A 72,089-nucleotide genomic window follows, 5' to 3' on the forward strand; every position below is an offset into this window, starting at 1 on the left:
AGCCCCGCCTTAGCAATGGACGCTGTCACTCAGCCGGCGGCCATTACTAAGGCGGTAGTAATAAAGTTTTAAAAAAACACAAAGACATAGAAAAAATATTTTATTGAAATAAAAATAAACCACACAACCCTCATTAACCATTTTATTGATAATAAAAAAAGCCGTCATCGAAGTAGTCCTGGAATCTAAAATCTTGTGTAAGAAAACACACAAAAAACTATTAGTAACAGGGCCCATGTGTGATACTGTCTGTGGGACCCTGTATCTAAGCCTACCACAAGGTAGGCTTAGATACAGGGTCAGGCAGACCGTAATCTTATACAGTAATACAGGGCCCATCAGACAGGATCACACATGGGCCATGTATCTAAGCCTACCATGTGATTGGCTTAGATACAGGGCCCTGCAGACAGCATCACACAATCTGTAATCCTGTCTCATGGACCCTCTAAACCTGCTACATCGTAGGCTTAAAGGACTTGTCCAGTCCCTAAACATTGATGGCCTATCCTCAGGATAGGCCATCAATAGCTGATGTGTCGGGGTCCGTCTCCCGGGACCCGCCAATCAGCTGTTTTGAAGGGGCCGCAGCACTCGTACGAGAACTGCTTCCCCTTCATTTCCCTTACTTGCTCACACTGTGAATCGCCGACACCGATTCACAGTGTGACCGGAATGAAGTGACCGGAATGAAGGGGAAGCAGCTCTCGTACGAACCCTGCGGCCCCTTCAAAACAGCTGATTGGCCGGCTCCCGGGAGTCGGACCCTGCCAATCAGCTTCAGCAGATGGATATTAATCTTACCCTCCTCTTCAGCCGCGGCGGAAGCTCTGTCCTAGCTCTATCCAGGATCACGATGTTGTGCGCGGCGCATAGCGTTGTGACGTCATGCGCTGCGCACAGCGCTGTGACGTCAGGACCTCCACTGCGCTCCGGAACCAGGAGGGTAAGTACCGTCAGTTACTATAGTAACAGGGGCCTGTGGCCCGAGTTACTATAGTAACTTTTTATTGATGTGGTGCGGGGGGCTGCGGGCCCCCCTGGCTTCGGGGCCCGGTCACAATTGCGACCGCTGCGACCCCTATAGCTACGCCACTGCCTATAATATTGCAACATACACTACGCACAATACTGCTACACAGTCTACACACACAATACCAGTATATACACTATATACTCTACACATCAGTTTCCCACTATTTACACAAAAGCACAGCAAAAACAGTCCAAAATTATTGCTGCAAAACTACAATGTGTGAATGTCCTTACATGTCATATGTACACGAGAATCATATTTCCACATACACACAGATTATATATATATATATATATATATATATATATATATATATATATATATAATCACACATTTACACACTCATACACACACATACCTTATATGTAGGATCTCTAATGCACAGTCTCATATATAGACGAGAATCATATATACACACACACACACACACACACACACACACATTTACACACTCATACACACACTTACCTTCTATGTAGGATCTCTCATGCAGTCTCTTGAAGCAGCAGAGGCATCCCAGGTCAGCAGATATAACCAGCTGCAGAAGTAGCTGGTCTGTTAGACAAATAGGGGGACACAGCACACGAGAGGAGGGGGCAGAGTAGAGGGAAGCAAGGGGACACAGAAGAGGAGGGGGCAGAGGAGAGAGGGGGACACAGGAGAGGAGGAGTGCACAGGAGAGGAGGAGGGCACATGAGAAGGACACAGGGGAGGACTAGACACAGAGCTTTCTCTCTGCAGACGCTGAGGCTGTGAACTCTCCGCTCCCCCTCTTCTCTGCACCGACTGCTTCAGAGGAAAGGGACAGAGAGGGAGAGGACGTAGCTTGTATGCACAGCAGTCCACCGCTCACCTCATTCGTCTGGTCACTTGCTTGAGGAGAGGACCGCTCCTCCTGCAGACCTGCTCCTCTCTGGTGGCTCGTGCTTCATACAGCGTCAGAGAGGAGCAGGAGTGTTCTCACAGACGGGCACGTCTGCTAAGTAAAATAATCCCCCTCCCCCGGTCCAGTCCGTCTCTGGCTCAAAATGCCGCCCCCCACTTTCAGCTGGGCTGCACCGCCTGAGGCTGTCGGCTCACATCGCCTAATGGTAGATGCGGCACTGGATTAAAATTATATTATACAAATATCCTGAATAGACTGACACTTCCTGTTCGGTAGAGATCACTTCTCAGCAGTCACTTCATTATCATCATGCAGGATTACAATGACAGGTAACACCTCTATATAGATAACACAGAATCCACCAATGACAATAGGTATTCGACAAAACTTACCTCCTATCCCATCCTGCAGTGACCTCTGCACAGGTCACAGAGCATGCCTAGAAAACTCTCTCATAGAAGTAAATGTCGTCCCCCCCTACAGTTCACAAGCTCCTATAGTCCATATGGCTGCTGTAAAGCATATCTCTAAATGCTGTTAACAGCAGCTCAGGCAAGATGGCTTCCCCCATGATCATGTACAGAAAATAGAATTTAAAAAAATCAACAATCAAAACATAAAAACAGATCAGAATAAAAGATTTTGTTTCACTAGCTTGTTTTAATTATAAACAAAAAATATTGGTGACACTTTCCCTTTAAGTGTATTTTATTGTACAGTAATGTAAATAATATTTTAATGTTCCCTAATAATGTAATCTTCCTGTCCAGCCATACTGTTTCTGGGAATCCTATTTGACATAAATTAATTTCACACTCTAGCAGATAAATGGTGCGATTCCAATAATAGCATTATATAAGGGAATTGCTATTCCTATGGTTGAGTTTAGAAATATTTTAATGTGGGTTTGATAGGGAAAACTTAATCACAACATGTTTACCAAAGTGGAAGCTAGACTCTTCTTTCACATACATGACATACCTAAAATCTCCTTTCTAAATCTAGAGACGTTAACCATTGGGGCAGCCAACTTTTTTGCCAGTAGCACGGAAAATCCCTACATGTAAAAAGTGTTTTCAAGTAAATTTGTGACAAATTATATACAACGTACTGTATACATATTTATCATATAATTACAGAGTGTACTTTTTTTTTTACTAGAGCTGTATATATATCTATATTTTCCACCCTCTTCATTTTTAGGAAATCCTTGTTTATTAAAACCATGGTGACTCCGGCCTTTTTCTTCTATAAATATGTTATATAGCACAGCCCATAGCGACTTGTGAATGATGTGGGCCTAATGTGCTCCCACCCCCACCACAAAAGGGACAGAGAAGGAGCAATGCCAACATTCATCCCCAGTTATACCCCCATGGCAGGATGCAAGGACCGAAAGTAAAGCCAATATATTTAATACAAGCTGACACGGAGCATGAGCTGTCAAGGGAGGGAGTTACACTCAGCCCGGAGCCTGCAAATGACAAGAAAAGTAAAGAAACTGTCAACAACAACAACAACAACGAGGAAAAAAAATATTTTAAATATGCACAAATAATGAAATATGTTAAAAGCAAATACTGAGACAGATCTGAGCTATAGACATGCACTGCTTCTCTGCCCCCTTCTATTCCCGGCCCCCTTAATATACCAATCCTAGTGGTAAAGTAATGAAATTATTTGGCCCTTTCTACTAGAATTACTGGTGTGTTGTTGCTTGACTAATTGGCTGAATTATACATTTAAAAAAGTGTGAAAACAATAAAAACTGTCTGGCTTTGGAATTTTGGAGGTTCCAAGCCTGAATGTCAGAAGAAGAAATCCCAATATCTCAGTGCAGCAGTCTGAGTCAGTATCTAGGGTAAGTGCATGACTAATACTATTAGTGGGGCATCTGTGGCAGAGGTACTAAAGGGACGGCAGGGACAGATTATGTATAGGAGACACAAAAACATCCATACAAGTCCTTGTTATCGCGGATGTGCTGGTTAGGTGAAACAAGGGACTGAAGTCACATTGTACTAGTGATTGGTGGTGGTCCCATGGAAAGGTGAAAAATGTTGTGGGACCTTGGACAGCCATTATTATGGGGATGTATGTCTGACAACATTAAATTGACATGTAACAGGCAATTTTAGGGGGCATGTGGTTAGTACCAGAGGCATGTATTAAAGTTTCAAGGTCCTTATGAAAAATCTGTAACAGGGTCCTCAACTTTTCATACATTATATAGTACTGTTTATCCCCCTTTATGGCCTAGCAACCAGTTCCCAGGTACAACATACACCTCAGCACTTCATATACTTATAGCCTTGAACATGCACACAGTGATGTTATTGCACAAGTATAATGCTTTCATTTATGTCAAAGAACATGTATAATGCACACAATGCACAGTGATGTCACAATACAGAGATAATAAACTTTATATATCTTCATAAAGATAAAAAAAGAAAGGGATGTCGCATCACAGGAATATTAGTCACAGTGTTGTCACAGTGTATGATGCAAACAATTGTCAGTATCACTAATGCATAAAGTGATGTTACAAAATATTGTAATATAGAATGTATAATAAAATCTGTGAAGTCATAGGGTAGGGTTATTGCACACAGTGCTGTCACAGTATGCACATCACTATATGCACAGTGATGTCACATAACAGAGATAATAAATATAGTGATGTCATAGCTAATAGCTAAATACAAAAATGATGTCACAGCACAAGGGCATTAAACAAGGCATCATAATAATACACACAGTGATATCACAGTACCGGGGTTAATAATGCTATGATATCACAGCACAGGGATTATAAACACGATGATAAATCTAAGATCAGATCTAGTCTTAGGGCTGTGCGGTTAGACAGGGCACATCAGCTGCCCCTGAAATATGTCCATAGGACCACCTGTACCGTATGTTTTTGCACTTTATAATATTTATGAATCATTAATTGTCAAAAAATAGACTTTCATGCAATTCCATTTCCATAGAGACCAGTTGACAAGGCAGTTTAGCCAAGGGTTGCCCAAATAAATCATAGGACTCCTCATCGCACCCCCCCCCCCACCCCAATGAGAGGGTTTGTTTTTTGTGGATGTGGTGTAACATCATTATTTGACACAATGCAATCCTTTATATTTACCACATGTTATTTCTCTGTAATCCATTAATAAAACCCAAGTGCATAAGACAAGGGGTCTAAATTCACGCACATTATCCAGCAAGATGACGGCACCATGTATTATAATAATACAATCCTATGGTGTTACTGTTTGCAAGCACTGTGGCTTATATACATAATACGATTATCCTGGAAAGCAGTTGTAGCAGTGTAAACATGATCACAGGACCAGTCAATTTCACAGAGAAACATCCTATATTAGCGTAGGCTAAGAAGCTTCAGCTGAGTTTAAAGTTCACTCAAGAGGTTTCGAGTTAAGAGCTTTTTGTCAAATAGACGTCTGTAATTGTACCGGTCTTCGGCATAAAAAAGATGACACCATGTCACAATACTGACTTTGCATTTCACCTTTTTATACGCAGCAACACAGGCTTTACGGCGCCTCCATGTGACATCATCTCCACTAAGCAATTGACCTGTGGCTCCAAGTTATATACGGACATAAAGTTGAGCGAGAAACTTGTCATATATTTCTTCCTTATTTTGCTTTCCCTTGGTGTCTTTGGGTCCATCAGTCTGAATGTAAGTAATTTAACTCTTACACAGCCTCTCATTACTTGGTGTCAGTCTGTCTATCTCTTGCTGTGCATTGACCATAGACCTATTTAAGTCTAATTACATCTCTCTTCAAATGCCTCAATTTTCTCCTCCACTGAATAATGCAATGGTCCTCAATCCTACATTTTGCCGTCTCTTTCCCCTCCTGCACTCAATCTTCTACACTTCGTTCCATCTCTCAAAAACAAAGATAGTTTTCTGCATGGAAATGGGTTTTGGTAATGAGATATTATGTCTTTAGGGTTCACCAGTTCTTGGGCTTGTGAATCTGATTTGAATAGTCTTATATATTACACTTATTATCTTAAAATTCTAATTTTGAAGCCGGAAAAGAAAATGAACATTTCCTCTGCACACTGCTTTATCATCATTTATTTCATAAATACATTTTAGAAATGTGCTTTTCTCCCATCGCACAATTTTTTTCTGATGGATGCAGTAGTGTAGGTATAGCGGTTAAAGAGTTTCTCACCTAGACTCAGGCCCTCGAGGGTTCAAAGGAGAATGTGTCATACTGTACCTTGGGACCAAGTGAGGAAAGTGATTTTGAGCGTCAAAATCAATAAATGTAGGCAATGTGCACATACATTTCTATAGGCATCCTAAGCTATGTTGTTATCATTGCAACTGCAAGTTATAACATTAACCAATCAGTCTGACCTGGGGATGGCATAACATTGCACATCAATGTTGTAATGCTATACAGATCTATACTACTATATACATAAATACCTCATGGATACCATCTAGAGGTTTACCTTCAAGTTAAACCTCTAATGCCTCATGCACATGACAGTCCCGACATGTCCTATATTTTCATGGATCGGAGAATCGGGTAAGTCTTCAAGGACCCGATTCACCCTCTAAAGTGAATGGGTCTGTGAAAACAGTCAAATCAGGTGCCACTCGAATGCCGAGAAAAACGGCCCGAGTGGCACTCGGTCGTGTGCATCTGCACTAAATGGATCCAGAGTTTAAATTGAATGTAAAATAGTAGGATTGGGGAGGATATCCTTATATCTGGAATATTTTGGTCTACATTTATAGCTGTCAAAGAGAGATCCTCGAGAAACAAGAGAACACTGATCACCTGTTTAATTTAAGCTATAGAAATTACAGATAAATACCTTATGAATACCATCCAGAGGTTTACTTTTAAGTTAAACCTCAGAATGGATCCAGGGTTCAAATTGAATGTAAAATAGTAGGATTGAGGAGGATAGCCTTGTACTTTGAATATTTGGTCTACATTTATGGCTGCCAAAGGGAGATCTTCGAGAAACAAGAGTATACTAATCACCTGGTAAGGTAAGCTACAGAAATTGTAAAAAGAACTCTGCCCACAGACATTTTAGGGGACATTTTAATTTAAGGGGTTATCTGGAGAGCAAATAAAAAAAAACAAAACAAAAAGAAATATGTTTAAACATATTTATATAACAATCCAAGAACTTTCCCTGCAGTAAATCACATTTTAGCCCTACATACCTATCCCTGATGTAATGCTGTAGACACGGACTGACTTCCGTATAATAGGGTGGAACTTTCATTTCAGCACGGCCAGTAAACTACAGATACCATAATGCACTTCGTTCCTCCATCTGATATGTATCCCTGCCGCCCTACCCCAATGACAGTTCACTAGATAACGTGTACACTTTGCATTCCTGGTGCTCTGTGACACACAGCGCTCCCTCCACACTGGCCATAGGTGCCCCCAATAATAAAACCTTATTTCATTGGTGGATCTGTGGGCAGCGTGCCCTATTGAATATAGCTAGCGACATCTATAATTCTGTAAAATGCAGTACAGGACACTGCTGTTAAAGAAGTAAGTGGCCTCCCCTTCAGATGTGTCACCACATCATCATCACACGTGACCCCTAGGGGGCTGGCACTGTGATGTCCCTGTAGAAGTAAGGCAGCCCCCTAGCAGTCACGTGGGATGATGATGCGCCGACACATCTGAAAGGGAGACGGCTCACGTTCATGTGAACATGTGACGAAGCATCATCGCTGCAAAAAGGACTACAGGACTTCCGGTGACCCAGCAGCGTATTGCCAAACGTCACAGTAAAGCAAAGACATGTACATTAGCAAGTGTGTCCATATTCAACATTTATTTTATTTTGAGAACATTTTTGCTCCCTGGATAACACCTTTTAATATGAACCATCTATTATTGTGCTTAGTGGTTAAATATGGACCCTTATAATGTTTAGCTAATTATTTCCTGTCATGTATTAGACAATTACTAGAACAGAGTGCTGAAACACATAGCATTTGTGACAATTGGTTATTTCATGACTGGTGTAGAGCATTTATTTCTTATATCACAATTACATCAAAGGGCAGTGAGGTCCACAAGCTGGCACCTCCACTGATGCCAATAACATAGGGGCTGCAGGGCTTGGTAAATAGACGGATCATGTTGACGCTAGATGGGGATGTCTATAACTTGGAATCTCTGACATTGCTCTAAGTTTGCAAAGCCAACCCAACCAGCTACTATTCTGGAGACGTCTAGCAAGCAGAAAAGGGGTTAAAATCAGGATCGGCCCGGCCCACCAGGTTACCAGAGAATCCTCGATTCGGCCTAGGTTTGGGACACAATAACGAGACTCTAATACAACAAAGGTCCAACAGAAGACAACCCTATTTGGATTTGACTTTTAAACCAATAATTTGCCAATAGGGGTTTATTTCTTATGGGTTGACTCACAAATAACCTATTAGACTTTAGTGATTATCTATCCTGTTTAATAACAACAAAGGTTATGATTACATTAGTGTAGACATTCACATGTTCTGTATAAGTGGAGGGTTGTCCTCAGAATACATTTCCTCTGGGGGCTCAAGGAACGTTAGTCTGACATTGGTTCAAATGCATAACCAAGCCCCACGAATATCTGTTTCATTCATTTGTGGGGCCTGACATGCCGCCATGACTTTGGAATGATTTGGTAGGATTCCCCTTTAAATATACATATGTGTTTTGGTCTTTTAGTGTAGGGTGGTAGTTTGAAGTTAAAAGCTAAAAAGTTTTTTCTCCTTGCCCTTTTGTGTTCTGTATGAATGTATTTATGTATGTATTAAAACAATAACAGAAATGTGTTACCTTGAAACTATTCAATTCAAATGTATTGAGAGCTTAAACTCTCGGAAAATAATCATTGCAAATGAATCAGGCCCCACAGCCGCATGTTTCATTTTTCAATAAGAACATTCTTTTGTTTAGAAAAATAATTTTGTACAGTATGTGGGTGGCAAATAATCCACATACAATCAAATGTATTGTAAATACAATCTGAAATATGAAATAAAATCCAAATTAATTAGTCAATTATGAATCTCAATGCTGGAAAATAAGACTATAAAAGAATGGCTTGAAAACTGAGCAGTTTTGTATTTCAATTTCAATGCATCGAATACACATTGAACTAGAAAATGACCGCACAGTATTTACATCTCAGCTGCATATTTTCTTCTGCAGGATTACTTTACTTCTTCCAGAGTTTCTGGCCTCCTGTCTAGTTTTCTCTTATATTTTCAAACTTTTCAACGGTAGTAAATATATATATATAAAAGCAGAGGATTGGAGCAGCACTGTGAACAAATGCCTGACTAGGCTGGTGCAAAGCTCCAAAAATAAAGGAGTGACCTCTCCTTATGTGTTAGATATCCAAAAAAGAGAACGTGAAGCAGCACTCAAATAAAGTGAATTTATTCATCCAACATGGAACCACAAAGTTTCACCTCCTCTATGAAAATGCCTTCATAGAGGAGGTGAAACGTTGTGGTTCCATGTTGGATGAATAAATTCACTTTATTTGAGTGCTGCTTCACGTTCTCTTTTTTGGATATATACATACATACATATATATATATATATATATATATATAGATAGATAGATAGATAGATAGATAGATAGATAGATAGATAGATAGATAGATAGATAGATAGATAGATAGATAGATATAAATTCTGTAACCCCCCCCCCACCAAAAAAATAAATAAAAAAAATATACATATATATATATATATATATATATATATATATATATATATATATATATATATATATCCCAAAGAAATAAATCTTGCAGCACTCCGATAGAATAGATGAAAAACTGTGTTTTTTATATTCAAGCCAACATAGAAAAAGTGCGATGTTTCAGTCCAACATTAGGACTTTTTTCAAGCTTGAAAAAAGTCCTAATGTTGGACTGAAACGTCGCACTTTTTCTATGTTGGCTTGAATAAAAAAAACACAGTTTTTCATCTATTCTATCGGAGTGCTGCAAGATTTATTTCTTTGGGATATCGATATAGTATCTGGATCTGGACTACTTGCTGGCACCCGTTCACATATCAATTTGACTGTGTTGGAGTACTGCTGTCTTTTCTGCTGGTATATATATATATATATATATATATATATATATATACTGAGCAGCTCATGACTGTAAATATTTATTTAAAAAGACAAACGATAGGTACACTCAAAATGTTTAAAGTTCTGATAACTATACGTTTACATAAAATCTCATTTTCCTAACCATTGGTTACTGTATCATATATCTATCCCTAGGGTTAGTAGTTATCATTTAATGTATATGCCTCCTAAAATAGCAACAGTATTCAGATGATATGTATCGTTCCCTCAGATAAGCTCTTCTTGTATCACTACTTCCTGTGGTGTTAATTTATTTACTAAGTTTCCACTTTTCTTGATTTTGCTCGCGAATAATTTTACTGTGCATTATTTTCTCTCATAGGGAACAGACATTTTCTTTTTGATATGGAATATAGAACATCTGTAAAATATCCTGGAATCTTCATTCATGTTCATGACAGCAGTTCTGTAATGAAATGACTATGTGATCACAACATGCCTCTGTATATCATTTGGATGTGTGTTCACTTATATCACTCTTGTTCTTCTCAATTCAAGATAGTTATTGCTTTATGAACGCTGGAAGAACAAAAAGGCATGACAAATAATCAAGATAGCCCTTTTAATGTTTAATAAATACTCAAAATATGGGATTTAATTCCCTATTGGCTGTAATGAGCAACTATGCGTAAATATGGCATTGGGGATACATTTTAAATAAAAATTAAATCTTTTCATTTGGTCTAAAAATGAGCTCAAGAGAAAACAGGAATACAAAACTGTATTTTCTCCCATTAAAGATAATGGAGGATTACAGATTAGTCCCTATTTTAGCCTCCATAGTCCTAAATACCAGTATGGTGTGACAGTCACGTTGAATATAATGTCATACTTTCCTCTCTAGGATCGGGCTAGTAGTGGATGGAGACATGACTTTCAGACTACTGCTTTCTCACATATTGCCACTGGAGGTAAGCAGTAGTCTAAGGCCCCATGCACAAGAACGTGCTTTTGCGGCCGCAATTCCTCAGAAATGCCACGAGAGAATTGTGGCCCCTTTCATTCCTATAGGGCCATGCACACGACCGTTGTTTCCACAGTCCCTGCATGGCCCAGGAGCCCGGACCGCAGAAAGAACGGGCATGTCTTATTACGGCCGTGTTATGCGGTCCAGGCTCATAGGAAATAATGTGCATGGCCCGCGATTCGCGGGCGGCTCGCTGGTGACACTCCACCCCCGGCCGACCCAAAAATCACGGCCGTGCACATGGCTACAGTCGTGTACATGAGGCCTAAGACTCCATTGATACCTGTAACAGATGTCAGCACAGACTACCTGAATGGAATGGGCAGACACAGTTGTAGACATCACTCACTAGAGTCTGCCCTCCTGCTCCATTCCCAATCCTCTCCGATTTAATTCAATGGGGAAATCTGTAACAAATCTGTGCTCATTCCGCTTCATAAATTAACATGCTGCTTTATTGAATGGTAGAACCGTTTTAACGTTACTGCTGGGTAGTCTAAATACGAGGTTGGAAATCTCAGCGACTCGGGAGATCCCCTGACTGAGTGCACCCAAACACGTGACTACTAAGACTGTACCCTTTTGTGCCTATGTGGGTTACCGCACAGCTGACTGCCAGACATGCTCCTCCGCCACACCTCACTGCTGACTGACAGAACAGCTCCACCACCACACCTCACAGCTGACTGACAGACCCGATCCACAGCCAGACCTCACAGCTGACTGACAGATGAGCTCCACGGTCACACCTCACTGCCAGACCAGCTCCACCGCCACACCACACAGCTGACTGAGAGACCAGCTCCACTGATCACACCTCACAGCTGACTGCCAGACCAGATCCACCACCACACCTCACAGCTGACTGACTGACCAGCTCTGCCTCCACACCTCATAGCTGACTGACAGACTAGCTCCACAGCCACACCTCACAGCTGACTGCCAGACCAGATCCACCGCCACACCTCACAGCTAACTGACAGACCAGATTCACCGCCACACCTCAAAGCTGACTGACAGACCAGCTCCACCGCCACACCTCACAGCTGACTGACAGACCAGCTGAACAGCTAGACCTCACAGCTGACTGACAGATGAGCTCCACAGTGTCACCTCACTGCCAGGCCAGCTCCACCGTCACACCTCCCAGTTGACTGCCAGACCAGCTCCACCTCCATACCTCACAGCTGACTGGCAGACCAGCTCGACCGCCACACCGCACAGCTGACTGACAGACGAGCTCCACCGCCACACCTCACAGCTGACAGACAGAGCTGCTCCGATGTTAAGAACAGCTATGGCCCATGTGTTTCCTGACTTTTCATTCCTGTTCTCGCAGGAAAGGTGAACCATACAGCATTTTGTCTACAAATTTCTAGATCGATGAAAATTCCCAATGTTTTGCACAAGTCCCTACATGAATATTGTACAGGGAAAGAGGGGGGGGGGTCTATAGGTGAAATTGTGCAGTCCAGTTGGTCCTTTCTCTGAATATCGTAGAAATAAGACAGGTTTTTTTTGGGTCAGACTGACTTTTATGGTCATTTTGGCTACATGGATATGAGTTTTGTAGTTGCAGCCAGTTATATTAAGATAAGTCATTTTTTGTTTACTGTATTTAGGTAATTAAAAGTTGATATTTATGTGAAGTACCAATAAAAAGCAGAACTTATCTGGCCTCCTGAATAACAAAATAAGGGTTAAATGGTGAGAACAAAAATCACAAACAGTTGTTTCCTTAGCTCTTCATATTTTGTGTATCGTAAATAGTCTCCATATTTTCCAAAAATTAGCACATAATAATAATCTGTTTTTCTCCTAAAAAAAAACCTCTTATTTGGCAGATGTAGTTTAAAATGTAGACATTATTATCTAAAAACCTGTTGGAGATTGTCTGTCTCTCTCTCTCATGCGGTCTTTGAAAATAAGACGGAAGCCGATAATAAAAATTGAAATTGGGACGAGCAGCTTGTAGCCTGAGATCGTTTAAATTACAGTCTGTTTAGCTCCCGTGTCTGTTCCACTCAAAGCTGATAAACCAACAGTATGTCTGAAAGGAAATAATTCCAGTGCAAACATGAAACAGAATAAAGCCATGTTAGATATATGTGAATTCGAAATCAATATCATGTTCAATGAAGAGAAAAACTAAATCAGATTTCATCACTGTTCGTTGTAACCAGTGGATGTACACTGCGGCTCACAGGCCTTTGGCCATTGTGCTCTCAGGCTATTTTCCAGCAGTCTTTATAGAATATTTCTCCATTTAAATGTATAAAATGGTAAATCTTGTATAACACTGACCCAGAATGTTACCTTATTGATCAAAAGGTTATTGTTACCATGGTAATTCTATATGGAATAAATTTTTCCTTTTTAATTGAAAACAATACAAGTTGAGTGACATTTACTATCTACTTATGTATAAGTAATAGTATATTGTGTGACTACATAATGACCTCTGACAGAATTCAGATAAGGAGTATATTCATCTCCAAGTGTCAATTCTGCTGGGCTATAAGCAGCTGCTTTTTTTGTTAGTGCTGGACTTGGGGAACTTTGTGCCTATTGGAGGAAATCATTTTGAGGGCCTACCCTACAACTATACAGAACAAGGTGATCATGACCACATTAAACTGCAGTCCAAATTTTCACAGGTCATACTGTATGTCAAATAATAGGTCATGAAGTAATCCCAAAAATAACGTAGACCCAAGTGATTTGATTCAATATCAGCATGGATAAGGTCACTTTCTGCTGCACCTTATGGTCCTTGTTATGGTAGAGTACTATTACTGAACCCCTTGCACCCTGTTGAGCCATTCGGACCCTCCATTTGGTCCAGTACCAACTACTGAGCTGTCAAACTATTGTGTACTATTCTGTGAACCACCCCATACAATGTTAGTAACTGTCTTCTTTACAGATGCCCTAAACTTATTCTGAGATGTCTATGCCCTTGCTATACTAAATGCTAAATTCTAAAACTGTCTGTAATGGCGGAAGGAGGTGAAGGGAACAAGTGAGCCCTAATCTACCCACCGCCCTGTCCCTGCCTACTTGCAACGACCTGCCCTAGGCGACGGGGTACAACTTGGCGGCGGTCCCTACGCTGACTAAGTGCAAGGGGATACAAACAGGGAACAAGCAAGGGAAGGGGCAGTAGCCCACGGAACACCGTGAGGGAACGGAGTGGTGAACGAGCAGTCAGGATCAGGATGTAATGAAGTATACAAACGCAGAGCACGGAGCAGGAAGCAAGCCGGGGGCAGAGCGAAGCAGGATAAGCGGGAACTGAAGCAAAGCTGAAGCACGGCAGAAGCAGGCTGGAGCAAGGCAGCAGTGGGGCCAGGAAACCAAGAAGAATCACAAGCAATGAGGAAGAGAAAACGGCAGGTATAAATGGACAGGGGGCGGAGCTAACTCCGACTGACCAGGCCGCGATAGGCTCTCCCACTCCTGAGCCTACCACCCTGATTGGTGGGAGCCGGTGTCAGTCTAAGAGGTCTGGCCTCAGGTGTCGATTGATTAATCCTGGGAGTATCCACAGACGTAGTGCCTGGCAGATCCTTTACAGTACTCCCCCTTTTATGAGGGGCCACCGGACCCTTACTAAGAGGACCCGGTTTAGTGGGGAAGAGAAGGTGGAACCTCCTGACCAATACCCCAGCGTGAACATCTCGAGCAGGTACCCAAGTCCTCTCCTCCGGCCCGTATCCTCTCCAATGGACCAGGTACTGGAGGGAGCCCTGGATCATCCTACTGTCCACGATCTTGGCCACCTCGAATTCCACCCCCTCAGTGGTGAGAACGGGAACAGGAGGTTTCCTCGAGGGGGACCAGGACGGGGAGCAGCGTTTAAGGAGGGAGGCATGAAAGACGTCGTGTATGCGAAAGGATGGGGGCAGCTCCAGACGGAAGGATACAGGGTTGAGGACTTCAATGACCTTATAAGGCCCAATAAATCGGGGAGCAAACTTCCTGGACGGGACCTTAAGGCGCAAGTTCCTAGACGACAACCACACCAGATCCCCGACGACAAATCGGGGGTTAGCAGAACGTCTTCTATCAGCCTGAATCTTTTGTACGCTCTGGGACGCCTCTAGGTTCTTCTGAACCTGGGCCCAGACTGTGCACAGTTCCCGATGAACGTCCTCTACCTCGGGATTATTGGAACAACCAGGAGAAACGGAGGAGAACCGTGGATTAAACCCGAAATTACAGAAAAACGGGGAAACCCCTGACGAGTTACTGACCCGGTTATTCAGGGAAAATTCGGCGAGGGGAAGGAATGAGACCCAATCAAATTGACAGTCAGAGATGAAACACCTTAAATATTGTTCCAGGGATTGATTAGTCCTTTCCGTTTGGCCATTAGTTTCGGGATGGAAGGCGGAGGAGAAGGACAGATCAATCTCCAACTTTTTACAAAAAGCTATCCAAAATAAGGAAACAAATTGTACCCCTCTGTCAGAAACGATATTGACTGGGGCCCCATGGAGACGCAGAATGTGTTTAACAAACAAAGAAGCTAACGTCTTGGTGTTAGGTAGTTTCTTAAGGGGCACAAAGTGGCACATCTTGCTGAAGCGGTCTACTACCACCCACACCACCGACTTGCCCTGAGATGGAGGCAAATCGGTGATAAAATCCATGGAGATATGGGTCCAAGGTCTCTGGGTAATGGGCAAAGAACGTAGTAAGCCCGCAGGTCGGGACCTAGGGGTCTTGGACCTAGCACAAACCTCACAAGCGGCGACGTAAGCCCTAACGTCCTTAGGCAACCCAGGCCACCAATAGTTTCTTGTAATGAGGTGTTTGGTACCCAAGATACCAGGTGACCAGATAGTGCGGAGTCATGGTTTTCCCTGAGTACCCTTAGCCGGTATTGCAGGGGGACAAACAGCTTGTCCCCAGGGAGGTTCCCGGGAGCTGAACCTTGATCAGCCGCAATGTCAGAAGCTAAATCAGAATCAGTGGCAGAAACGATTATACCAGGGGGTAAAATACAAGCAGGATCCTTCTCAGAAGGAGGATTGGCCATGAAACTACGTGACAGTGCATCAGCCTTAATATTTTTGGACCCAGCCCTATAGGTAACCAAGAAGTTAAATCTGGTAAAGAATAGCGCCCATCGAGCTTGTCTAGGATTAAGCCTCCGGGCAGATTCTAGGAAAACCAGATTCTTGTGGTCAGTAAGGACCGTTACCTGGTGTCTGGCCCCCTCCAGGAAGTGACGCCACTCTTCAAAAGCCCATTTAATGGCTAAAAGTTCGCGGTTGCCAATATCATAGTTACTCTCCGTGGGCGAAAACTTCCTAGAGAAGTAAGCACAGGGGCGGAGATGGGTGAGGGAGCTGGTACCCTGGGACAAGACGGCCCCCACTCCCACCTCGGACGCGTCAACCTCCACAATAAATGGCTCCCTTTGGTTGGGCTGAACCAGCACGGGGGCCGAGATAAAGCACTTCTTGAGGGTCTCAAAAGCCTGGACGGCCTCAGGAGGCCAGTGGAGGACATCAGCACCCTTGCGAGTGAGGTCCGTAAGAGGCTTAGCGACGACCGAGAAGTTGCCAATAAATCTCCTGTAATAGTTAGCGAACCCCAAAAAACACTGTAGCGCCTTCAGGGAGGCAGGTTGGACCCATTCCGCCACAGCCTGAACCTTGGCAGGGTCCATGCGGAATTCATGAGGAGTGAGGATTTGACCCAAAAATGGTATCTCCTGTACCCCAAACACACATTTTTCGGTTTTCGCAAACAGATTATTTTCCCGGAGGACCTGGAGGACCTTCCTGACATGCTCTACGTGGGAGGACCAGTCCTTGGAAAACACCAGTATGTCATCAAGGTACACTACAAGAAAATTTCCCAGGTAATCTCTCAGAATTTCATTAATAAAATTCTGGAAGACAGCAGGGGCATTACACAACCCAAAGGGCATGACCAGGTATTCGAAATGACCTTCGGGCGTGTTGAACGCAGTCTTCCACTCATCCCCCTCTTTGATGCGGATAAGGTTATACGCCCCCCGTAGATCGAACTTAGAGAACCATTGGGCCCCCTGAACCTGATTAAAAAGATCCGGAATCAAAGGAAGGGGATACTGGTTCCTTACAGTGACCTTATTCAAGTTCCGATAGTCAATGCACGGCCTAAGACCACCATCCTTCTTCCCCACGAAGAAGAAGCCAGCACCTACAGGAGAAGTCGAGGGGCGAATGAAACCCTTGGCCAGGCATTCTTGGATATACTCCCTCATGGCTTCACGTTCAGGACATGAAAGATTAAATATCCTACCCTTAGGAAGCTTAGCACCTGGTACCAAATCGATGGCGCAATCGTAATCTCTATGAGGGGGCAACACCTCGGAGGCCTCCTTAGAAAAAACATCAGCGAAGTCCTGAACAAACTCAGGTAGCGTGTTTACCTCCTCACGGGGAGAAATAGAGTTAACCGAAAGACATGACGTCAGGCATTCACTACCCCATTTGGTGAGATCCCCAGTATTCCAATCAAACGTGGGATTATGAAGCTGCAACCAGGGAAGACCTAATACCAGATCGGACGATAATCCCTGCATCACCAGTACAGAGCACTGCTCCAAATGCATGGAGCCAACAAGGAGTTCAAAAACAGGAGTATGCTGAGTAAAATAACCATTAGCAAGAGGAGTGGAGTCGATACCCACTACCGGGACAGGATAAGGCAAATCAATAAAAGGCATTTTTAGAGACATAGCAAATTCCACAGACATGATATTAGCAGATGAGCCAGAATCCACGAAGGCACTGCCAGTGGCAGACCAGCCAGCAAACGAGACCTGAAAGGGAAGCAAAATTTTATTGCGTTTCATATTAACGGGAAATACCTGTGCGCCCAAGTGACCTCCCCGATGATCACTTAGGCGCGGAAGTTTTCCGGCTGCTTATTCTTGCGCCTGGGACAGGTGTTCAGTTGATGCTTGTCATCCCCACAATAGAAGCAGAGACCATTCTTCCTGCGGAACTCTCTACGTTGTCGAGGGGACATGGAGGCCCCGAGTTGCATAGGTACCTCCGAGTCTTCCGTGGAAGAGCGAGGAGACGGGACATCGGGGGGGATCGCAGGGAAGTCAGAGGGGAAAACACTGAAACGTTCAAGCTGATGTTCCCAGAGACGTCGGTCAAGTCGTACTCCTACGGCCATAACCTGGTCTAGGGAGTCAGAAGAGGGGTAGCTAACAAGCAGATCCTTCAGGGCGTCAGATAATCCTAACCTAAACTGGCACCTTAGGGCCGGGTCGTTCCACCGAGAAGCTACGCACCACTTTCTAAAATCAGAACAGTATTCCTCAACAGGTCTCCTACCCTGACGTAAGGTCACCAGCTGACTCTCGGCTAAGGCAGTCCTGTCAGTTTCGTCGTAAATGAGTCCGAGGGCAGAGAAAAAAAGATCAACGGAGGAAAGTTCAGGGGCATCAGGAGCCAAGGAGAAGGCCCACTCTTGGGGCCCTTCCTGGAGTCAGGATATAATGATTCCCACCCGCTGGTTCTCGGAACCTGAGGAGTGAGGTTTTAGACTGAAGTAAAGTCTGCAACTCTCCCGGAAGGAGAGAAAAGTCTTACGGTCCCCTGAGAACCGGTCAGGTAACTTGAGGTCAGGTTCTAGAGGTGAGGTGAGGGGTACTACTATGGCAGCGTCAGACTGGTTGACCCTCTGAGCCAGGGCCTGGACCTGTAGGGAGAGGCCCTGCATCTGCTGGGTCAGGGTCTCAAGGGGGTCCATGATAGCGTCAGCGTAGGAGAAATGGTAGACTAGGTAAAGGGCTTGTGATTATGTAATGGCGGAAGGAGGTGAAGGGAACAAGTGAGCCCTAATCTACCCACCGCCCTGTCCCTGCCTACTTGCAACGACCCGCCCTAGGCGACGGGGTACAACTTGGCGGCGGTCCCTACGCTGACTAAGTGCAAGGGGATACAAACAGGGAACAAGCAAGGGAAGGGGCAGTAGCCCACGGAACACCGTGAGGGAACGGAGTGGTGAACGAGCAGTCAGGATCAGGATGTAATGAAGTATACAAACCCAGAGCACGGAGCAGGAAGCAAGCCGGGGGCAGAGCGAAGCAGGATAAGCGGGAACTGAAGCAAGGCTGAAGCACGGCAGAAGCAGGCTAGAGCAAGGCAGCAGTGGGGCCAGGAAACCAAGAAGAATCACAAGCAATGAGGAAGAGAAAACGGCAGGTATAAATGGACAGGGGGCGGAGCTAACTCCGACTGACCAGGCCTCGATAGGCTCTCCCACTCCTGAGCCTACCACCCTGATTGGTGGGAGCCGGTGTCAGTCTAAGAGGTCTGGCCTCAGGTGTCGATTGATTAATCCTGGGAGTATCCACAGACGTAGTGCCTGGCAGATCCTTTACACTGGCCATGTCTACCGATTTTATTTTAAATCTAGCTCCTGTTTTTCGCTACCACAGTGTTCCCTCTAAGAAAGAGTTAAAAGAACATTCTAATGGAGGTTAACGAGCCCAATGCAGCAGTACCTGTCTACAGGGTTTGGATTTTTTTTCTCCTTAATTTTTCAGAACGCACAACTTAGAGGGAACAGTGGACACTACGTTTTTGACTCACATTTTGGCACTTTCTCCTTGAACCGGCTTCTTCCGGGGCATATATCAACTTAGAGTTTCGTAAAGCAATGGTCACCTTGCCTTTAGAGATGAGCGAATCAATTCTACACTAATCGTATTCGGTCCAAATTTTCAAAAAGTTCTAGATCCAGCAAATTCCAAAATGTCTGGGGTTCATGGCACACAAATTGCGGCAATCTTACAGATTAGAAAAAGCATCACATGACCTCAGGAGGCCTTCCCCATAATGCATTCCTGGCAGCCTTCCCAAAATGCACTGCGGTTATCGTTCCCTCTACCCATATGTGTCGCTGTCACTTTAACATGACATTATGGCTTGACATTAAAGAGCTTGAAAGTTGTTTGAATTTACTTCTATACAGTCCTAGAAGACATCAATGAGTCAGACACGAGTTTCCAGGGTTAATCGGGGCACTTTTGTTTCAAGACAAATTTGACCGAATCTAACCCAAAACAAATTATAGAAAATTCGCTCATCTCTACTTGGCTTGCAACGGCATATCTAATGTTATATCCTCCATCATGTACAACGAGCCGCCTGCCAAACTAGTATGTGTCATTATAATTATTCAAACTTTATAATTAACTCTTGCTACTGGTGGCAGTGATGCCCACAACCTGCACCGGGGACACTTGCCTAGCCTGCCCTCCTAAGCTTCTTTATTAAGCTACCACCCAAGAATTTCCCTATTAAATAATAGTATGTAGACCTCATACAACCCAACTGCAGATTAAATCAAATGCATAATAATACAAAATATTATGTGAATTTTTTTTTTTTTTTTACTATCTGACAATTCTAAATGGAATTCCCAGCACTTTTAACACATACACAATAATATCCTGCTTCAAGGGTTATTTTCCAATCATGCTGAGATAAAGACATAGAAAAATTCCAAGTGAGAGAATCCATATGCGCCCCTATCAGTTCTATCGCAGACTAATCAAGAAACCCTTAAGAGTTTGCAATCCACTCTATTTTTATGATTATTAAAATCTGACACCGCTGTATGATTTGTATTGGTTCTATGTTCCATTAGACATCCATCTCCTATTTACACTCAGAGAGATGTACCTAGGGGCAGAAAGACCGCAGAGGAAGACTACAGTAGAAAGTCATAAAGAGGCAGAAATAATCAAACATAAAGGCTGCACTGGAGCGTAAATATATGAAATTGTAGTTTTTTCTAGGAGATTTAAATCATTATGTCGAAAGAAGAAAAAAAACAAAGGAAAATATATTATTAATATCTATGATCCCATCATCTTTTCTATGTATGCCTTGATTAATGTATGAAATGACAATGAAGGTCAGTTGTGTCATCAGGCAGTAAAAACCCCCAACAATCAGTCGATATTGCACATTGTTTATTACACACACAACCCTTTGATTTCAATTGGAATTGTGTAATTCTTAATTTTCCCTTCGGGGGTGCTGCTAGGGAAATGAACACTTGCCTCTGAGTTTCCACACAGTTTTCAGCTGATCGCTGGAGTCCAAGCAGTGGGACAATATGTGAAAAACTTATCATCAGGGGACCTTTCTAACAAAAAAAGGTTGTCCAGAAACACACAATCGCTTTAACCCCTTAGTGTCTAAGCCTGTTTTGGTCTTCAGGACCAGCCCCATTTTTGCAAATCTGACATGTGTCACTTTATGTGGTAATAACTCCAGAATGCTTTTACCTATCCAAGCGATTCTGGGATTGTTTTCTCGTGACATGTTGTACTTTATGATACTGAAAAAATTTTGTCATTAAATTCAATATTTATTTGTAAGAAACGCCAAGATTTAGAGAAAATTAGCAAAAATTAGCATTTTTCTAAATTTTAATGTATTTACTTGTAAAACAGATAGTAATACCACACAAAATACATACTAGTTTATATTTCCCATATGTCTACTTTATGTTTGCATCGTTTTTTGAACATTCTTTTATTTTTCTAGGACGTTACAACGCTTAGAACTTTAGCAGCAATTTCTCATATTTTCAAGAAAATTTCAAAAGGCTATTTTTTCAGGGACCAGTTCAGTTCTGAAATGGCTTTGAGGGCCTTATATATTAGAAAGTCACCATAAATCACCCCATTTTGAAAACTGCACCCATCAAAGTATTCAAAACAGCATTCACAAAGTATTTTAGCCCTTTAGGCGTTTCACAGGAATTAAAGCAATGTAGAGGTGAAATTTACAAATTTCATTTTTTTCCTTCAAAAATTCATTTGTAATAAATTTTTTCTGTACCACAGAAGGTTTTACCCAAGAAATGCAACTCAATATTTATTGCCCAGATTCTGCAGTTTTTAGAAATACCCCACATGTGGCCCTAGCGCGGTCATGGACTGAAACACAGGCCTCAGAAGCAAAGGAGCGCCTAGTGGATTTTGGGCCTCTATTTTATTAGAATATATTTTAGGTACCATGTCAGGTGTGAGGAGGCCTTGTGCTGCCAAAACAGTGGAAACACCCCAAAAGTGACCCCATTTTGGAAACTATACCCCTCAAGGAATTTATCTATGGGTATAGTTAGCATTTTGAACCCACAGTTTTTTTGCTAAATTTATTTGAATTAGTATGTGAAGATGAAAATCTACTTTTTTTCTGAAAAAAGGTAGCCATTTTTAATTTTTACAAGGAATAAAGGAGAAAAAGCACCCCAACATTTGTAAAACAATTTCTCCTGATTACGTAAATACCCCATATGTGGTAATAAACTACTGTTTGGACCCACACCGGGGCTTAGAACGGAAGGAGCGCTATTTGGCTTTTGGAGCTCAAATTTAGCTGGAATGTTTTTGGGTGTCATGTCGAATTTGCAAAGCCCCTGAGAGACCGAAACAGTGGAAGCCCCCCAAAAGTAATCCCATTTGGGAAACTACACCACTTAAGGAATCTATCTAGGGGTATAGTGAGCATTTAGGCCCCACACGTCTTTTGCAGAATTTATTAGAATTAGGCCGTGAAATTAATATCAACATTATTTCCACTAAATTGTTGAATTTTTTCAATTTCACAAAGGATAAACGAGAAAATGCACCACAACGTTTGTAAAGCAATTTCTCCCGAGTACGGCAATATCCCACATGTGGTCATAAATGTTTTTTCATTAGAAAGTAATTAACCCTTTACGAACTGATTCATGTTTTGCTTTTTCGTTTTTCCTCCCCACTTTCCAAGAGCCACTACTTTTTTATTTTTCTGTCAATAGAGCGGTGTGGGGGCTTATTTTTTGCGGGACGAGCTGTCGTTTTTATTGGTACCATTTTTTGGTACGATGCCATATCGGTGGACATAAACGGCTGTTTGGGCACGCTGTAGGGCTCAGAAGGGAGGGACGCCATTTGGATTTTGGAGCGTATATTTTGCTTGGTAGTAGCTCTGGCGTTTTGCTGGTATTTCAGTTTATAATGTTGGGGCACATGTAGGCTGGGCAGAGTACATCAGGGGCATAATAAGAGGGTATAATAATGGGGTAAATAAATAATAATCCACAGATATGTGGCCGGTGTCGCACTGATAAATGGCGCCCGATCTTATCCACTTTTGGAACACTCTGCACATTTTGCATCGCCATAATCTGGGAGCCGGAACTTTTTTTATTTTTTCACCACCGGAGCCATGTGAGGGCTTATTTGTTGCGGGACAATCTGTAATTTTCATTGGTACCATTTTGGGGTACATGCGATTTTGTTGATCACTTTTTATTCAATTTTTCGGCAAGCCAGGTGACCAAAAACCATCAATTCTGACAATGATTTTTATTTATTTTTGACGGCGTTTACCCTGGGCTATAAATGACCATTATACTTTATTCTGCGGGTCGGTACGATTACGGTGATACCATATGTATATACGTTTTTTTATGTTTTGCAGCGTTTGAGCAATAAAATAACTTATTTAGAAAATAATTTATTTTCTGTGTCACCATATTCTGAGAGCCATAACTTTTTTATTTTTCAGTCAAAAAAGCTGTGTAAGGGCTTGTTTTTTGCGGGACGGGTTGTAGTTTGTATCGGTACTATTTTGGCGTACATGCGACTTTTTGATCACTTTTTATTACATATTTTGTGAGGGGTGGTGACCAAAAAATAGTGATTCTGGCATTGTTTTTCGTTTATTTTTTTTGCGGCGTTCACCGTGCGGGAAAAATAATATTATAGTTTTATAGTTGGGGTCGTTACGAACGCGGTGATACCCAATATGTGTACTTCTTTTTTACGTGTTCATTTTTTTTCCTATAATGAAAGACTTATTATAGTTAAAAAAGCATTTCATGTTTATGTCACTTATAACTTTTATTTTTACACTTTTTTAAAACATTTTTATTCTTTTTTTTACTTTTTTCACTTGTCCCACTAGGGGACACTTAGACTTGCAGCTCTGATCGCTGCTGGAATACATTACACTACACACGTAGTGTAATGCATTTCAACTGTCATTGTGACGTGGCAGTCACACTGACAGGAAGCCTACGACGACCACCCTCGGGGTGGTCCTCATAGGCTTCTGTACATGGCAACCCGGAAGCCATTGTCTGGCGTCCGGTTGCCATGGGTACCATCGCCAGCCCCCGTGATTTCACATGGGGGCTGCCGATCGGCGCTAAAGACCTTAATTGTGGTGTTCAAAATCGAGCGCCGCAATTAAGGGGTTAACTGCGGATATCAGCGGCGACAGGCCGCTGATCGGCAACGGGGAGAGCAGGGCTGACACCCTGCACAGTTAACCGCCGCTGCGGTGTAGCGCCGCGCGGCGGTTAACTGTCAAAGCACTGACGTAACTGTACGTCAAGGTGCGCGAACTTACTGCTCACCATGACGTACAGTTACGTCATGGTGCGTTAAGGGGTTAAAGGGAATCTATCAGCAGTTTTGGGGCCTCAAAACTGCTGACATAGTGATATAGACAAGGGGAAGGGCATTTTAAGCATACATTTGTCTTGGTAAAAAAAAAAAGACAAAATTATGTTTCATTTCCCCGGAGCACCGATCACAAGAACCGCTAAGGTGGGTACTTCAGGTGCAGGTGCTCCAAGCCCCGCCCCTCTGCTCTGAGTGACGGCTATAGCAGTTTCCTGATTAGCTGCTAGAGCTGTAACTCAGAACAGAGAGCGGCACTTGAGCCTGCCGCGCAGGAAGAAATCAGACATCCATATTTTGGTCAAGCAAAAAAAAAAGTATGATTAAAATGCTCTCTCTTTGTCAGCAGTTAAGACTTAGTTTAAATTCATTTGATATTGTATGATTCAAGTACAGTTTGTCTTATGTGCTATTGTCATAGACAGTCATTTGTATGTCAATAAACCATACAGAAAGTAAATTCCATTTGATCTGCTAATACAAATATACAAGTGATTTGCATAGTTATGGAAACATACATTAAAGGAACACTCCGGGCAAAGCTAATAAAGACCTGAGGTAGTGGTGCCCAACACAGAGATTCTCACATTTCTATTATTTTTTATCCCTATGTCATGATCCGCCCCCCCCCGCCCCCCCAGGCCTTGTACTTGACATAATGCACTCTAGCAGTTTTTTTCTGTACCTTTTTTTTAACCCCTTAACACAAAAGTATATACACATATATAAACTTATAGCAATATGAGATACATTTACGTCAGTGTGATTGCACTGACACAGAAGCAAGTGATTGACAGGCGCGCTCCTGCTCTAATGGCTGAGCAGCCGGGGTCTATCAAAGGCCTTCAGCCCTGCCATGGCTTTATGCCTATTAGAACGGTCTTATTGATTGCCTCTCAGTTTAGTACTGACAGGCAATATGCTTTGGTATACTGAGTACTACTGTATATCAAAGCATTACATAAGCGATCAGGAAATAGTGGTACTAAAAAAAAAGTGCTCATTGTACAACAAAAAAAAAAGTTTCCATAAAAAGTGGACTACTTGGCAAAAGTATTAAAAAAAAACCACACATATATGGTAGTGCCGCAATAGTAACAACTTGTATAATCACCTGATAAAAGGCGTAAAAAAAATAAAACACGTAAAACACATTGGCAGAATTCTTTCTTTTTCATTTACCCACCCAAAAAAATAATAAAAGTTCATCAATAATTTATACTATTAATGTACCCCAAAAATATGACTCGTCCCACAAACAACAAGCCAACAAAGGGCTACATCGGACGAACATCAATCGCAAAAATAAAAATGTAATGGGTTTTGAAATGCAGCGACATAAAAAAAATTATTTTTCCATGAAATTTACTGTAATTGAGAAAAAGCAGTAAACCATAAAAAAACAATGCATATTTGGTATCGCCGTAAGGGTATGTTCACACGCTTTACAAAAGGCATCTGAAAATACGGAGCTGATTTCAAGGGAAAACAGCTACTGATTTTCTGCCGTTTTCTAGGCAAACTCGCGTTTTTCGCAGCGTTTTTTACGGCCGTTTTTGGAGCTGTTTTTCGAAGTCAATGGAAACGGCTCCAAAAAGGTCCCAAGAAGTGACATGCACTTCTTTTTCGCGGGGGTCTTTTTTTTGGAAAACGAGGCGTAAAAAAACGCTTTGTCGGAACAGAACGCCGTGATACCCATTGAAATCAATGGGCAGACGTTTGTAGGCGTTCTGCTTCCGATTCTTCAGCCGTTTTTCGGGACGTTTACGGGCCGAAAAACGGCTGAAAATAGCCCGTGTGAACATACCCTAACCATACCGACCTATAGAATCTAGGTACCATGTTATCTATTCTGCACGATAAACAATGAACATTTCAAAATTCCCTACCCAGAACGAGTTACAAAAGGTTAATCATTAAAGGCTATGTTAACCTTTGAATAGAAGTTAAAAAAAATAAAAAATCTATGTTTTGTGTTTTTAAACCCTTTTCTAGTTTACTGTTTTTTCTATAAAAAAGGGTTACGATACAGCTTCTATGTTTCCTGCATACATAGAAGCTGTATCGTTCTCGCTCAGCTGATTCTGTCAGTTCAGCTTAACTGACGGCTCGGTTGAAAGCGGGTCCTGCGTTTCTCTGAGACACAGGATCCAGCTAATATTGATCACATCTAAGTTATGGACATACATGGTATCGACATTAGCTGGATACTGTGTGTAAGAGAAAGACAGGACCCGCTAAGGCAAGCCGTCAGTTCAGCTGAACTGATGGACTCGGCTGAGACAGGACGATACAGCTTCCATGTATACAGGATATATGGAAGCTGTCTCATAAAAAGTAAAACATTTATTTTATTTTTTTATAAAAGTCAATTACAAAAGTGATTAAAAACACAAAACACATTGATTTAATGGAAAAAAATACAAAAAGTCCATTCAAAGATGTACATGGCCTTTAAGTTATGTACCCCCAAAATAGTGCCATTGAAAAACACAAAAAACAAGCCTTCATAAAGCTGCATTAACACAAAAGTAAAAGAAATTACTGGTTCTCGGAATGCGGCGACGAAAAAATTCCTGTGGTCCTAAACGTCAAATAAGACTCGTCTTGAAGGGGTTAATGATATTAGGGTCCCCATCGATAACATTTATCACCGATCCAGTGGGTTTTTTTTCATGGTCCCATATGCAATCCCTAAATCTGTTTCCTGATGTGGTCTTGCTAGTGGCTCACTATATATATTTATAAGAGACAACAAAATTTGATCAGCACATTCCAACAAAATGAAACAAAACGTGTATACAGGTGCAAGGAAGCCTAAGACTGCAAACAATACAAAATCCAAAAATGGCGACCGACAGCACACTGCGAACACTAATGCCACCTAAACATTATAAATAAATATGCATTACTGCTGAATTTACTTACAATAATGAGGTTCTTAGCGCACACTTTGATCAAATTGTGTGAGCCCACCTGCCATATATATTTATCTTTATAATGCAGGTGTATTCTAAAGCAACTAGATATCTAGCCAGATTTCTAAAAAATGACACTGAAAGCATTATTAAAAAAAACCCTGTTTGCACGCAGTTATTTCCATTTGAGTCGGCTCAGTAGGGAAGCTTTTTCAGACACTGTAAATAGAAGCTGTACAGTGACTAAATCATCGCCTTTAAACCTGGCTGTATTACCTGGCATGTTAAGATGTTTGCAATACTAGTATTTGTTTCCACCAAGGTTTGCCTCTGCCATTAAAGCCCAATTTCTCAGTCTGCAAAGGATGATGTTTTGTTAAATCTAGCGGCGATGGGCAAAACTCCCAGAATTCAGTGCACTGTTGGTGTGTCAAGCCCATAATTCTTGTTATCTTGGAAAATATTCAATATTGTCTTTTACACCCCTGCTCTTAAATAGACTACATCCTAAAGATCCCATTTACATTACATGACCCTCAATACGATTCTATGTTAGGGGAATATCTACTGTAATTTAGAATATTGTACAAAAAATAAATTATGTTTCCCAATACCATTCAGTTTATAAATATCCCTTGGCATTCTTCTCCTAATTAAGGTCTATGAAGGAGAAAATGCTGAATATTTGAAATTGCAGTCCAACCCAAATTTCTAATTTTCCTGGGAGCGAGGAAATTATGGTATTTAATCAATGAAAATGTAAACCAAGGGAACAAGCTAATAGCTTTGTCTTGGACACCAAGAGAGATTTTGCCTCTACTGAATGCAGGAAATATAAAATGCTAGCGTTTGCTTAACTTTCTTGCCTCGCTGATTTCCATAAATTTCCTTTTCCATAAGGCCCCCTAAAGTTCCTAAGATACCATTGAGAGGTAAAATACATTATTTGGGATTTCACTGTAATCTATGGGCACTACATAACCATGTGACTTCGCGCAACCTTCAAAATTTTGATTTTAGCACTCTTGCAGGCTTACGAGAGTGGCATACATACCATGCGACTGCAATGGGGCACTTGGACAGGGGGCTGATCCCATTCCTTTGGCAACTGTGTGGAGAGAACCTGTGCAGGACTACCCACTCCAGAGGAACTGCATTGTTAACAAACATGGGGTGGGTAATTGGCCTATGCAAGGGGCATGGAGGGGAAACAAGCATCCGACCCTCCTGTCTTGGGTGACAAAGCCCTGCACTGTAATGATGGGTCCTTTTTAATGTTTGCTATGGGGCCTGCTTTGTTCTATGTACTCCAATGAGAGGGGCGCATGGATTGGGTGATCCTTCAAATTCATTATGGTCATGTCATATCTGGACTATCTTGTTAGCTAGTACCACTGTTTCCCAGTCTATCCATATATTGAATGAAACTATATTTTCTTATCAAAAGTTTTTTGTAATTTGACAGTAATTTCAGTTCTATTTGTCCTTACCAGAATACTGTTATTGTCAGATTATTTTAGAGTATCTAGCATAGTTTGTAGTGATATGTATTATAATTGACGTCCTGTTCACATGAAATTATGTGTTAGGTTCTTTGGCTAGGTGCATCTCCACTGTAGCCTAGTCCTTCATCTGTATTGAATGATATTTTGGGATTAATCTGGAGTTTTGCCTTACCTCTATATGTCTGTTTTTTATATTATAGTCATCATGTTATTTCTTTATGAAGCCGACTTTATCTACAATAGATTCCTGAGTGCTGAAAAAAATGCCAGAGTATTTGAACTTTTGGCTGATAACAATAACCACGGTGGAGTTTTGTTATCTCTATAATCTGCTGGATTTATTCTGATCCTATTTGGAAGAACTTTGATTAGAAGCAGATAGCGTTGACTTAGTTTGTATTATTTTAATTCAGAAAATCATAAACCATGTCTTTCTGTGAGATAAAATTGTACGCTTTATTCTTGATCACAGAAATAAAGCAATAAGGAGAGAGGATATACTGATGATGAAAGTTGGAAAAGAAATTGTAGATCAGCTAAAAGTGGAAATGTTCTTACTCTTAAAAGCATGGAGCTAAGGGGACAAAACTTGACTTGCCCCAGAACAGATTCATATTTAAGGAGCTTCATATCTGTATACATTACAATGGGCTTAGTCTGGAAACTAAGAAAGGAGATCTAGAAGACTGCCAAGATATCACTGAGACAATGCAATAGCATATTTCAGAATGGCCAAGCCATGTTTGTTTTTGTTTTTGTGTAATCTTTAAAATGGGGATCCTCTCGCTTTTGTAAGCCTGTCGTCCAAAAACTAAACCAGAACTGCATAAAAAGATGCCGTCTGCAGCCTAATATGCTCTCCACAAACTAGAGATGCTGTGGCCACTCAAGATGCCAAGTGTGATTTATGCTTTCCATGTTAAAAATATCTGGCTGCTCCGCCAGCAATGTGCATAGTTACAGTGGCTAACCTGAAGATGTTTACTTGGCCTATACTACCATGCATAAAAGGTTTGAAAACCTGGCATCAGAATCTGGAGAGGTTACATAGTTACATAGTTACATAGTTACATAGTTAGTACGGCTGAAAAAAGACACATGTCCATCAAGTTCAACCAAGGGAAGGGAAAAGGGAAGGAAAAATTTAAACAAGGTTTAAACAACTCTCATTGCATAGCCCCCTCTAAATGTTTATTGCCCTGACTGGCTGAAGGGACCCTGCATTCTAAAGTGGTGTTTGTGCCAGTAAACCATGGCACTGTCAGTCTATCCTGATTTGTGATATTATGGAACTTTAAAGTGCACCTCCATTTATACTGACATTATGTAGAAAATCAACTATAACGCAGAAGTGTGCACAAGAATAGTTTTTCTCAATAACTTATATTTGTGATTCTGCTTCTAACTAGAGCATGTACATCTGTATCTCATAACGATGCAGTAGCATACCTCCCAACTTTTGAATTAGTAAAAGAGGGAAATTTTTAAGCCACTCCCCCTAACCACGGCCAATATCCCGCATAAACACATCAAATCACAGCCAGATCCTTCTGCAAATAACACGCGCACATTCGTACTGCGGATCTCTAGACTGTCTGGATATCACAGATATTATGGATCAGGTTATGTCGTCTTTCAGGGGCCTAGCTAGGGGGGGCAGGCGGGGCATGTGCCCCGGGCGCAACTTAGAGGGGGGCGCCAGCGCCACCTCCTCCTGCACTATAATTGTACCTGTGTCTATAGGACACAGGTACAATTTGAAGCATGAATGGCCGGGTACGTTCCGTGCCTGTCCATTCAGCTGTTTTGTACAAGTCGTGCTTCCATCGCTGAAAGGCGCTGAATGACAGGCAAAGTCAATCAGCGCCTTTCATAGACGCTTCGTTCAACCCCCAGGAGACCTGCGCAGAAGAGAGCAGGTCTCCATTACTGCCGGCCGGCGTGGGAACGGGATTAAGGTGAGTTTGAAAAGTTTTTTTTTTTATTGTAATAAAAAAGCATGTGGCTGTATCTACGGGGGGTGGGGACTTTATGTACACGGGGGGGGGGACTTTATCTACAGGGGGGACTTTATTTACACGGGGGGGCTTTATCTATGGGGGTGTCTATCTACAGGGGGGGCTATATACCGGGGTGGGCTATCTATGGAGCACCATATACAGGGGTGGGCTATATCTACAGGAGGGCTATATACAGGGGTGGACGATCTATGGTGCACTATATACAGGGGTGGGCTATATCTACAGGGGGGGCTTTATACAGGGTGAGAAATCTATGGAGCACTATATACAGGGGTGGGCTATATGTGGAGCACTATATACAGGGGTGGGCTATATCTACAGGGGGCTATATACAGGGGTGGGCTTTCTGTGGAGCACTATAGGGGGAGCTATTTGTGGGATACTATATACAGGGGTGGTCTATATCTACAGGGGGATTATATACAGGGGTGGGCTATATCTACAGGGGGGCTATATACAGGGGTGGTTGATCTATGGAGCACTATATACAGGTGTGGGCTATATCTACAGGGGGCTATATACAGGGATGGACTATATGTGGAGCACTATATACAGGGGTGGACTATATGTGGAGCACTATATACAGGGGTGGACTATATCTACAGGGGGGCTATATACAGGGGTGGGCTATCTGTGGAGCACTATATACAGGGCTGGGCTATATCTACAGGGGGCTATATACAGGGTTGGGCTATCTGTAGAGCACTATAGGGGGAGCTATTTGTGGGACACTATATACAGGGATGGGCTATATGGGGGCACTATCTACAGGGGGCTCTATGGGGGCACTATCTACAGGTGGCTCTATGGCAGACACTATCTACAGGGGGCACAGTGTGTGTGTGGGACACGGTGTATGGTGCTATTATAATTAGAGGTGCAGTGTATGGCGCTATAATATTTTGGGGTGTAGTGTGTGGTATAATGAGAACTTTATCTTTATTTATAGGTGTATAAATGTTGGAAAAGTGAGAAGCTGAAGACATCTGAACGGCAAACTGCAGAAATGGGCTGTGACCGGGAGAAGTCATCATAGAGGTCTGGACCGGATGGAGAAAAAGAACTAGAATCTGAGACGTCACCGGTCAGTCACTTAATGTAAATGTTCATTCTGCCTCTAATCAGCACTGTAGTCACTGTATGATCTGCAGCAAGTCTGATTATATTAGTGTATAACAGAAATAAATGATAGATAATTATTCCTAAGGCTAATTTTGCCCAATGGTGTATGACAGGGGTCATCTACACCGCAATACAATAGACCCACATTGGATAACTTTTTTAAATAAACATTTTTAAAATCTCATAATAAAGTTTTTTTATTTTTTACTATTTACATTTCTTTAAAGGAACCATAATTCTTGTCCCACTTTTTGTTTCCTCCAATATAAATTTGTATAACACTGGTGGTATACACCATTTTGGTTCCAACTCTCACTTAATATAACATAAAAAGTGAGGGTATTTGCAAAATTCCCTATTTTTCACTGTATGATCTGCAGCGAGATGATGGGTGGTATGATTATGATATGATTTATTTTTTGTGAAACAGCAACTCCCAGCATATCCTTATCATTGTTCGGGCCATGGTGGGAGCTGTAGTTTTACGGCGTACAAACCTGTACAGCAGGGGTTGCACTAAATTGAGCTGTATTTGTGCTGGTGCTGTATATATGTATTGAGCTTGGTTCTGGGGCTGTATTTATGTACTGAGCTTGGTTCTGGTGTTGTGTATAGAACTATATTGCTTGTAAAATGTACAAATGTTTTTATGCTCGAGTTACATAAAAAGAAATGTGGAAAAGAAATGACACGTCATTGATTGGTAGAGAAAACAAACACGGCGAGGGGGAAGGAGATGTCGGGAAAGAGGTGGGGGGGGGGAGCGCCAAACTGAATCTTTGCCCCGGGTGCTGGAGAACCTAGCTACGCCTCTGCGTCTTTATGTTACTTTTCCTATCTTGGGTATAACATTTGCTCATCACGGCGGCAGCAGCTGCAGGACAAACCAAAAGGCTGAGAACAATGAAAATCAAGAGGGAGACCCTGTGGTGGATGACTTTTCAATTGACAGGTAGCAGAGTTACATGATGGGGATTTTTTTTTCAGTTGTGTAACTCTGCTACTGGTCAATGGAAAAGTCATCCACCAGAGCCCCCCTGTAGATAGCTCCACACACAGCCCCCCTGTAGATAGCTCTACACACAGCCCCCCTGTAGATAGCTCTACACACAGCCCCCCCTGTAGATAGCACCACACAGCCCCCCTGTACATAGCTCCACACACATCCCCCTGTAGATAGTGCCAGACACTGCCCCCCTGTAGATAGCTCCACACACATCCCCCTGTAGATAGTGCCAGACACAGCCCCCTGTAGATAGCTCCAGATACTGCCCCCCTGTAGATAGCTCCAGATACTGCCCCGCTGTAGATAGCGTCAGATACAGCCACCTGTAGATAGCGTCAGACACAGCCCCCCTGTAGATAGCGCCACACACAGCCCCCTGTAGATAGCTCCAGACACAGCCCCCCTGTACATAGCTCCACACACAGCCCCCTGTACATAGCGTCAGATACAGCCCCCTGTAGATAGTGCCAAACACCGCCCCCCTGTAGATAGCGCTAGACACATCCCCCTGTACATAGCGCCAGATATAGCCCCCCTGTACATAGCGTCAGATACAGCCCCCTGTAGATAGTGCCACACACAGTCCCCTGTAGATAGCTACACACACACTGCTCCCTGTACATAGCGCCACACACAGCCCCCTGTTCATAGCGCCACACACAGCCCCCTGTAGATAGCTCCACACACAATCCCCCTGTAGGTGCCACATTGCCGCCAGAGCGGAGAGCAGTAGAGGTAGGCTTTATTCACACGACAGGGTCCGAGTGTCGGCCGATAAAAACGGCCGTTTTGGGCCATTTTTCCTGGCCGTTTTGCATCCGTTACGATTCTGTTCTGGGCCATATTGCTGTATTTAACGGCCAATTTTGACCCGTTTTGCATCCGTTTTGTTCCCTGTCTGTTTTAAAATCGGATGAATTTGATTTCAATTTGTTGCCACACACATCCCTCTGTAGATAATGCCACAGCCCCCCTGGTAGGTAATGCCACAGCCCCCCTGGTAGGTAATGCCACACAACCCTGTAAGTAATGCCACCCAGCCCCCTGTAAGTAATGCCACCCAGCCCCCTGCAGGTAATGCCACCCAGCCCCCTATAGGTAATGCCACACAGCCCCATGTAGGTTGCACCCATCCCCCACTTCCAGGAGAAGTCACTGACTTCAATGTCCATATATGGACAGTGTAGTCACTGACTTCTCCTGGAGAGGAATCCCCGGCCACAGGGTCGGGGATTCCACTTCAGAAGAGAGTGACGTCACTGTGTCCATATATGGACAGTGTGGTCACTCACTTCTCCTGTAGCAGAATCCCTGGCCACAGGGTCGGGGATTCCGCTTCAGAAGAGAGTCACGTCGCTGTGTCCATATATGGACAGTGTAGTCACTCACTTCTCCTGTAGCGGAATCCCCAATCCCCGGACGAGGATTGGGGATTCCGACTCCTACAGGGAGCAAAAAAAGACCTTCCTCCTCCTCACATACACTCTGCACTGTGAGGAGGAGGAGGAGGAGGGGAGAGAGCGCGAGCAACGGAAGACACAGCCGTCACTCGGGAGTCATTCCAGTGATGGCTGTATATTATCCGGCCCCATAGACTTCTATGGGAGCCGGGCGGCCAGGTAAAAATAGGGCATGTGAATAGCCCCATTAGGGGTATATTGTTCCTACTGCAGCCGTGTGACAGCCGTTTTATGAATGGCCGTCACCCGGCCGGGAAACCCTGTCGTGTGAATAAGGGCTTAGCCAGCCCTACTGCTGCCACTCTCTGCTCTGCTTTGACGTCACTCACCGTCAGAAGAGGGCAGGAGTCTTGCAGCGGCGTTCTCACTGGTGTCGATGCCGACCCGGGAGTGAACCAGTCCAGTCACCTGACCGGTGAGGTCAGATGACAGGTCAGGTCACTGGACTGGTCCACTCATGGGCCGGCATCGATCCCAGTGAGAACACCGCCGCAAGACTCCTGCCTTCTTCTGATCGCTGCTGCAGTCAGCGGCAATAAACTGTTCTGATGCAGCGCCCAGCGGGACATTTACAGACTGCCCGGAGCGACATTACAGCGGTGAGAAACCGGGACTGTCCCGCCGGATCCGGGACAGTTGGGAGGTATGCAGTAGGAGTGAAAGCATCCTGCTCGTCTCCATGGCTCCCGTATCCAAAACGGCCGCCAGCACTGTAGAATGTAATGTGATCCTACAGTGCTGGCGGTGGTTCAGGATACAGGAGCCATCGAGACACGCAGGATGCTCTCTCTCCTACTGCAGAGTTATGAGGGGTTTTCCACCTTCTGACAACTGATGACCTATCCACTGGATAGGTCATCAGTACATAATATTTAAGGGACCGACACCCAGAACCCGTACAGATCAGCTGGTCTGGTGCCTCCGTGCACCGGACGTACATGTCGGAAGCAGGTGGCTCTGGCAACAGAATAGCGGACGAGCTGCAGTACTGCAGCTCTGCTCCTATTCAAGTGAATAGGAGCAGACCTGTGGTTCTGCAGCACGTCTGCTATGCTATGTACAGAGCCAACTGTTTCTGGCTCCGTACATAGGATTATGTGCCCGCAGGCCACCGGAGCGGTTTAACGGTGCGGGGTTCGGGTGTCAGACTCGCACGGATGATATATTGATGACCTATCCTGTGGATAGATCATCAGTTGTCAGAAGGTGGAAAACCCCTTTAAAATCAATGCCTTGTCTATATAATGCATGGGCGTGTTGAATCCTCCAGAGCAAGATGACCTCTTTGTAGCTGCTCTTCTGTACATTGCAACCCTTTCTGTAAACTAAGAATTCACTTATAAGGTGGGTTTTCAAAATGAGAAAACCCTTTTAAACATTAAGGGGAAAATGTATTATTGTCTTTGGCATCGGTTCTGGTATTTTGTGCGCCGATTATATTGTTGGCTAAATTAATTAATTCCAATGCGCCAAAAAGTACCTTGATTTGTGACATGCTCGCCACGCCTATTTTGAATATGTGGACTTGTTGAGTTGTGAACTGTGCCAAATTTAACATCAGTTTTGTGGTTTAAAGTACACCACCCAATATGTGGTGTAAAAAAGGGAAAGTAGTCTAACATGCACCAAGATGCGCCAAATCTATCATACAGCATGCATGTCATTGAAAAATTTGTCGCTTATTCAGCCTAGCACCTCTAGCTTTAGGCTATCTATCTTTAAGCGATTACTAATAAATTTGCCCCAAAGTCTTATAATTATAATTAACACATTGCATACACATATCCAATAAAGATTTAGGGAAAGACCATCTTGCTTCGTGAAAAGCAAAATAAAGCAAGCAACTTACCGTTTCCTGGAAATGGAAGAAAGCCATACCAAAACAGTAACAGAGTGAGCTTGAAAGAGGATGTGAACAAACATAGGCTGCGGCAAAAGTAAAAGGCAAAAGTATAAATCATTGTGGCACGTAAAATTGTAAGCAACAATTTAGACATGGGAGAAAGGGACGTTAAACACTAACGATTGCAACAGGACGTGTGCTCAGATGATATCGGGAGACTATTTGTTTCCACTGAGGACAGCATCAGCCAGTTCTGGACTTAAATTTCTCAAAATGTTTACATCTTCTGGGACACTTTGTATTAAAAAAAAAAAAGATCAAGTTAGGAGACAAAGCCAAGGTTTAGGTAGGTTGCAATTTCTGTTGAGAGATACTTTGCTCACTTTTTTTATCCCAGTAGTGATGAGAAAGCTAGGATATAAGAGGCAAAATATTGAGGAGAGCAAATCATTTAGATTAATCACCCACTCCTCCTTGCCAGCAGTTTGGCTCTGTTTCTGCTATATGCTTGTGAAATTCTGCTGACGAGAACAACTGGACGACAGAAACCCATTCACTGCCACAGGAGACCCTAAATAGTCTTACCTACTGAAACTGGCAATTTTTCTCTGGCATTGGGAGGAATCATAAAATAAAATTTTCCCTTACTTTGAAGAAACTACTGTATATATTTAAAATGATGTTGCTCTAATTTTATAGATATCTCAATAAGATCAAGGAAGGGTGTATTTCATTAAAATTTAGCTGTCTCAATATATAGAGGACTGATCGAAGAAGACTCAAAAGTAATTTTAATTGAATAAATGGAAAATATGTACAACATAGGCAAACTAGACATGAATGCCAGTGAAGTTTTTTTGTGTTCAAAGGTAACATATACGATTTTGTAATGACTGGGTAGGGAGACAGACAGGTGAGCCCTAATCTACCCGCCACTCAGTCCTTGCCTACTTGCACGGCGAGTCCTAGGCGACGGCGTACAACTGGGTGACGGTCCCTATGCTCAATATGTGTACGACAGACAAACAGACAAGGGTACACAGAAGCTAAGGGAAATGGGGCAGTTGCCCACGGCAACACCGTGAGCAACAGAAGTAGTGAACGAGCCGAGTCAAACCAGGAGTGTACGAGGTACCAAACGCAGAGCAGGAGCGTATTCAGTAAAGCCAGGGTCAAAATGAAGCAAGGTCAATAATAATAGCAGGAGCAGCAGAGCCAGGAAACAGGAAAGAATCACAGGCAAAGACAAGCAGGAAATTAAGGTATAAATAGGCAGAGGGCGGGAGCTAGAACCGTCTGGCCAGGCTGTGATAGGTTCTCCCACTCCTGAGCCTACTAGCCTGAGTGGTAGCAGATCGAGTCACTCTATCAGACCTAGGAGCAGGTGCAGACTGATTAACCACGGACGTCGACACAGAAGCTGTGTCTGGCAGATCCTTTACAGATTTTCTATGTTCTAGGGCATTTATAAGTTGCCCTGCTCAAGGTCAATCAATAGCTCGATTGGCACTCACTAAAAAAAATTAGGTCATGTGATCACCCTCGGGACTTCTTAGCAGCCAAGGGGGCTCACGTGAACACTCCTTCTAGCTGCTCATACTCTTTAAAATATGAATGGGTCTGGGTAGCTGGAAGGTGAGCCCCTTCAGCCACTAAGAAGGCTGGGGGGCCCACATTTGTATACGGCACAGAGAATCTTTACCTAAGCAGGGGATTCACTGATTTCCCTTTAGTATGCCCTAAACCAGGGGTACTCAACTACTTTTAGCAAAGGTCCACTTACCGGGGTCTGTGGTCAGGTGAAGGTCTGAGATGAACATCAGTAGTAAAGATGTTGTCTTGCTAACATTTTGGAAACTTTGTTCAACTATTTACATTCAGATTAATTGTTTATTAGAGGGTCGGGAAAACTGGCATCTCTTCTCGATCACCAGCCCTTTGAAATTAGGTACAAAGGGGGTGATTGCCATTCGAACAGACTGATGCAAATGCTTATTTATAGTGGAACCATATCTGAGAACCAGACGGGGTTGCCAACCGTCCGTGAATTTACGAACAGTCCGCAAAAATGGGTGTTTTTTTCTGTCGTCCGTAGGTGTCTGGCAGAAAAAAGCACAGTCCGGGATTTTTCTGCAGTCTCCTGGAACTTTGAACTGCGCAAGCGCCAAAATGTACATGTGAAGTGAAAAGCAATAATAGGCCACGGCCGGCCATATTTTCAGATTCCGCTTGTCTTCTGCGGTCAGGTCGGTGCCGGGTGTGGACCAATCCAGTCACCTGATCTGTCACCTGACATATGGTCATGTTGCTCAGGTCAGGTGACTGCACTGGTCCACTCCTGTACCGTCACCGACCCCAGTCAAAAGTGATCCTCTGCCGCATGACCACCTCCTCCTGACGGTGAGTCACGTCAGGCAGAGCAGAGAGTCGTAGCGGTATACTACCACTCTCCACTCTGTTTGCACTAAGTACAAGGGAAAGGGGGGCTATGCCGTGCTATTTACAAGTGAAGGGAGGCTGTGACGCACTATTTACAAGGGAAGGGGGGGGCACTAATATTAAGGGGGGGCTGTGTGGCGCTATCTACAAGGGCGGGCTGTGTGGTGCCATCTACAAGGGGGGCTGTGTGGCATGATCTACAAGGGCAGGCTGTGTGTGCCGCGATCCATAGGGGGGCTGTGTGGCGCGAGCTACAAGGAGGGGCAGTGTGGCGCTATCTACAAGGAGGGGCTGTGTGGCGCTATCTACAAAGGGGGGCTGTGTGGCGCTATCTAGAAGGGGGGATGTGTGTGCCACTATCTAAGAGGGGGGCTGTGTGTCATGCTATCTACAAGGAGGGGCTGTGGGGCTCGATTTACAAAGGGGGGCTGTGTGGCACTATATAGAACGGGGGGCTGTGTGTGCCGCTATCTACAAGGGGGGCTGTGTGTGGCGCTATCTACAAGCGGGGGCTGTGTGGTGCTGTCTACAAGGGGGGCTGTGTGTGGCACTATCTACAAGGGGGCTGAGTGTGGCGCTATCTACAAGGGGGTCTGTGTGGCACTATCTACAAGGGGGAGCTGTGTGGCGCTATCTACAAGGGGGATCTGTGTACCGCTATCTACAAGGGGGAGCTGTGTGGCACTATCTACCAGGAGGACTGTGTATGGCGCTATCTACAAGGGGTAGCTGTTTGGAGCTAAATACAAGGGGGGCTGTTTGGCGCTATCTACAAGAGGGGGCTGTGTGGCGCTATCTACAACGGGAGGCTGTGTGTAGTGCGATCTACAAGGGGTGCTGTGTGGCACTATCTAGAAGGGGGGCTGTGCTGTGTGGCACTATCTACAAGGAGGGGCTGTTTGGCGCTATCTACAAGGGGGGCTGTGTGGCGCTATCTAGAAAGGGGCTGTGTGTGGCCAAATATACAAGGGGTGCTGTGTGGTGCTATCTACAATAGGGGCTGTGTGTGGCGCTATCTACAAGGGGGGGCTGTGTGACGCTATCTACAAGGGGGTGGCTGTGTGTAGCGCTATCTACAAGGGGGGCTGTGTGGCGCTATGTGCAAGGGGGGCTATGTGGTGCTATCTACAAGAGGAGCTGTGTGGCGCTATCTACAAGGGGGAGCTGTGTGGCGCGATCTACAAGGGCGGCTGTGTGACGCTATCTACAAGGGGGATCTGTGTGGCGCTATCCACAAGGGAGTGCTGTGTGTGGTGTGTTCTGCAGGGGGTACGGTTACTGATGGGGCACTTTTATTGTGTCGTGCACTGAGGGATCATTATTACCATCTGGATCACGAGTTTGTTTAGAGAATGGGGTACACGTGGGGAGGATGCTAGAAAAGCGAGAAACCAACATGTGTGTGTCAAATTCTGCAGAGACGAGTCGTAGCTGGAATAAGTTGTCACACCGGTCTGGGCCGGATTGAGGAAAAAAGAGGAGAGTGAACGACTCTAATCAGAGAAAATATCACCTAAGTTAGCGGGAGAAAGCTACAAGCGGGGCTGTGATTGGTGAGTTACTCCTAGAACACTACACAGTGCACAGGCAATGATTTTGTAATGTGTCCGTAAAAAATTTGGTCTGTCCGTGAATTTTAGCTCAGTTGTCCAGAAATTTATGAAGTGGAGGTTGGCAAACCTGGAACCAGATTTATAGTGGATTATGCAGACTCACAAGTAGAGATGAGCGAACCGGGACAACCGAACCCGGTTTCAGTCCGAACATCGGGAAAAGTTCGGTTCGCAGCGAATCCGAACTTCACCGGGTTCGGCCGAACACGTTTTGACCGAACCCGGTCAAAAATATTATACAAATCGGCAGCCACTTGTCAATCACTGATAGAGAAAAGAGGCTGCTGATTAAAAATAAAATAAAAAGCATTTCATACGTACCCGGTCGTTGTCTTGGTGACGAGTCCCTCTTCTTCCTCCAGTCCGACCTTCTTTCCTGACGCGGCAGCCTGTGATTGGCTGCAGAGGCCGCTGCAGCCTGTGATTGGCTGCAGAAGCCGCGGCAGCCTGTGAATGGCTGCAGCGGTCACATGGGCTGTAACGTCATCCAGGAATGTCGGGCCGGATGTTGAGAGGGCCGCGTCACCAAGGCAACGGCCGGGAGACCGGACTGGAGGAAGCAGAAAGTTCTCTGTAAGTATGAACGTCTTTTTGTTTTACAGGTTACTCTATATTCTGATCGGAATTCACTGTCCAGGGTGCTGAAACAGTTACTGCCGATCAGTTAACTCTTTCAGCACCCTGGACAGTGACTATTTACTGACGTCGCCTAGCAACGCTGCCGTAATGACGGGTGCACACACGTAGTCACCCGTCATTACGGGGCCTCATGCACACGACCGTAAAAACACCCGTTATTACGGGTCGTAATTACGACCCGAAATAGTGGGCCCATAGACTTCTGTTAGCCACGGGTACCTTCCCGTTTTCTCACGGGAAGGTGCCCGTGCCGTTAAAAAGATAGAACATGTTCTATTTTTTTATTTGACGGGCCGTGCTCCTATACTTTATAATGGGAGCACGGCTCAGAAAAACGACCGGCTGCCCGTGGCCGGCCGTGCTCATCTCCTGAAATACTCTGTGCTGCCTTAAACTCTGTGGACAGGTCAGGATCCTGTTTATTTTAAATGCTGCTGGGGAACCCGCTCGATCCACTATATAAGGCTGCGCTACAGTGCTTGGTATTAAGTGACTTGGGCAGAAGAGGATGGAGGCGCAGCCTTATATAGTGGATCGAGCAGGTTCCCCAGCAGCATTTAAAAGAAACAGGATCCTGACCTGTCCACAGAGTTTAAGGCAGCACAGAGTATTTCAGGAGATGAGCGTGCGGATCTTGTGCGGGGTGGTGACTTGCCAATCATGTGAAGGTGTTATTGAGGAAAGGAATGGAAGAGAGGTAACAGACTAAGAGCTACGTAATGGTAAGAGCATCGTTCACAGCAGCACAGAGTATTTCAGGAGAGGAGCGTGCAGATTCTGTGCTGCTGTGAACTCTGCTCTTACCATTACGTAGCTCTCAGTCTGTTACATCTCCTCCACTCCTGTCCTCAATAACACCTTCACATGATTGGCAAGTCACCACGTAATGGTAAGAGCAGAGTTCACAGCAGCACAGAGTATTTAAGGAGATGAGCGTGCGGATCTTGTGCGGGGTGGTGACTTGCCAATCATGTGAAGGTGTTATTGAGGACAGGAGTGGAGGAGAGGTAACAGACTGAGAGCTACGTAATGGTAAGAGCAGAGTTCACAGCAGCACAGATTATTTCAGGAGAGGAGCATGCAGATTCTGTGCTGCTGTGAACTCTGCTCTTACCATTATGTAGCTCTCAGTCTGTTACCTCTCCTCCACTCCTGTCCTCAATAACACCTTCACATGATTGGCAAGTCACCACCCCGCACAAGATCCGCACGCTCATCTTCTGAAATACTCTGTGCTGCTGTGAACTCTGCTCTTACCATTACGTGGTGACTTGCCAATCATGTGAAGGTGTTATTGAGGACAGGAGTGGAGGAGAGGTAACAGACTGAGAGCTACGTAATGGTAAGAACAGCGTTCACAGCAGCACAGAGTATTTCAGGAGAGGAGTGTGCAGATTCTGTGCTGCTGTGAACTCTGCTCTTACCATTACGTAGCTCTCAGTCCGTTACCTCTCCTCCACTCCTGTCCTCAATAACACCTTCACATGATTGGCAAGTCACCACCCCGCACAAGATCCGCACGCTCATCTCCTGAAATACTCTGTGCTGCTGTGAACTCTGCTCTTACCATTACGTGGTGACTTGCCAATCATGTGAAGGTGTTATTGAGGACAGGAGTGGAGGAGAGGTAACAGACTGAGAGCTACGTAATGGTAAGAGCAGAGTTCACAGCAGCACAGAGTATTTCAGGAGATGAGCGTGCTGATCTTGTGCGGGGTGGTGACTTGCCAATCATGTGAAGGTGTTATTGAGGACAGGAGTGGAGGAGAGGTAACAGACTGAGACCTACGTAATGGTAAGAGCAGAGTTCACAGCAGCACAGAGTATTTCAGGAGAGGAGCGTGCAGATTATGTGCTGCTGTGAACTCTGCTCTTACTATTACGTAGCTCTCAGTCTGTTACCTCTCCTCCACTCCTGTCTTCAATAACACCTTCACATGATTGGCAAGTCACCACCCCGCACAAGATCCGCACGCTCATCTCCTGAAATACTCTGTGCTGCTGTTAATTCTGCTCTTACCATTATGTGGTGACTTGCCAATCATGTGAAGGTGTTATTGAGGACAGGAGTGGATGAGAGGTAACAGACTGAGAGCTACGTAATGGTAAGAGCAGAGTTCACAGCAGCACAGAATATTTCAGGAGAGGTGATTGGCTGCAGAGGCCGCGGCAGCCTGTGATTGGCTGCAGAGGCCGCTGCAGCCTGTGATTGGCTGCAGAGGCGGTCACGTGACGTGCGTGACCACCACTACAGCCTGTGATTGGCTGCAGCAGCGACATGGATGAAACGTCATCGCTGGAGGCCGGACAGGAGGAATGTAAGTATGAACGTATTTTTTTTTTTTTTTATTACATTAAAATTTTATTTTCCGCGCGCCGAGCATGTACTGTCAAGGTTGCTGAAAGAGTTAGTGCAGCCCATTAACTCTTTCAGCACCCTGGACAGTACCATGCTCGGCGCACGGAAATTACAGGTTCGGTCAGAACTAGTTCGGTCCGAATCTAACTTTTTCGTAAAATTCGGCAAACTAGCCGAACCAAACTTTTCATAAGTTCGCTCATCTCTACTCACAAGTATATGTAGAACCAAACATAGTAAGAACATGAATTGCTACTGTACTAATGTGAGGCACATGGCGATACTAAATTAGTAACTTCATGTGCCTTAATAACATGTAATGTCATTCTTTTTTTAGTATTACCTTTAAAATTTCCACTGTCTTCACAGTGGATCACTGACAGAGAGGCACAGACACAATGGGAACACACCACTGACACTTTGGTAGACGGACCTTGCCTATAGTGATGCCACTGGCGTAGCTATAGGGGTCGCAGCGGTCGCAATTGCGACCGGGCCCCGAAGCCAGGGGGGCCCACGGCCCCCCGCACCACATCAATAAAAAGTTACTATAGTAACTCGGGCCGCGGGCCCCTGTTACTATAGTAACATACAATACTTTACTTACCTTCCTGGTTCCGGATCGCAGCGGAGGTCCTGACGTCATGCGCTGTGCGCAGCGCATGACGTCACAGCGCTATGCCGCCGCGCACAGCATCGAGACTACAGAACTCCCGCCGCGGCCGAAGAGGAAGGTAAGCTTAGCCCTGACTGGCGGGGTCTGACTCCCGGGACCCGCCAATCAGCTGTTTTGAAGGGGCCGCAGCACTCGTACGAGAGCTGCTCCCCTTCATTCCTGTCACTTCATTCCGGTCACACTGTGAATCGGTGTCGGCGATTCACAGTGTGAGCGAGTAGTGAAATGAAGGGGAAGCAGCTCTCGTACGAGTGCTGCGGCCCCTTCAAAACAGCTGATTTGCGGGTCCCGGGAGACACATCAGCTATTGATGGCCTATCCTGTGGATAGGCCATCAATGTTTAGGGACTGCACAACCCCTAAGCCTACGATGTAGCAGGCTTAGGGGGCCCATGAGACAGGATCACAGATTGTGTGATCCTGTCTGATGGGCTCTGTATCTAAGCCAATCACATGGTAGGCTTAGATACATGGCCCATGTGTGATCCTGTCTGATTTGCCCTGTATATAAGCCAATCACATGGTAGGCTTAGATACATGGCCCATGCGTGATCCTGTCTGATGGGACCCTGTATCTAAGCCTACCACACTGTAGGTTTAGATACAGGGCCCCAGCACACAGTAATCTTATACTGTATAAGATTACTGTCTGCTGGACCCTGTGTCTAAGCCTACCTTGTGGTAGGCTTAGATACAGGGTCCCACAGACAGTATCACACATGGGCCCTGTATCTAAGCCTTAGGGTATGTGCACAGACACATGGCTCGCTGCAGGACAACTGTCCCATACTGTAAACATGTTTTCAGTACGGGACAGTTGTCCTGCAGCGAGGCAGGGACTCCTAGCGTCGATGCTAGGAGCCCGGCTCCCTGCACTGTGTTCGGTCCGGTACTTGCGGCCGAAATACGTCCGTCAATTACGGACGTAATTAGTGTGTGTGCACATACCCTAACACATGTGTTACTAATCATTTTTTGTGTGTTTTCTTACAGGTTCGGTCGTTGGACTACGTCGGATTCCAGGACTACTTCGATGACAGCTTTTTTTTTTATTAATAAAATGGTTAATGAGGGCTGTGTGTGTTTTTTTTTTTATTTCAATAAAATATTTTTTCTATGTCTTTGTGGTTTTTTTTTAAACTATATTACTACCGCCTTAGTAATGGCCGCCGGCTGATTGACAGCTTCCATTGCTAAGGCGGGGCTTAGTGTTAGCGGATGCAGAGGCGAACACTAACCCCCTTTATTACCCCGGTACCCACCGCCACCAGGGGTGCTGGGAAGAGCCGGGTACGATCCAGTACCTGACCATCTGTAGTGATAGTCAGCCACTGGGGTGGCCGCAGGCTGGTATTATCAGGAGGGGAAAGGCCAAAAACAGTGGCTCTTCCCATCCTGGTAATGCTGCCTGCTACGGCTTTATTGTATCTGGCTGGTTATGAAAATGGGGGGGACCCCACGTCATTTAAAAAAAAAATAATAATAATAATAATTGGAAAGAACGATGTCGGGTCCCCCCCAATTTTCATAACCAGCCAGATACAACACAGCAGTAGCAGGCAGCATTACAAGGGTGGGAAGGGCCACTGTTTTTGGTCTTTCCCAGCCTAATACTACCAGCCTGCGGCCACCCCGGTACCTGCCCGTCACTACAGATGGTCGGGTACTGGTTTGTACCCGGCTCTTCCCAGTACCCCTGGTGGCGGTGGGTACCGGGGTAATAATGGGGGTTAGTGTAGCCTCTGCACCGGCTAACATTAAGCCTCGCCTTAGTAATGGAGGTTGTCAATCAGCCAGCGGCCATTACTAAGGCGGTGATAATAAAGTTTAAAAAGATACAAGCACATAGAAAAAATATTTTATTTAAATAAAAAAACACAACCCTCATTAACCATTTTATTGAGAATAAAAAAAACGCCGTCATTGAAGTCCTCGTATCCGAAGTCCAACAACCGAACCTGTAAAAAAACACAAACACAAAAATAATCAGTAACACATAAAGTAGCAAAATTATTATTCTTACCTATCCGGGGTCCAGCGCCGGAGCCGCAATGTCAGCGAGCTGGGCCCTGTATCTAATCCAATCATGTGCGATACTGTCTGCTGAGCTGTGTATCTAATCCAATCATGTGTGATACTGTCTGCTGAGCTGTGTATCTAATCCTATCATGTGTGATACTGTCTGCTCAGCCACTGTATCTAATCCTATCCATAGTTTATAGGGTCGTAGTGCTATAGATATGCTGTCTCATATACACACTTTTTTTTGGGGCGGACACATATGTATTGGGGCTATTTCCCGGACATTTTAAGCCCTGAGGGTATGTTCACACGGCAGCGTCCGTTACGGCTGAAATTACTGTGCTGTTTTCAGGAGAAAACAGCACCGTAATTTCAGCCGTAATGGCATGTGCAGGCGTCTTTTGCTGCGTCCATTACGGAAGTAACTGAAGCTGGTTTTCCATGGAGTCCATGGAAAACGGCTCCATTTACGTCTGAAGAAGTGACAGGCACTTTTTTACGCGCCGCCTTTTGACAGCGACGCGTAAAAAAAAATGACCGTCGGCACAGAACATAGTAAGACCCATTCAAATGAATGGGCAGATGTTTGCCGACGCTTTTGAGCCGCATTTTCGGACGTAATTCAATGCTAAAACGCCCGAATTACGTCCGTAAATAGTGTGTGTGAACCCAGCCTTAGTGACGCCCCCGGCTGCTAGTGCTGTATTGTTGGGTCACTTAGGAGACCCAGCGATGCAGCTGAAAGCGGACCGTCGGCCATGAGAAGTTTGCGGGGGGGGGGGGCCCAGTAAGAATTTTTGCATCGGGGCCCATGAGCCTCTAGCTATGCCCCTGAGTGACGCGATCCCGCTGTGCTCTACCTCTGACCTTCCCTCTCCCATTCTCCCTTCCTCACTCCCCAAACGGTTTATTTCATTGGTGCTATTGGTCTACATCACTACTCTGCTCCGGCAGCACCTAAGTGTGCTTTGGAGCTAAAAACTCAATTACTCAATTACATGCTGCTGCTGGAGCAGAGGAGAAACCTCTCCCCTTCACCGCTGTAACGTCAGAACGAAACCAGAATTCATGAGGCTGCACATCTGGTTTTGTCCTGATATTGGCAAAATACAAATTCTGCTTGCCGGTCCAGATAGCAGGGGTACAGACAACTGGTGTCCGCGGTCCGGGTCTGAACTTCAGCCCACAGGTTGAGTACTCTTGCCCTAAAACACAAAACACAAAATGGAAACATTGAGTGAGTTTTATTTTTCTCTTCTAATTTTCTATAAGGCATCATGCGTACAGCCATATTATGGCTTCATACAAGCTCCGGGTTGTTTGCAGTTGTAATAGCTCTCTATGAGCTCATACTTTAAGTCCATATCCCTCCAATTTCATTCAGAATCTGGAAAATATGTATTTAAAGGACAATATCGCTGTAATGCCCTATAGAGGCAAAAAATGCCCATGGAGTGCCTACAGCAACAGGTGCACCATGTGCTGCTGTACAGGCTCTAGACACTCACCTCCATGTACATGAGGTCTTATTCTATAATAAATAATGGTCTTCTATTTGTTATGTATTAAAGAGACACATTGTTATTAGGATTCACATGGTTACTTGATGAATTTATGCTAATATAGTAAAAGAGTGAAAAATTTACTTCCCAAATCTGGTGTAGTTTTCTTAATAAACGAATACCAGCCTCCGAACATTGAGCTGAAAAGTTATTTACATGTGCCCAGGTAGAATGTGAAGATGATCATTATTGCCCAACGGTAAATTCTATATGAGTCATTTTCAGTACTTTTCATTTCTTGTTTTATAGTCCTGCCAAATAGGCTGACATTTTTAAGGATATAGTATAATAATAGATGAGAGGGAAAAATGTGTTGACCAAGGGTAACATTAACCACTGGTTGGGTACTTTGAAATAAATTGAGACATTTCCGTTATATCCCCCTGTTACCTTGTATAGCCCATTTGTACAATTTATATAAAAAAGAATGGCAAAAAAATCAGCATTGAATTATGTTTCTGAGATCAGAAACAATTTGGTAGCTACATTAAAATAGACCTAGAGAGAGCTTAGGACAGTGAAAGAAATATTATATACCTGAAATAAATATTGGGATAGAATAATATGCTTTTTTGTAGAGCGCCTCAAAATCTTACAAACGCAGTGTAGATCACTTTTTTAGTATAATTGTCTTAATTGAAAGGGCTTTCCAGTTTAATATGGATAAAGCTTAAAGGGGCTGTCCAACAGCAACCCTTTTTTACTTTTTAAAGTGACCCTCTGGGAAAAAGCTGAAAATGTTACTTTGCCTGGAATGAAAGCTGCCCACACCCAAATTTAAACTTATCTAGTCATCACTGTTCCGGAGATCCATGGGTACATGAATTCAACACGTCTACATGTTCAGGTCCCAAGCAGTGGTTATCATAAGGCCCCTGGAAGCCTGTACAAGAAATAACTCTGATTTTACCCGGTTCATGGGCAGCTCATGACAACCTGCTTGGTACCTGAAAGTGCAACCATGGTGAAGGACCCCCATGGATCTCGAGGACCAGGTAGGATGAACTCTGGGGTTGGTTTGGGTGCCTTCCCTTCAGTCATGTGCAGCTTTTTCCCACAGAGTTTGACTGGGTCCGTCCCCTAGGATGCCTACTATTACCTAGAATGAGGTTCTGTTTCCGAATAAAAAGTTGGCTGCCCATTAATTTGCCATAGAAATAAATACCCCCGCATTTGACTGTTTTCAGTGCTCCCATTTATAGTGAATGGGAATGTCCAAAATAGAGGAGACGTAGCTTCTCTTTATACTTTTCTTCAGTTCCACTCCTGGTTTTGAACAAGGGCTTAAATGGTTTGCTTGACTGTCTGGTATTGCAGCTTATAACCATTCACTTGAATAGGGCTGAGCCGCAATACCATACACAACCCATATACGAGAGTGGCGTTGTTTCTGGAAAAGAAAATCCAACCCTATTTTCTTATCTCAAACAAACTCTTTAGTTCATTAACATATGTATAGCAATACCATATACAAACTTATTGTGTATTGCAGGTTAGTATAATTATCCATGGTACGGTAGATGTTTAATTTTTTACTTCAGACTTTTGACATTTTAATTTTAAATAGCTGAAACAGAAATGAATCTATATTGTCTACATGACACACACATCACCATTTTCCAAGCTGATTCTACTGTAATTTGGCTATTTTTATTTAAAATTACAGATATACACAAATAATACCCAGCCACTTAGAATAATACTAAATGAACGTAGACAATCATCAGCTCCTTTGACTAAATCAAGCTTCTGGAGACAATGTAGACATTCAGTTCCCAGTAGATAATACAGCCATGTGGAGGTCAATCAATATTCAATATTGTATCACAGACAGTAAGCAAAGTTGATTCATCAATGCCACCACCGCTAATGAACAAGATGACACTGGTACAGTGCCTATCCAATATTCTCAGCTATATGGAGATTGGGATCAGTGGCTTTTGAATCTGTTACCACCCCAGTGACTAGAGATAGTCTGCCATAGTCATGCAGTCACAACAGAGTTAATGGAATTCTTCGCTGATAATTACAATCAATGCAGCAACTTTAAGAGCCTAAGATGTGATTGAGATTTTTTAGATATGAAAACCTAAGACAAGAGCTCCGTTCAATACCTATTCATGTTCGCTATTCTTTGGGGATGTGTTTGCTAATTTTGCTTTAATGAAGAATATTTATAACATGTGCATTGAGAACTAGAGTACTTTCTCACCATTAAGCAATCTTTTCTTTTCATTACTAGAATGTTCTATGTATTTACTAACATAATGCAGGCACTATTCTTTCTAAATGGTTTACTTTTGATAGATAGCAAGCTCTGGTCCAGGGTTGGACTGGTCTACCGGAGTACCAGAGGATTCTTCGGTGGACCCAAAGGTCCAGGAGAAGACAACCCCATTTGGAGGTGACCTTGGAGACAGGGTCTATTTCTTATGGGTTGATTCATAAATAACCTATTAGACCTTATTGATGATATGTCATGTGTGTGGTGTGCAATGATATCCAAAAAGATTACAATTAAATTATAAGTGGATTTTTACACGTTCTGTAGAGATAGAGGGTGGGCCCTCCGAATTACTTACTTTGGTGGACCCAAAGAACCCCAGTGCAACATTGCTCTGGTCTCATTGATGCATGCAGGATCTAAAGAATCAGATCTTATATATCAAACTGGCATGCCATAATATTGGAAGGTATGTTCAGTATTTATGTGAATGTTTGGCATCTCAATTGAAAGAATATTTCCATCTGCCAACAGGGTGATGCCGAAGCAGCAAAAACTGCGTACCATAGCAAAAAGTGTGTGGGAATGTCTACATTAAAGTGGCAAAGTACAGCACTACTAAAATGCCTTCACATAGTACTTAAATAATACCATTATACGGTGGTTCCAGAACTATACCAAACAATGCCCAAAAAAATACTTCTATACATTGCTCAAATTACTATATACAACCATAAAGTGTTGAAATAACAGTGGCATACAATGTCCTAATATTACAACACGGTTTTATGCATACCATATGTACGCATTCACACTATGCACTCACCAATACCATTGAAACATCCAGGTGAATGCTCATGATGTGGGTTAGGGGGGTGAAGAATAGCAAAAAAGTTGCCAGATCTCCCTCCATAGTGTATAAATAAGTATTTCATATTAGCCGCCAAATTTCAGATCATTTTTAAACATGTGAATTAAATATTTTTGTAGATTGTCAAACAGTAAGTAATAAATACAGAACAATCCTAACTAGAAAAAGTTTATATAATAGTTCTTCATTTATAAAGTGCGTCACATCACATCACACAAGGACCTTGAACACACTAGCGATCATTGTCACACTAGCGTACCTGTCGCGCTATCTTCTCCTGCAGTGCTGTACATTATTTAACAAGATAATATATATATTTTTTAATTATCTCGGAATTTAAAACAAGACACAACTAAAAAGGACTCAATGGTGAAAGGGTTAATCCAAGATTTTTACGAAAGGCCTGAGTTTGCCATCACGACCCCAAAGGCAGAACATAAAACAGCCAGACACACGGGATCTGGCTGTGATTACAAACATCTTTCATCATTAAATATTAACGCTCCGGCTGCTTACAGGCACGCTGCAAGAGTTATAGAATTTAATTCGATCACAGTGGAAAAAAAAACAGGTTCAAATAGTGTTACGGGCAGAGGAAGGTAGAGGACTCGGAGTTATGGCTAGCCGAGGCGACATCACAAACTGCTTTTTAAATAACCTTCTGACCCTGATATAAAGGGCTTCAGAAGGGGGAGATTTTAACTCGCCGATTCCTTGTAACAAGACATTTCATATGAATTTTCCAACACAGACTGAATAGCTAGATCCACCAACCACAACACAGTCATGAAACTATTCAATTTAATTGTGAGCATTAGTATAGAACCGCCACTGTTTTTATTTCCCAGTGGATCTCAGGAATGCAAAAATGGAAAATAATATTTTTTCAAGTGTAATTTCATCTTAAACACAATAGCTGTAATAAATCTAGAATTCCTCCAAGAATTAGGTCTACGCTCTATTTTGGTGACCTCAAAAAAACCTCAAAAATAACAGTGTCTGGTTTCTTTGTAACCTTCCCATACATGTGCAGCTCCCCATACATGTGCACCTGAGTGCAGAATGTAATGGGGAGGGCTGCACAAACCCTTGGGCACTTTACATTTTTTTTCTACCTGCCTCCGTTATTTAGATATCGGTGCCGTTATATTTGGCGCCCGATATTTAAATAACCCCCTGAACAGTCAACGGGGCGTGTACTGGCAAGGAGGCGTGTAACATGGCTGTGACACTGTCCAATCAGATATGGAGAGTGCCACAGCAGGAGAGAGAGTGTGCAATTACTTACAGTCTTTTCACCCGAACAGGCAAGGGGGCGTGTCACTGCTACGGAGCAGAGACACGCCCCCTTGCCAGTTCGGCAGACAAAGTACAAGACTGATCTCTCAAGAGCTGAAGAGATGTGTGCTCTCCTCTCCAGCTCACACTGTCCGTAGCAGTGACACACCCTCTTGCCTGTTCGGGTTTAAAGACTGCAATCGCACACTCTCTCTCCTGCTGTGGCACTGTCAATATCAGATTGGACAGTGTCACAGCCATAGTAACACGCCCCCTTGCCAGTACACGCCCCGTTGACTGTTCAGGGGGTTATTTAAATATCGGGCGCCAAATATAACGGCACCGATATCTAAATAACGGAGGTAGGTAAATAAAAAATGTAAAGTGCCCCAGGGTTTGTGCAGCCCTCCCCATTACATGCTGCACTCAGCTGCACATGTATGGGGAGGTGAAAGGTTCTCTTTAAATGATGTTCGTGCACAGATAGTGGCTTTAAGCAGCAAGTTCCCATTATTTATTATGAGGCATCATCATGTTGCCTGTAGCCAGATTGAAGCAGCTAGTGTCCTGCGTCCATGTAGCTAACAATAGAAAAAAAAGTGTACCAAATGTAAAACATAAGTCACATACTAACCTCAAAACAGGTAGTTAACCCACTCCGCCGTTACTGGATTAAGCTGATAGCTAAATCAGGTGGCAGAGTCTAAGGCCTCAAGCACACGACCGTAAGTGTTTCTACTGTCCGCAAATATGGACCTGACGGCTATGGATACACATCCGTAGCCATCCATAATTGCAGAAAGACTTCTATAGAAGTTGCGGACAAGAATAGGACATGTTCTAGATTTTGCTGATCATTTCTACAGCACGGACACACATCCCTAAATTTTCCGAAAAGTGTCCGTGGCCAATAGAAATGAATGGATCCGCAATTTCATCCATAATTACGGATTCGTAATTATGGATGAAAACTATGGTCGTCTGCATGGGGCCTAAGGGCATTTTGCATTTTTCATCTTAAAACGTAACTCACGGTGGGATGGTCTATTGCAGGGAATCCCCACTTTGCATCACCGGAGTAGTCTTTGATAGTAACAGCTGCTGTCTTGCAGATGGTATTCTCAAATGAGGTATAAAGTCAGGGCAGTCAGGAATCAGAAAACAAAGTCAACCAACAGTTTGGGTAAATCCAAATATAGAAAACATTAATCACACCTTCACACTAAGAGGAATTGAGGAACCTTGCTGCTCAGGCAAGATGAAGGTAGAAAGGTCAGATAAAACAGTCAGACATACTAAGTCATTGGCTGAGCAGAAACTATTTAAGGCTTTGTTCACATTTGCGCTAGGGCTAAGGAACCGAGCCCTGACATACACAAACGGAAACCATAGGTTTCCGTTTCCATCACCACCAATGGTGACGGATCCGGTGCCAATGGTTTCCGTTTGTCTCCGTTGTGCAAGGGTTCAGTCGTTTTGACGGAATCAATAGCGTAGTCGAATAAGGTATTGATTCCGTCAAAACGACGGAACCCTTGCACAACGGAGACAATTGGAAACCATTGGCACCGGATCCATCACCATTGGTTTCCGTTTGTGTTTGTCAGGGCTCCATTCCGATGGTAAGCTCTGACGGAACGTCGGAACGGAGCCCTAGCGCAGATGTGAACAAAGCCTAAGATGTTCTGGCCCTTTAACTGAACCGGTTAAGTACGTCCCCATAAAACACAGCACATCGGTGGTAGGGGGCAAAGAAGGATGGCGGCTAGGTAAGTGGCCGGCATCCCAATGCAATAAGGAAGAATAAGAGACATTAAGGTATTGAACGTGCACTAATCTACAAAGTATATTCATTGAATTGTGCAGAACCGTTCAGAACAATATGTTTTATCAAATATAAATATGGAATATAGTTAGATTACACAAATAAATTCTGGTACAACCTACTGAGGGACTATGTTTCCTAATTTGGCGCTGCTCTGTATCTGAGCTGTTAACTGAGCCTAAAGGGGTCGTCCAGTGAGCTGCAATACCAGATATAATCTACAGTATAGAAAAGATTAGCGCTGTTTATAGAAAAAAAAGTTCACCTTTTTTTCTATTCTATAAAATGTAATACCCAGAAAATTATATTACTATTATAAGTATGTTCAGCTTACATTATGTTAATTTCTTGATTTGAATATGGGTCCATGTGAGTTGCCAGATTCCAATTACACTAGTATGTAAAACTATGACCATAGTTTTCATATGCCGGGACAAGGTACTTAATAATAGTGATAAGATTTACCCAGTGGACCAGGATAGAATATAAACCTTCTCGGAACCTGATCATTATGGATTAGAAGGCCACCATCGAACGCCCAATGTTTTGACTGCCGAGTGTGCCACGAAGTCTAGAAAAATTACTGTATAGTGGCATCAAGGCATCAAATGCCAAATTCTGGACTAGGGTGTTAAATGTTCTACTGACCTACAGATACTAATGCTGACAGAATTAAAAATCACTGTCACTGCCTCTCATAACATTAAAAGATCCTGCCTAATATTGTGTAGGTCCACCTCGTGTTGCCAAATTTAGCTCAGACCCCTGGAGGCATGGACTTCACAAGACCTCTGAAGTTGTCCTATTGTATCGGCACCAAGACGTTAGCAGCAGATTCTTTAAGTATTGTAAGTTGCGAGGTAGGACCTCTGGGGATCGGACTTATATTTCCATCACATCTTACAGATGTTTGATCGGATTGTGATCTAGGGAATTTGGAGGCCAAGTCAAAACCTTGAAACACTTTCTTATGTTCATTAAATCATTCCTGAACAATTTTTGCAGTGTGGCAGGGCTCATTAACCTGTTGAAAGAATCTACTGCTATTAGGGAATACCATTGCCATGAAGGGATGTACCTAGTCTGCAACAATGTTTAGGTTGATGATACATGTCAAATCAACATCCTGAATAATGCCAGGACCAATGGTTTTCCAGCAGAACATTGCCCTGAGCATCGCACTGCCTCCACCAACTTGCCTTCTTCCCATTGTTCATTCGGGTGCCATTTCTTCCCCAGGTAAGCGATGCCGGCAGTTCATTGACATAAAATAAAATTTTACTCATCAGACCAGGCCACCTGATGCTTCTTTTTCTCAATGGTTTAATTCTGATGCTCACGTGCCCTTTGTAGGCACTTTCGACAGTAGACAGGGATCAACATGGACACTCTGACCTGTCTGCAGCTATGCAGCGCCAAACATAGCAAGCTGCGATGTACTGTGTGTTCTGACACCTTTCTTTCATAGCTAGCATTACCTTTTTTCAGCTATTTGTGCTACAGTACCTCTGCTGTAGGGATCGGACCACACGAGCTAGTCTTCACTCCCCACATGCATCAATGAGCCTTGTTATTTACTTTACCTGTCAGTGGTTTTATTGATATAGCTTTGCGTTGTATCACCATACTGATAATGTCTATATTTGACGCAGAACTAACTCACTATACATACCATTATTTGGTAGATAAAGTATATATATCTTACAGCGTCAGAAAGTCGCTTATAATGGCACATCATGGCAACGTTTTTGGCCCAAAGGTTCACCCAGCTACATCTCTGCTCAGTTTCCTTATTCCCCTCAGTATCTGTTCACTGTTGAATAACATACTGTTCACATATGTAACAAACCAAGTGCTAACAGGTCTCTTTTTGTAAAAAAAAAAAAATCTCTATAGATAGATTCTTAGGAAAATAAAAGTCTGTTTCGGAATGCGAGCCGTGCAGAGGGACTCTCTGTCTGGTGCCTAATTTTTCAGTTCCAGTTCATCATACACCACTGCTTGTCTCCATTCACTGGAATGTCTCTTTAAAGCTAAAAAAAAAAAAGCAGGTCAAAGGGTGACATAGTTGAAAGGAAAGTTCAAAAACAACAGCTTTCATCCATGGAGACAAAAAAAAGAGGATCTATGAGATTTATCTAGATGCTATCTTTAAAGTTATAAAATCTAAAGGTCCCTTTACTTTAATGTTCTATTCTTGGGAACTTTCTACATAAATGTAGCCGGATGATGATATTATCAACAAGTAGCAAGTAACAAAAGTAAAAATAGTAAAAGTAATTGTTCCTGGTTGTAATTTTGTTTGTTTCTTGTTGGGTTCCATGATGAACCTGCCATCTATGGCTATGTTCACACGGAGTATTTTGGGGGAGGAATATCTGCCTCAAAATTCCGTTTGGAACTTTGAGGCAGATTTTCCTCTCCCTGCACGCCGATTTTCGCGCCGTTTTTCGCTTGCGGCCATTGAGCGCCGCGGGCATAAAACAGCGCGAAATACGCTTTCTCTGCCTCCCATTGAAGTCAATGGGAGGTCAGAGGCGGAAACGCCCGAAGATAGGGCATGTCGCTTCTTTTTCCCGCGAGGCAGTTTTACTGCTCGCGGGAAAAAGACGCCGACGCCTCCCATTGAAATCAATGGGAGGCGTTCTCGGGCCGTTTTTGCCGAGTTTTGCGACGCGGTTTCCGCGTCAAAAAACTCGGCAAAATACTCCGTGTGAACATAGCCTATCAGAGGAAACTTGTTGGAACCTGGAACTTTGCAGTTGTTTTTGCTTTATCCTTCTGCAGCATTGAATATTTGTCAGACAGCGCAGGTGAATATAGTATCATGTACATATTTAATGTCTATCTTTTTGTGACCTCAGTCTGTATTAGGACAAATGAATTGTGGTTTAATCTAAATACTGTTCTGCAGGTTTTTGTTGTTTTCTGTGCATCTTTTTTATTCTGTTCCCACAGTGTTTTTAGAACCTACCTCCCCTATTCTCCATTTTTTTACATTTTCAGTTGAGTAGACTATTAACAGGGCGTCTAGGGTTATGTTGGAGGTTGTGTTCGCCCCTTCAATACTAGGGGCCGTGCTTCCACTAGGTAGAATGACTTGTTAGGGCACATTAGGGTCAGTCGTTTGCTCCATTATTACAACTACCCCCTTGAAAGGATAACTCCTTTTATCCTAGAGAATTAACATTTTCATTTTACAGTTGGTTCTTTCTGCAACAAGATGTTTGTAGAATAACCGGTTTACTATGTGGGCCACCAAAGCCTTTGCATTTGTTTGGCTCTGTGAAACGATGCAGTGCTGCTTTAGCGCTACAACCCCTTAAAAGTTCTTTCCTGAACATAGGCACCCTCAGCCTCCAGCTATGCCGGGAGCTGCAACACAGTCCCATTCACTAAATAGTCAAAAATAGCAATAGTTATGAGTCCGCTGTATCCTGCTCCTCTCACTAGTTACTGATAGGCTGCCTTGTATCTGCATGTCATATGGCATAATATTTTTTTGGGTCCCTTTAGGGCTAGTCCACACATGGCATAAATACTGCAGTTTTTCTGCAACGTATTTTGATGCGGAAACTCAGCAGCATAATACAGTAGCAGAGGAGTGGATGAGATTTCAAGAAATCTCATCCACACGCTGCATACGTGATATGCGGAGATTCCGCACACAAATTGACTTGCGGTGTGGTTCTCTAAGCCGCAGCATATCAACTGTGCATGCGGATTCGCCGGTAATTTGTTGTGGATTTTCCCCATTGAATTCAATGGGTATCTAAATCACGCAACAAACAGTCAGGTGTTATGACTTTTGTTGCGGAATATACTTCTGCACATTATACTTACCTCTGATGTTCTGCAGGCCAGCCTCCTGGGATGACGTTTCATCCCATGTGATCGCCATCGCAGCCAATGACAGGCTACAGCGGTCTCCAGGCTGACTAATTCTGGAGTTTTCCGCAGCCGACATTCCGGGTGAAAAACTGCACCACAATTTGGTGCAGTTTTTTTGTCAGGAATTCAATTCCCTGTCGCCAATGCGGTGGATACGCCATGTACCTTTACGCAGCATATCCGTCCCGTATGAAGCCGGCCTTAGGGCTAATAGTGCAGTGGACATGTATTCATACTATGCTATACTACCCATAAACAGGGCAGCTTGTATGATGACAGATCCGCTATATATTTTTTGCTCTTATATTGCAATATATTGAAGATCTCTAATGCTTATTGATATTTCTCCCAGCTTTGAAGCAGGTATGTCCCTGACATGAAGACGTAGATATACTTTGATATTATTCACTGCCTTCAGTTAAATGAAGTGGCTTTGATTAAATCATATTCTAGAGTCTACCCTCCATGACCAGCCCAAAAAGTATTCTAGAAGCCAATGGTTAGGGTTCTCTGTTTTTTTTACAGTGTGCACTGGGCAGGCAGACACTAATGAAGGATGCCACCAGTCTCAGCCCGCATGCTCTATAGAGGAGAATATACTGACGTGTAATACATATTGGGCATTAATCACACATAGGTCACATGGGATGAAACGTCGTCCCTGGAGGCCGGGCTGGATGCTAGAGCAGAGACATCTGGGTAAGTAAAAGATTTTTTTTTCTTCCTAGTTGCGATCTTAGCAGCGGAATCGCAGCTTTTCCGCCAAAAAAATCTCAACATTTGCTATTTGTTGCAGGTTTTACCTCCCCATTGAATTCAATAAGTAAAAAAACGCAACTAAAAAGCAGCGATTCCACAACAAAGATTGACATGCTGTTCATTAGAGAACGCGCCGCATGTCAATTTAGGAACGGTATATATATATTTTTTTATATTTGAGGGTATTTTACGCTGTGTGTGGATGAGATTTGTTTAAATCTCATCCACTTTGCTGCTACTGTAATATGCTGCGGATTTTCTGCAATTAAATCCATAGTATTTACACTACGTGTGAATTCGGCCTAAGGAACCCATAGATGAGCACCCCAGATGTCAGCTTCCTGAGGGCAGTGGGATATTGTCTTTATCCGCAGCCATAGGCTTTAGCACAATCCTGCGACTACAGACAGGATAATAAGGCCAGTGTTTTATTAGTGAGATGATTTAATAGAACTTGGTGCAGCTGTAGGACCCCTCCGTTCTATAAATTTTTCCTTGATGTTTTTTTTCGTGTCACCTCACTTCTGCTTATAATGAAGGGGATTTAAATCAGCTGCTAAAGCGAATGATTCTTGCAATTTAACAATAGCCGTTCTACAGAGCTCTCCCTATTGAAAGCCTCATTGAATGGGGATGTATGTTTAAAATGACTAGTAAAAATGGGAGGAATGATTCACAACAAATCAGTTATTTGCTTTTTGAAAAATCCATGGAAAATAAAATATTTAAAGGTTTGTATATTTATTAGATATTTCTTTATCTATCTATCTATCTATCTATCTATCTATCTATCTATCTATCTATCTATCTATCTATCTATATTTTTATCTGTCTCTCTGTGTCTATCTATCTATCTATCTATCTATCTATCTATCTATCTATCTATCTATCTATCTATCTATCTATCTATCCATCCATCCATCCATCCATCCATCCATCCATCCATCCATCCATCCATCCATCCATCCATCCATCCATCCATCCATCCATCCATCCATCCATCCATCTATCTATCTATCTATCTATCTATCTATCTATCTATCTATCTATCTATCTATCTATCTATCTATCTATCTATCTGTCTATCTGTCTATCTGTCTCTCTGTGTCTATCTATCTATCTATCTATCTATCTATCTATCTATCTGTCTGTCTGTCTGTCTGTCTGTCTGTCTGTCTGTCTGTCTATCATCTATCATGTACTGTACCTCTTCACTCTCTTTTTGACCTAGATATCCTAAAATGAAAGGTTCTGTGTTGTGACAGATGACTCTACATGGTAAACATCATAGACCTTCATACAAAGTAGCTTCATATGTCACTGTGTGATGTTTATCTCTTTAACTGCGGTTCGCATGTTGCTGGCTACAATCCATTTGTGCCTTTACAGCTGTGTAATGCTTATATACCTCTCAATCTTGCTGAGCACAATAAATTGTCATTTCCTAGATTATGAGTCTATGATGTCTCTTTTTCCACTCTCGCTCTTCCAGCAGACTTCATAAGTACTTCATAATAGAGAGCAACTACAGTGTATGCATATAATTTATCCCCATTTGCATATCATTTGTAATAATGGGTGCGACGAAAAAAATTCTATGCTCTTGATGGGTGTACATCCTGGTTAACACCACATTAATTGACATAGGGAATACTTTATCATCATTATTGTAATATTGTTAGCATCACACATAATAGGCAGATAGCTTACTTAATGTTATGATCTAGGAGATTTAAAGGGAGAGTACATGAAGCAATAATTTTGTCGTGTATAGTAATAACTTATAATCTATTAGCATGTTATTAACCGGCATAGTAGCAATTATTAAAACTAAGAAAAATTTATAAAATTAGGCTGCAGGAAGCATCAAGAAACTTCTTGTGAAGCTTCAATATCCAAAAGGAAATAAAACAAGTTCTTAAACTATAAATTGCTTAAATCTTTACAAATTCCAGCCATTTCTGAATTCGTTTGGTCTCCTACAAAGGTAACACATGATAAGAGTGACACCAAATAATGGCTGCCATTACAATGCCGATAGGGGATTGATTTCCATAGAATCTAAATAGCATTTAATTCAGCATTTATAATCACAGTTAAAACTCCCTTTTTCACTCTCGCCTATTCCGCTGCTTGAAGATCAGGATGAATAACAATATTTTTTTCATTTTACAATATTTAAAATGTAAAATGTTTACTGTAATAGCAATAAAAGTCTACATTCTTAGTTTAGCATTGAACCATATGTTAATTCATTAGTCTTTTGGACCATGTTAGAAATATGTATGTACAGTACATGGCATTACTGCGTGCATGTAACCAGTATGGTTGCTCTATTGGAATTAAAGACCTGTAGGCACTTCATATGCCACCATACAGTGTCTGTATAAGGCATCATATTCTCTCCTAGAAGCAATACTAGAAAAATCAATTGTAATATGGCATGTGATGAAGTATGCTGCGATTTTTTTTCTCACGGGATCTCATGTAATCCATGACCTCTATATACAACATAGGGACACTCAGAGGCACAGTATAGGCCCATAAAAGTCTACAGACATGTACAGGCCTCATGGATATATCCAGATTATGGATCCGTGTTTGGATCCATAATGTGGTGCCCAATAAATTGCTATAGGGCCATATTATATGAAGGCACTATTTTCTTATTAATTCATATAGAACCTCTGGGGGGGGGGGGGGAATAAGTAGCATGCACCATTGCATATCATCTTACACAGGTATTCTCCTGCCTCACGGAGGCAATATATGGAGACATATGGAGTGCCTGCTGATATGTAATGTACCAAAGGGACAGCTCATTATTATAGCAAACCATACTGATACAGACATGTAAATAAACACTGTGCCTACTCCTTGTGACAACACTTTGTCCGAAACTAATGACATGAGCTCTCGCCTCTCCTGCTTATACTATCACTGGCTTTAAGTTCCAGGCTCTCCCTCTTCTTGAGTTTTATAAGGCTGGGCTCTCCCTCTAAAAATAAATGTAATGGCGGGTGTTTGTAAAGCTTCTGCTAGGGAGGAGGCAGAGGGCAGTAAGATAGAGCAATCTGCCAATACAAGTTATGACAGTCAGGAGGAGGAGCTTCAGCAGAAAGGACACGCCCCCTGAGCTGCTAGCCTGAAGAAAATCTAACAGAGCAATTGAAGCAACGAATGGATAGATCTCGGGATCCATGTAAGATACAGACTGCTTCTAGCTTTGTTAGAAAAATATTGTCATGAGCTATATTATGTCTCATTTTAAGTGTTAGTTGAATGCTTGGGTCATCTATCGCTCCATTAGCCCCACCACTACTCATAACGTAATGCATTAATTTTACCTAGAGTGCTCCTTTAATTATTATTAAGATAAATTGAGATGGATACAAATATCCATCTCTGCATTTCTTTAGTAACTGATTGAAGTAACATGGATGTCGTCTGTGTGCTGTCCGTTTTTTACGTACCCCCTAGACTTCAATGGGCGACAAGGTCCGCAAAAATGGACCAATATAGGACATGCAGTGAGTTTCACGCAACGGACACTCGCTGCATGAAAAATACTGCATGTCTGAATAGCCCTATTGACTTGCATGGGTCCGTGTGCTGTCAGTTATTTCAACGGACAGCACATGGTCGCGGAACACGTCTGAATGAGCCCTAAGTGGACCTTTTGAAAGATACGTTCTGATAAAAGTTATTTTGCAAGTCAGGACACTGATTACAATTTGGAAATTAGGATTTAAAATAAGAAGACCGCACGCTCATGTATCAAGCCGACTCAATTAAAATCGTAGGGAACTTTCCTACCGTGGTTCATCAAGTCTGCTGCTTATGACATGAGTTTCTCATTCAGCCTGAGATCCTGCAGCTCTGACATGCTGGATTAATTGATGCATAAACCTACTGAAAAACTATGGCGGGTAATTTAGAAATCAATACTCGCTTTAATCGTCAATGTGTTAAACAACTTCTCACATGAAAAGGCACAGCGGTATAAAAATAGCATAGAACAAACAGGTGCATTTCATCTGTCGCCAGTAAGTATTTCTCAGGCCTGTGATTATTTTCCACTAAATGTGTATTTAAAAAAAATAAAAAGTGGAAGGTGCATTTGCACTGTGACTAATGTTAACCCCTTAAGGACTGAGCTATTTTTACTTTTTCATTTCAGTTTTTCACTCCCCGCCTTCCAAGAGCCATAACTTTTTTTCTTTTTCCATCAATAGAGTGGTGTGAGGGCTTATTTTTTGCAGAGGAGTTCGGGTATGTGCACACACACTAATTACGTCCGTAATTGACGGACGTATTTCGGCCGCAAGTCCCGGACCGAACACAGTGCAGGGAGCCGGGCTCCTAGCATCATACTTATGTACGATGCTAGGAGTCCCTGCCTCGCTGCAGGACAACTGTCCCGTACTGAAAACATGATTACAGTACGTAACAGTTGTCCTGCAGCGAGGCAGGGACTCCTAGCATCGTACATAAGTATGATGCTAGGAGCCCGGCTCCCTGCACTGTGTTCGGTCCGGTACTTGCGGCCGAAATACGTCCGTCAATTACGGACGTAATTAGTGTGTGTGCACATACCCTTCTTGTTTCTATTGGCAGCAATTAAAGTACCATATAACTGAGAAACGAAAAAAAATATTTGCGGGCTGAAATTGGAAAGAACTGCGATTCCTCCATTGCTTCTTGGTTTTGGTTTTCACGGCTTTCACCATGCAGTAAAAACGATAACTCAACTTTATTCTGCAGCTCTGTATGATTACAGCGATTCCAAACTTATTCAGGTTTCTTTTTATTTTACTACTTTTACAAAGAAAAAACTATTTGTCAAAAACATAAAAAAATAAAAAATTAGTTTATTAGAAAAACGCCTGAAAAAACTGAAGCAGAACGCCTCCAAACAAACGCCCATTTATTTCAATGGGAAATACGGCATTCTGTTCCGACGGGGCGTTTTTTTTACACCTCCTTTTGTGCATGTCACTTCTAGGGACGTTTTTGGAGCCGTTTTTCATTGACTCTATAGAAAAACAGCTCCAAAAACTTAAAAAACCCTGCGAAAATCGCGAGTGGCTTTAAAAAATAGCTGAAAATCTGTTTTTTCAGAAGTTTTTGAGTTTGTGTATGCACATACCTTAAGGCCGAGTTCACACGTTGCGTAAATACTGCAGTTTTTGCACAATGTATTTTGTGGCGAAAAATCCGCAACATAATACAGTAGCAGCAAAGTGGATGAGATTTGAACACATCTCATCCTCATGCTGCGTAAATGAGCGGAAAATCTGCTCAGAAATCGACCTGCGTAATTGCTGCTTTTCTTGTGGGTTTCCCCATTGAATTCAATGGGAGGTAAAACCTGCAATGAATAGCAGATGTTGCGTTTTCTGCTGTGGAAAAGCTGCATTTCCACCGCAAAAAACGCAACTCAGAAAAAAATAATAATCCTATACTTACCCAGAATTCTGTGCTTCTTCGTCAAGGCTGGGCTCCTGGGATGATATTTCACAGGTTGCAGCAGTCACATGGGATGAAACGTCATCCCAGGAGGCCGGCCTGCAGGACGTCAGAGGGTAATTATATGGTTTTGGGTTTTTTAACGTGCAGTTTTCTGCAGCGGACATTCGCGCTGAAAAACTGCACCACAGTTTAGTGAGTTTTTTTACACAGTGTATCCGCCGTGTGTGAACGTAGCCTAATGAGCCGAGCGCCTGTGTGATAATCACTAAAAACATAGTAAAACATAAAAACTAGAAAACGTTCTATCATGTGCGAATGAATACAATTGAGTGAACATTCAGTTAGCTGTACAATTTTTATGGCAAAGGGAATACGTAAAGTACCATAGAGGTAGTCCATGTGGCTGTGTGGCCTAGTCCTGGATAAATGTTACTGGCTGAAGAGAACCAGTGCAGGACTCCCCTCTCCTGTGGAACTGCATTGGTAGGGAACATGATGGCACAAGGCCCAAATTCATACATTAATATAAACAGAATAAAAGACACCAGACCAAATACTTGGATAAAAAGTTTTTATTAAGGGTTACCAAAAGATATTGAAACTTGAATCAATAAAATAAATACTTGAACTAAATAAATAATTAAAACCATTATAAATTAAAAATCACAATAAGAATAATAAACCAGTTTAAAACTCAGTCCACCCAGCAATAGCTGGGAGACAAAAACCCCACTAATAGGACATTGCGACAAGCAGAAATTAAATAAAATTGGGAGGGAGGGAGGGTGGGGAAGCTGGTCCTAGGAAATCTGGAACTGACATAAACAGCGCGAAAGCTGTTTGTTTTTTTAAAGCTAAATCATCCCGCCTTCAGACTGAACGGCCAATCAGCGACGACGTCCAGGTGCTGGGCAGAAGAATGGAAGTTTCCAGAATCTTCCAGGTAAGTAGACAACCAATCAGCGACAGTAACCTGGTGCTGGGCAGAATATCAGAATCTTCTGGAAAAGGTAGGTAAGTACCAACTGCAAAATATAAGGGAAAAGAAAGGGGGGGGGGGGAAACGGACCAAACCACCTAACAAAAATATAATAATTAAATGAACCAGCAATAAAATTGATAACATGAATGCCCCTATGCCATCATGTGTCCCCCAAGCAATACTGCTCTGGTGGGCCCTATCAAGAGGTTGGGGAATTAAACAGCAGGCCCTTCTGTTCTGGTTGACAAAACCCAGTACCATAATGCCCCTATAGTGCCACTCCACACAGAATAATGCTCCCATAGCTGCCCTCCATATAGTAAAATGCCCCTATAGCTGTCCCCACACTGATAGTGCCCCTATAGCTGTACGCACACAGTATAATGCCCATAGAGTGCATCCCACACAGTATATTACCCCATAGCTGCCCACATACAGTGTAATGCCCCCATAGCTGCCCCTACACAGTATAATGCCCTCATAGTGCCTCCCACACAGTATAATGCCCCATAGCTGGCCACATACAGTATGATGCCATCATAGCTACCCCTATACAGTATAATGCCCTCATAGTGCCTCCCACAAAGTGTAATGCCCCCATAGCTGCCCACACACAGTATAATGCCCCATAACTGCCCACATATTGTATAATGCCCCATAACTGCCTACATACAGTATAATGCCCCCATAGCTGCCTCATACAATATAATGCCCCCACAGCTGCCCCATACAGTATGATGCCCCTATAGCTGTCACATACAGTATAATGCCACATAGCTGCCCCATACAGTATAATGCCCCTATAGCTGCCCTCATACAGTATAATGCCCCCATAGCTGCCCTCATATGGTATAATGCCCCATAGCTTCCCTATGCAGTATAATGCCCCCAAAGCTTCCCCCATACAGTATAATGCCCCCATAGCTGCCAAGCTGCCCACATACAGTATACTTCCCTATTGCGACCCCCCCCCCCCCCATACCCAGTATAATGCCCCCTTAGCTGCCACCACACAGTACAATTCCGCATAGTGCCTAAGAAAAAAAGAAAAAAATAAATATTTACCTATCCCCGTTCCCATGATGAGGGGAGGAGATCCCTCTGCTCCTTCGCTCTGTGCAGTCTGTGACTTTGCGCAAACAGGCGCGATAACGTCACTACATTGCGCCTGCATGTGTCGAGCCACTCACAGCTGGAGCTGGCATTACACAGTGAATGCTGGAGCAAGGAGCCGTCAGCTCTTTGCTCCAGTATTGGATTCAACTGTATCTGTGTCCTGAGGAGGCAGATACCGATGAAACCGGGACACACCACCGCTGGGGGACCAGCTCTTGGCCCCACCATCTCAAAGCTGGAAATGACAACTAGTAAAACAGAAAATAATATCCAGGGGAAAAACATCCCTCATATCATTGGCACAAATTGTGATAAACATCAGCATGAAGTTCTTTATTTGTCACTACCATGAGTCCCTGTAGGCAGATGCCAGCCTTGCCTTTCTGATTTCTGGCCTTTTTTGATCTCCGAAATCCATTAGCAAATATCAATAAAAATTCTGAACATTCTCTTATGCAAGACACAACAGCTTACACATTGTATGTACGGATATCAGATAGAGCCATGAAACTGCGGTTATAAAAATCACAATGATAATCATTTTTATTAGTCCCTCCAAAAGGTTTCACATCAATATCTCTCCAAAATAAGAAAATAACTGGAGGATTTTAATGTGCTCAGAATGAGGAGCTCAGGGTAGAGCTGCACTGAATAGAAGACAATAAGCTGCTGAGAGTTGCAGGCTGCATGGTCTACGGTCATTGTCTACTGTGTCAAATGTAAACAGTTTATCCCAAGGATACAGTAAGTTCTTATGTCTTCTTACAGTAGTAATAATTGTCACAGTTTAATCCAGATCTATAACCAACGTAGATACCCAAAAATAAACACACGTTTTCAATTCTATGTTCATCACAGAAAATGTTCAGTATGAAAATTAACCTATGACCCAAACATTTTCAACTCAAAGGGCAATGTACGTTGTATATATATTATTCATGACACTACTGGGTTGTGTCGATTCAGCGTAAGAATTGTAGGACTGGGGTTCTTTGGGCCCATTACAGAAAACTATATAGACGGCCACCATTCATCTATACTGAACATGTGCACATTCACTTTTAATGGCATCATAAATGTGGATGTTATCATTAAACATACAGGCCATAGATTTTCTATTGAGCCCATTACTCCACTACATTGATTTCCGGAAAAAGCCGAACAGAAACGAAGCGCCTGAGTGCTCACACGAGCACTTCTGCAGCTTAGTTTTAGTGATTGGTTTGGGTTTCAGTGCTCGGACCCCCACCAATCAAAACTTCTGATATGTCACTATGACATGTTAGACGTTTGTTGAACGCTTAGTTACCCTTTAGATTAAATAATTGTACTACAACATCAAGCTCTTATTAATAAATGTGGTATTCACTTCTTGTCCATATTGGAACTAGGCTATAGAATTTCCATGATGCATGCAGGTTAGCTACAGTATTCACACATGAAATGTTATTTTCTAAGTAGATATATTCGGGAAAGTATCAAAATATGTTGACTTTGAACTTACAGTTTTCTGCCGTAGAAAAGTTGCAAAAGGGACAAAAAGACTTTTGCCCTTTTTACACGCGGGGTCACAGCGGCCTGATAAATGTATTTCTAATTTACAACAGAAAACTGATTTAATTCTATGGGGACTAGTAAGGTAGAGGTCCGTGCCAGACCCTGTACCTTGCCCGCCAGATCGGACAACTCACCCATCGGACTGTTAAATAAAAGAATAAAAAATTATGCTCACCTTACTGCTTCTCTTCTACCATTCTGGGATCCGGGGAGAAGAAAAGAGTAGAGGTGAGTGTAAATTTTTATGTTCAATTGGGAGGTGGGGGATTATACGGTGAATGGCCACTGTCATCGCGCCGCAATTATGGTGCACAACCACAATCACAGCCAGCGGGAACATGTAACAGATTTATCAAGAGGTGTGTGCTTCTAAATACGTCTGTTGCTTCTACCTACAGTGGAGCAAAATGCTGAGACTAGCATAGGAAACGCCAGTCTTCATAAATCTGCCCCTTTATCTTTTTACCTGAAATTAGCAAAATGATAGATGTGAAAATAATTCTGCCAATCCAACTAAGATTCAGCAAGGGGTAGGTCCTTAGCTATAAGGGGTTCAGAGGTAGAAGTCACACCCAGTGCTCAATGGACCCAAAGACCTCTTTTGGTGCATCATTCATAAGAAGATGCCAGCATTATAAATGTCTCAAGGTAGGTGGGGGGCTCTGTTAAAGGTTTTGCACTGGGGTCCACTCCTGGACCGTCTCTGTTTTTCCCTGCATACATACAGTAGGAGAGGGGACAGATGGAAGGGAGTAACACATGAGTGCAGGTTCAGACTACCCACAGAGTTAGTTTGTAGTCTGTAACCATGACGACACATAGATCTGTATGGGAGCTGTAGACAAAAAAAAACAGTAGACTTTTTAAAATCAACACTATTTGGAAAGTTCCTTCATGTTTTATGTTATATTAATTAAAGAAATAAAAAACAGTAGTTGCAAAATTATTTATATCGGTAAATAACAACATTGTGATTGTGACCTTAAAAATCTCTGAAACCATATTTGCAGCAGCTGTATCCAAACTTTCTCTTCTTTTAGTTCTGTTCTTTGTTGAAAGGATTGTCACACTATGTCCTATTAAGACACATGGATGTCATAGAGGGGATTCCACCCTCACAGGAACTCTCTCTAAGAGCCAGAGGACTGAACTGCTAAGTATCAGCAGCCCCACTCCGGCAGTCCTGGCCCGTCTACTGCATGTATTACATGGACGACCATTCATTTGAATAGACGCCATGTAATCCTACACTTACCATAGAGTGACCACTAGAATGTATGTCTGGCCAAAATTTCCCCATTGATAACAAATAATTCCGACAATCAGATGATCATTCCGCTGGTTTTATTGAAAAGGACTCGTCTTCATGAGGCAGCCACTTTAAATGTGGAAATGGTAAATTAGATATGAAAAACAGTAGGAATAGACTTTTTACTGCGCCAAAAAAAATCTAAATAACACTGTAGAATTACTATCACTTTTAAGCAACAAGATTCAGAACTAGATCTTCCTTTTCCTACTTTGTCAAATATAATGGTGTCCTCATCATGCTTTGCTGCAGAACAGGAGGTAAAAAAGAGAATAATGAAAAAAATAATAAAAAGAGGAGGAAGGACTGCACACAGCATGAGGACTGTAAAGATACAAAACATAACAGTTTGAAGCTCAGCGTCTATGACCCACAAGCTGTACGGCTGAGAAGAGAGACAGGCAGATAAAGGAAAGCAGTCTGACAGATCCGGGCCTGGACACATAGATCGAGGCACAACTGCAGCATCCGATGAGATGAAATGGCATCATGAGATAAAAACAACAGGGGGGTCTGAAAATAATGATGGACAGATGTGGGAGATGTGAAAAAGTATATCATGTAACCTTTTTTCCTAGGTTTTATCAGTATTTATTTGGCTGCTATTCTTTTCCATTTGTGTTAAGGAACCATCTTACTGCAAGTGTATATGATGTTTGATGTATTATCTGTAAACTCCTCTTTTCTTGAGCTATTGTATTTATATACTCTTCAACCTCTCGGTACATATTACATTCCGTTTACTGTTAAATTTTATATACCGTATGTGAAAATGATTAGAATATGTGCGTTAACACCGTATATATATTTTGCTTAGCTTGCAATATTCTAAATCAATTCTCCTCATATTAAAAAAAAACTCTTCTTGATCAAGCTCATTGTAAGAACATATGAAGATGGCGAGTAATTCTTTGGATTGAATCAGATTAGTCAAAGAGGATCTGCTTTTCTTTTTAGAAAGAAGGGTCTGCATTGCAGTAGACCTGTGGCCCCCTTCATTTGTATCCAGACTAAGCGGTTTGTCTATATGTGCATCGGTGCCTGGCACTGGAGTTCAACCCCATTCAAGTACCAGAAAACCCCTTTACCACACAATTGGTTATTTATGTTGAGATTTTTTTTGTGCTCTTTATGTCTAATTTTATCATTCTTTTCGTTCAAGTAATTCATATAACCTGACAAGTAATAGATCTTCAGAGCTAGGCTTGCATTGTAAGAAGCCTATAACTGTCAGTGAAGTTTTTTTGTGAGCCTATTATTTCTCGTATTGGTATTTTCTGAATAAAATGTATTTTACCTCATGACCTGGTGTTCTCGCAGCAAAAAAAAAAAAATGAGCTTTCTTTATAATATAGCTGAGGTCTACAGTGAATCCTTTTATTATGGTTCCATGACACGACAATGCTACCTAACTTTACTGTACCGTTTATATGCCCTCAGGTGTAATTTGGCACATTACCCAGTCCCACTGCTTCCATGCCAGGGGTGTCTATGGTATCTCCAATTTATAAGTATTTGCTCATCGAGCTTGAAAATGGTTGTACGTGTTTCTGGCTCAGTAGGAGCTTCATTCTGTCACATCCTCTCAGTATCCTTCTCTGGCTCTCTTATATAGTACGTTTGATGTGGTCTGTGCTGTGTTAATCAAAGACGACAAGGGATGGGGTCAAATGTTATTTCTAGTTAGAAAGACAAACTGGCAGAGGGCTTAGGACTTTCACTCTAGCCTTGTTTAATTAAATGGGTAAATGGTAGCGACAACATTTGTTTATCTACATTATACATGTGAAAAGTATATCTTGAAAAAATTATTTCAAATGTCGCCCTCTAAAAAGGGCAGTGCAATAGACCCAAAAGCTAAGATGGTTCACAAAATATGACATGAAAACTTTTTCAAATGTAAAAAATTACAATAAAGGGCAGTAAAAGAAATGCAAAATACAAAAATGAGATGAAATCATTATTTAAAGATAGTTTTTTATGACCTTGTTTGGATGTTAGAGGCTATTCAGAAGCCCCCTGATGGAATTGCATGATGGAATAGAATATGCTTGTACTTTTCTCAACCAAATCCAAAACTTTATCTGTAAAAGTGGATTCTCAGATCTGCAATGAACAGCTACCAGTTGACCCATTAAGACCCACCTTCCTGTTTTGGCTAGAAGTTATCATTTTGACTCATAATTCCAGAGCTATCACCGCCATTATATGTTTATGTGTAACTAACGCCTCATGCACACGACCGTTGTGCCACTCGGGCCATTTTTTACGCCATCCGAGCGGCACCAGATAGTCTTCACAGACCCATTCACTTTAGCAGGTGAATCGGCTCCATGAAAAATGATCCAAGTCTCCGATCCGAGGAAAGATAGGACATGTTCTATCTTTCCTCAGATCGCTGACGGGACTCAGCTGGCGCACACGGTGTGCATGAGGCGTAAGTCTATTTTCTTAATTTCCAATTAGGAGAACATTTTTGGCTGCAACTGGGTTCAAGGGGATTCTATAAGTTCGAAACTGACAGCAATGCTGAACCACTTCAAGAGGACATTAGTATGATGTATCGCTACTGTGCTTAGTTCTTAGTTTACATTACTGACTATTGCATTGCTTTTACTAAACTTTGCCTGTTTGTGTTTCATCTTATAAGATTGGACTGGAAACTCTTGTATGACACAAAATTTTTGCTTGTGAGAGATCCTGAAAGATGACGTACACTATTTACAATATGTTTTTCATTCACATTTAGCCATCTTCCCAACTGAGCTGTCACTCACACTCCTGGAGGCAGCAATGGAATGGCAAGAAAGTAATAGGAGCACTGCCAGAAAAATTTACTGAACTGCAAGAGTCACAAAAGGGCCCCTGTGCAGGTACAGTCAGGTCCAGAATTATTTGGACAGTGACACAATCTTCATGATTTGGGCTCTGCTGCCACCACATTGGATTTAAAATGACACAACTGAGATGCAATTGAAATGTAGACTTTCTGGTTTAATTCAAGGGGTTGAACAAAAAATATCCTGTGAAACGTTTA

At 42.8% G+C, this 72,089-nt stretch overlaps 1 long non-coding RNA gene across 1 annotated transcript; it reads left to right on the top strand.

Moving 5' to 3' along the window:
- Positions 1-4,717: 4,717 nt before the first annotated feature.
- On the top strand, positions 4,718-10,677 carry LOC142750939 (uncharacterized). Its single transcript, XR_012882640.1, has 3 exons — positions 4,718-4,840; positions 5,472-5,631; positions 10,447-10,677. It is a non-coding gene; the product is annotated as an uncharacterized LOC142750939 (long non-coding RNA).
- The last annotated feature ends 61,412 nt before the right edge of the window (positions 10,678-72,089 follow it).

Source organism: Rhinoderma darwinii, chromosome 3 (genome assembly GCF_050947455.1).
Source record: "Rhinoderma darwinii isolate aRhiDar2 chromosome 3, aRhiDar2.hap1, whole genome shotgun sequence".
Classification (NCBI taxonomy): Eukaryota; Metazoa; Chordata; class Amphibia; order Anura; family Rhinodermatidae; genus Rhinoderma; species Rhinoderma darwinii.